The sequence below is a fragment of the Zea mays genome, chromosome 2 (assembly GCF_902167145.1).
Source record: "Zea mays cultivar B73 chromosome 2, Zm-B73-REFERENCE-NAM-5.0, whole genome shotgun sequence".
Lineage (NCBI taxonomy): Eukaryota > Viridiplantae > Streptophyta > Magnoliopsida > Poales > Poaceae > Zea > Zea mays.
In genome coordinates this window covers 19,178,234-19,249,218 of record NC_050097.1, presented here as the reverse complement: position 1 = coordinate 19,249,218, position 70,985 = coordinate 19,178,234, and the positions used below count along the sequence as shown (strand labels likewise).

General features: G+C 46.2%; 3 protein-coding genes across 8 annotated transcripts; 1 reads left to right on the top strand and 2 right to left on the bottom strand.

Annotated features, from left to right (window-relative positions):
* Positions 1-19,601: 19,601 nt before the first annotated feature.
* Positions 19,602-22,088, top strand: LOC107648858 (uncharacterized). The gene is made up of 4 exons (NM_001323917.1): positions 19,602-20,312; positions 21,238-21,357; positions 21,648-21,690; positions 21,778-22,088. The coding sequence occupies exons 1-3, from the start codon at positions 19,734-19,736 to the stop codon at positions 21,657-21,659; spliced, it is 711 nt and encodes a 236-aa protein (NP_001310846.1). The 5' UTR covers positions 19,602-19,733; the 3' UTR covers positions 21,660-21,690; positions 21,778-22,088.
* Positions 22,089-23,027: 939 nt separating this feature from the next.
* LOC100193157 (Pseudouridine synthase family protein) lies at positions 23,028-27,657 on the bottom strand. Of its 6 annotated transcripts, none has more exons than NM_001358669.1 (15): positions 27,219-27,589; positions 26,375-26,727; positions 25,900-26,023; positions 25,677-25,791; positions 25,421-25,581; positions 25,258-25,329; positions 25,074-25,142; positions 24,928-25,008; positions 24,737-24,856; positions 24,570-24,644; positions 24,336-24,416; positions 24,154-24,227; positions 24,016-24,076; positions 23,744-23,799; positions 23,028-23,548 (listed from the first exon to the last, which is right to left on the bottom strand). In NM_001358669.1, the coding sequence occupies exons 1-15, from the start codon at positions 27,306-27,308 to the stop codon at positions 23,470-23,472; spliced, it is 1,611 nt and encodes a 536-aa protein (NP_001345598.1). In that variant the 5' UTR covers positions 27,309-27,589; the 3' UTR covers positions 23,028-23,469. The 6 variants fall into 6 exon arrangements, with proteins under 6 accessions (NP_001345598.1, XP_020402983.1, XP_020402982.1 ...); XM_020547394.2 differs by having other exon boundaries at positions 23,044-23,594; positions 26,375-26,742; positions 27,219-27,588; XM_020547393.2 differs by having other exon boundaries at positions 23,044-23,548; positions 26,375-26,742; positions 27,219-27,588.
* Positions 27,658-28,458: 801 nt separating this feature from the next.
* Positions 28,459-30,513, bottom strand: LOC100284225 (anther-specific proline-rich protein APG). The gene is made up of 5 exons (NM_001157120.2): positions 30,133-30,513; positions 29,861-30,009; positions 29,430-29,690; positions 29,057-29,333; positions 28,459-28,946 (listed from the first exon to the last, which is right to left on the bottom strand). The coding sequence occupies exons 1-5, from the start codon at positions 30,401-30,403 to the stop codon at positions 28,717-28,719; spliced, it is 1,188 nt and encodes a 395-aa protein (NP_001150592.1). The 5' UTR covers positions 30,404-30,513; the 3' UTR covers positions 28,459-28,716.
* Between the last annotated feature and the right edge of the window lie 40,472 nt (positions 30,514-70,985).

The following is a 70,985-nucleotide window of genomic DNA, read 5'->3' as shown; positions in this document are numbered from 1 at the left end:
GCCGTCGCTTGACCTTCACCTTCGCTTAGTTCCTCGAAGCCCTTTCCTTGCTATCTTCACCCTATCAAGCCATTCTTGAGTCACATCAAATTGAGCATCCATTGAGAGAATCATTTCTTCAATATTGTGAACCTTGCTTGAATGTCTTCTAGATATAATTGTTAAGATCAATCAAGCTCTAGTTTGATTCTCATAGAAGCATATATGGACTGACAGTAATATGGTCAAGCCAATTCACGATTCCTCATATCTTATTCTCTTTGGCTTGACCAATCCTCTAAATCACTTTGTCCTCTATTCTGGTCATATGTATGTAGTGATTTCTCAGGTCTTGTCCATATATTCAAACCAATATAGAGATCATATTATATCCATTTGCATTGTCTCATTGGTTATTTAACCTCGTGTTGAACCTTTGTTCACTGATCATTATACACTATTCAAGTATGTTCATCATACTGAATTTCCTGTTCAACACTTAGCAAACTCGTTAGACTTTTAAATGTGTTGTTATCCAAATCACCAAAACTCACAAAAGGGATGAATGCACTTTCACCGGTGAATTATAGCGGAGCCGCCGTTGCAGTTTCCCGAGGCAGGTGAGTTCCTGAGGCCGCTCTTCCTTGGAGCACCGGACACTGTCCGGTGTACACCGGACAGTCCGGTGAATTATAGCGGAGCGCCTCTGGAAATTCCCGAAGGTGGCGAGTTTGAGTTGGAGTCCTCTGGTGCACCGGACACTGTCCGGTGGTGCACCGGACAGTCCGGTGCCCTAGACCAGAGGTGCCTTCGGTTGTCCCTTGCTCTCTTTGTTGAACCCCATACTTAGTTTTTTTATTGGCTAAGTGTGAACCTTGGCACCTATATAACTTATATACTAGAGCAAACTAGTTAGTCCAATTATTTGTGTTGGGCAATTCAATCACCAAAATCAATTAGGAAAATAGGTGTAAGCCTAATTCCCTTTCAGAGAGGACTACGGATTTTGGAGCCACAAAATGCGTAGTCACCTGTTCTCTCTCCATCCGAGCATATGGGAGATTGTGGAAAGTGGAATGAAATTTGATAGCTCGGATAGTCCTATGTTTATCAATGAACAGATTCATAGAAATGCACAAGCTACTACTGTGTTGTTAGCCTCTTTGTGCAGGGACGAGTATCATAAGGTGAGCGGCTTGGACAATGCCAAGAAGATCTGGGACACCCTTAGGGTCTCACATGAGGGGAACGACGTCACCTTACTCACCAAAATGGAATTGGTGGAGGGCGAGCTTGGAAGATTCGCAATGATCAGGGGAGAGGAGCCAACCCAAACATACAACCGGCTCAAGACCCTCATCAACAAGATAAGGAGCTACGAAAGCACACGATGGACGGACCACGACGTCGTTCGTCTAATGCTAAGGTCCTTTACTGTACTTGATCCACATTTGGTGAACAATATCCGTGAAAATCCTTGGTACACCAAAATGTCGCCCGAAGAAGTTCTTGGGAAATTTGTAAGCGGGCGAATGATGATCAAGGAGGCGAGATATGTCGATGACGCGTTGAACGGTCCAATCCATGAGCCTCAACCCATTGCTCTCAAGGCAACGAGGAGCAAGGAGGCGCTACCTAGCAAGGTGGCGCAAGTCGAGGCGGCCGGGCTCAATGATGAAGAGATGGCCCTCATCATCAAGCGCTTCAAGACGGCGCTAAAGGGTCGCAAGGGGCAGCCAAGCAAGACCAAGACAAAGGGGAAGCGCTCATGCTTCAAATGTGGTAAGGTTGATCATTTTATTGCTAACTGTCCCGACAATGATAGTGACCAGGAACAAGGGAACAAGAGGGAGAAGAAGAAGAAGGGAGAAGAAGAAGAACTATAAGAAGGCAAAAGGCGAGGCACATCTTGGCAAGGAGTGGGACTCGGATTGTTCGTTGTCCGACTCCGACAACGAAGGACTCGCCGCCACTGCCTTCAACAAGTCATCCCTCTTCCCCAACGAGCATCACACTTGCCTCATGGCAAAGGAAAAGAAGGTAAGCGCTTGTAACTCTAGTACTTATGCTTCTTCAAGTGAGGATGAGTCTAATGATGATGATGAAATAGATTATTCATGTTTATTCAAGGGTCTAGATAGAACCAAGGTGGATAAAATAAATGAATTAATTGATGCTTTGAATGATAAGAATAGATTGCTAGAAAAGCAAGAGGATCTCTTATATGATGAACATGATAAGTTTGTAGAAGCTCAAAAATCCCTTGCTTTAGAAATAAAGAGGAATGAAATGATTTCTTGTGAATTGTCTACATGCCATGACTCGATTTCTAGTTTAAAAAGCATAAACGATGACTTGAATGCTAAGTTAGAAATAGCTAATAAATCAACATCTTGTGTAGAACATGTTGTGGTTTGCACTAGGTGTAAAGATTTTAATGTTGATGCTTGTAGTGAACACCTAGTGTCAATTTCCAGATTGAATGATGAAGTGGCTAGTCTTAATGCCCAACTTAAGACTAGCAAAAGTGAATTTGATAAGTTAAAATTTGCAAGGGATGCCTACACGATTGGTAGACACCCCTCAATTAAGGATGGACTTGGTTTCAAGAGGGAAGCCAAGAACTTAACAAGCCATAAGGCTCCCATCCCCGCCAAGGAGAAAGGGAAGGCCCCTATGGCTAGTAGTGCTAAAAAGAACCATGCTTTTATGTATCATGATAGGAGACATGCTAGAAATGCAAGTATAAGTTATGATGCTTTTGACTCACATGTTTATGATTCATATGCTATGTTTGCTTCTAGTTCTTCCTATATGCATGGTAGAAATGTAGCTAGGAGAAATGCTATTAATCACATGTCTAGGAGAAATGGTGTTAGTGTTCCTAGGAAAATTAATGAACCTTCTACAATATATCATGCTTGCAATGCTTCATTTGCCATTTGTAGAAAGTGAAAGGGAATTAGGCTTACACCTAGTTCCTAAATAATTTTGGTGGTTGAATTGCCCAACACAAATCTTTGGACTAACTAGTTTACCCAAGTATATAGATTATACAGGTGTAAAAGGTTCGCACTCAGCCAATAAAAAGACCAAGTTTTGGATTCATAAAGGAGCAAAGGGGCAACCGAGGGCACCCCTGGTCTGGCGCACCGGACTGTCCGGTGTGCCACCGGACAGTGAACAGTACCTGTCCGGTGCACCAGAGGACTCAGGCTCAAACTCTTCACTCTCGGGATTTCTCGGAAGCCGGCGCGTTATAATTCACCGGACTGTCCGGTGTGCACCGGACATGTCCGGTGCTCCAAGGAAGCGCGGTCTCCAGAACTCGTCAGCCTCGGGTTCGCGCGGCAGCCGCTCCGCTAAAATTCACCGGACTGTCCGGTGTGCACCGGACTGTCCGGTGTGCCAGCGGAGCAACGACTCCCTGCGGCGCCAACGGCTCCCTGCGGTGCATTTAATGCGCGCGCAGCGCGCGCAGACGTCAGACTTGCCCATGCCGGTGCACCGGACATCAAACAGTACATGTCCGGTGTGCACCGGACACCCAGGAGGGCCCACAAGTCAGAAGCTCCAACGGCTAGAATCCAACGGCAGTGATGACGTGGCAGAGGCACCGGACTGTCCGGTGTGCACCGGACTGTCCGGTGCGCCATCGAGCAGAAGCCTCCAGCCAACGGTCAAGTTTGGTGGTTGGGGCTATAAATACCCCAACCACCCCACCATTCATTGCATCCAAGTTTTCCACTTCTCAACTACTACAAGAGCTCTAGCATTCAATTCTAGACACACTAAAGAGATCAAATCCTCTCCAATTCCACACAAAGCCCTAGTGACTAGTGAGAGTGATTTGCCGTGTTCATTTGAGCTCTTGCGCTTGGATTGCTTCTTTTCTTTCTCACTTGTCCTTGAGATCACAACTCCATTGTAATCAAGGCAAGAGGCACCAATTGTGTGGTGGCCCTTGCGGGGAAGTTTTGTTCCCGGCTTTGATTTGAGAAGAGAAGCTCACTCGGTCCGAGGGACCGTTTGAGAGAGGGAAGGGTTGAAAGAGACCCGGCCTTTGTGGCCTCCTCAACGGGGAGTAGGTTTGCAAGAACCGAACCTCGGTAAAACAAATCTCCGTGTCTCACTTGCTTATTCGCTTGGGATTTGTTTTGCGCCCTCTCTCTTGGACTCGTTTATTATTACTAACGCTAACCCCGGCTTGTAGTTGTGTTTATATTTGTAAATTTCAGTTTCGCCCTATTCACCCCCCCCCCCTCTAGGCGACTATCAATTGGTATCAGAGCCGGTGCTTCATTAGAGCCTAACCGCTCGAAGTGATGTCGGGAGATCACGCCAAGAAGGAGATGGAGACCGGCGAAAAGCCCACTACAAGTCACGGGAGCACTTCATCGGAAGAGTCTCGCACCAAAAGGAGGGAGAAGAAGAAGAGCTCCTCCAACAAAGGGAAGGAGAAGAAATCTTCTTTTCACCACAAAGAGAAGAAGGAAAAATCTTCTTCCCACAAGCCGCATCGGAAAGGTGACAAGCACAAGAGGATGAGGAAGGTGGTCTACTACGAGACCGACACTTCATCAACATCGACCTCCGACTCCGATGCGCCCTCCGTCACTTCTAAGCGCCAAGAGCGCAAGAAGTATAGTAAGATCCCCCTACGCTACCCTCGCATTTCCAAACATACACCTTTACTTTCCGTCCCATTAGGCAAACCACCAACTTTTGATGGTGAAGATTACGCTAGGTGGAGCGATTTAATGCAATTTCATCTAATCTCGCTCCACAAAGGTATATGGGATGTTGTTGAGTTTGGTGTACAGGTACCGTCAATAGGGGATGAGAACTATGATGAGGATGAGGTAGCCCAAATCGAGCACTTCAACTCACAAGCCACAACAATTCTCCTCGCCTCACTAAGTAAAGAGGAATATAACAAAGTACAAGGGTTGAAGAACGCCAAGGAGGTTTGGGATGTACTCAAAACCGCGCACGAGGGAGACGAGCTCACCAAGATCACCAAGCGGGAAACGATCGAGGGGGAGCTCGGTCGGTTCCGGCTTCACAAAGGGGAGGAGCCACAACACATGTACAACCGACTCAAGACTTTGGTAAACCAAGTGCGCAACCTCGGGAGCAAGAAGTGGGACGACCACGAAGTGGTAAATGTTATTTTAAGATCTCTCATTTTTCTAAATCCTACTCAAGTTCAATTGATTCGTGGTAATCCTAGATATACTAAAATGACCCCCGAGGAAGTTATCGGGCATTTTGTAAGTTTTGAGTGCATGATAGAAGGCTCGAGGAAAATCAACGAGCTTGGCGACACATCCGAAGCTCAACCCGTTGCATTCAAGGCGACGGAAGAAAAGAAGGAGGAGTCTACACCAAGTCGACAACCAATAGACGCCTCCAAGCTTGACAATGAGGAGATGGCGCTCGTCATCAAGAGCTTCCGCCAAATCCTCAAACAAAGGAGGGGGAAAGACTACAAGTCCCGCTCCAAGAAGGTTTGCTACAAATGTGGTAAGCCCGGTCATTTTATTGCTAAATGTCCTATGTCTAGTGACAGTGACCGAGGCGACGACAAGAAGGGGAGAAGAAAGGAGAAGAAGAGGTACTACAGGAAGAAGGGCGGCGATGCCCATGTTTGTCGCGAGTGGGACTCCGACGAGAGCTCAAGCGACTCCTCCGACGACGAGGACGCCGCCAACATCGCCGTCACCAAGGGACTTCTCTTCCCCAACGTCGGCCACAAGTGCCTCATGGCAAAGGACGGCAAAAAGAAGAAGGTTAAATCCAACTCCTCCACTAAATATGAATCGTCTAGTGATGATAATGCTAGTGATGAGGAGGATAATTTGCGTATTCTCTTTGCCAATCTTAACATGGAGCAAAAAGAAAAACTAAATGAATTGATTAGTGCTATTCATGAAAAGGATGATCTTTTGGACTCCCAAGAGGATTGTCTAATTAAAGAAAACAAGAAACATGTTAAGGTTAAAAAGGCTTATGCTCTAGAAGTAGAAAAATGTGAAAAATTGTCTAGTGAGCTAAGCACATGCCGTGAGATGATTGACAACCTTAGAAATGAAAATGCTATTTTAAATGCTAAGGTTGATTCACATGTTTGTAATGTTTCAATTCCCAATCTTAGAGATGATAATATTGACTTGCTTGCTAAGATTGATGAATTGAATGTATCTCTTGCTAGTCTTAGATTAGAGAATGAAAATTTGATTGCTAAGGCTAGAGATTTTGATGTTTGCAATACTACCATTTCCGACCTTAGAACTAAGAATGAAATGTTGCATGCTAAGGTTGTAGAACTTAAATCTTGCAAACCCTCTACATCTAATGTTGAGCATGTATCTATTTGCACTAGATGTAGAGATGTTGATGTTAATGCTATTCTTGATCATATGGCTTTAATTAAACAACAAAATGATCATATAGCAAAACTAGATGCTAAAATTGCCGAGCATAACTTAGAGAATGAAAAATTTAAATTTGCTAGAAGTATGCTCTATAATGGGAGACGCCCTGGCATCAAGGATGGCATTGGCTTCCAAAGGGGAGACAATGTCAAACTTAATGCCCCTCCAAAGAACTTATCTAACTTTGTTAAGGGCAAGGCTCCCATGCCTCAGGATAACGAGGGTTACATTTTGTACCCTGCCGGCTATCCTGAGAGCAAAATTAGAAAGATTCATTCTAGGAAGTCTCACTCTGGCCCTAATCATGCTTATATGTATAAGGGTGAGACATCTAGTTTTAGGCAACCAACCCATGCTAAGTTGCCTAAGAAGAAAATTCCTAATGCATCAAATGATCATGCCATTTCATTTAAAACTTTTGATGCATCTTATGTGCTTACTAGCAAATCCGGCAAGGTAGTTGCCAAATTTGTTGGGGGCAAACACAAGGGTTCCAAGACTTGTGTTTGGGTACCCAAAGTTCTTGTGTCTAATGCCAAAGGACCCAAAACCGTTTGGGTACCTAAAGTCAAGAACTAAAATTGTTTTGTAGGTTTATGCATCCGGGGGCTCAAGTTGGATACTCGACAGCGGGTGCACAAACCATATGACTGGGGAGAAAAGAATGTTCTCCTCATATGAGAAAAACCAAGATCCCCAACGAGCTATCACATTCGGGGATGGAAATCAAGGTTTGGTCAAAGGACTTGGTAAAATTGCTATATCTCCTGACCATTCTATTTCCAATGTTTTTCTTGTTGATTCCTTAGATTACAACTTGCTTTCTGTTTCACAATTATGTCAAATGGGCTACAACTGTCTTTTTACTGATGTAGGTGTCACTGTCTTTAGAAGAAGTGATGATTCAATAGCATTTAAGGGTGTGTTAGAGGGTCAGCTATACTTAGTAGACTTTGATAGAGCTGAACTCGACACATGCTTAATTGCTAAGACTAACATGGGTTGGCTCTGGCACCGCCGACTAGCCCATGTTGGGATGAAGAATCTTCATAAGCTTCTAAAGGGAGAGCACATTTTAGGATTAACAAATGTTCATTTTGAGAAAGACAGGATTTGTAGCGCATGCCAGGCAGGGAAGCAAGTTGGAGTCCATCATCCACACAAGAACATCATGACGACCGACAGGCCGCTTGAGCTACTCCACATGGATCTATTCGGCCCGATCGCTTACATAAGCATCGGCGGGAGTAAGTATTGTCTTGTAATAGTGGATGATTATTCTCGCTTCACTTGGGTATTCTTTTTACAGGAAAAATCTCAAACCCAAGAGACCTTAAAGGGATTCTTGAGACGGGCTCAAAATGAGTTCGGCTTGAGGATCAAGAAAATTAGAAGCGACAACGGGACGGAGTTCAAGAACTCTCAAATTGAAGGCTTCCTTGAGGAGGAGGGCATCAAGCATGAGTTCTCTTCTCCCTACACTCCACAACAAAATGGTGTAGTGGAGAGGAAGAATCGAACTCTATTGGACATGGCAAGAACCATGCTTGATGAATACAAGACACCGGACCGGTTTTGGGCCGAAGCGGTCAACACCGCCTGCTACGCCATCAACCGGTTATATCTTCACCGAATCCTCAAGAAGACATCCTATGAACTCCTAACCGGTAAAAAGCCCAACATTTCATATTTTAGAGTTTTTGGTAGCAAATGCTTTATTCTTGTTAAAAGAGGTAGAAAATCTAAATTTGCTCCTAAAACTGTAGAAGGCTTTCTACTTGGTTATGACTCAAACACAAGGGCATATAGGGTCTTTAACAAGTCCACTGGACTAGTTGAAGTCTCATGTGACGTTGTGTTTGATGAAACTAACGGCTCTCAAGTAGAGCAAGTTGATCTTGATGAGATAGGTAATGAAGAGGCTCCATGCATCGCGCTAAGGAACATGTCCATTGGGGATGTGTGTCCTAAGGAATCCGAAGAGCCTCCAAATGCACAAGATCAACCATCCTCCTCCATGCAAGCATCCCCACCAACTCAAAATGAGGATGAAGCTCAAGTTGATGAAGGGCAAAATCAAGAAGATGAGCCACCTCAAGATAATAGCAATGATCAAGGGGGAGATGCAATTGATCAAGAAAAGGAGGATGAGGAAGAACCAAGACCGCCACACCCAAGAGTCCACCAAGCAATCCAACGAGATCACCCCGTCGACACCATCCTTGGCGATATTCATAAGGGGGTAACCACTAGATCTCGTGTTGCTCATTTTTGTGAACATTACTCTTTTGTTTCCTCTATTGAGCCACACAGGGTAGAGGAAGCACTTCAAGATTCGGAGTGGGTGGTGGCGATGCAAGAGGAGCTCAACAACTTCACTAGAAATGAGGTATGGCATCTAGTTCCACGTCCTAACCAAAATGTTGTAGGAACCAAATGGGTCTTCCGCAACAAGCAAGATGAGCATGGTGTGGTGACAAGGAACAAAGCTCGACTCGTGGCCAAAGGGTATTCACAAGTCGAAGGTTTGGATTTCGGTGAAACCTATGCACCCGTAGCTAGGCTTGAGTCAATTCGCATATTATTAGCCTATGCTACTTACCATGGCTTTAAGCTTTATCAAATGGACGTGAAAAGTGCCTTCCTAAATGGACCGATCAAGGAAGAGGTCTATGTTGAGCAACCTCCCGGCTTTGAAGACAGTGAGTATCCTAACCATGTTTATAGGCTCTCTAAGGCGCTTTATGGGCTCAAGCAAGCCCCAAGAGCATGGTATGAATGCCTAAGAGATTTCCTTATTGCTAATGGCTTCAAGGTCGGCAAGGCCGATCCTACACTCTTTACTAAAACTCTTGAAAATGACTTGTTTGTATGCCAAATTTATGTTGATGATATTATATTTGGGTCTACTAACGAGTCTACATGTGAAGAGTTTAGTAGGATCATGACACAAAAATTCGAGATGTCTATGATGGGGGAGTTGAAGTATTTTTTAGGATTTCAAGTGAAGCAACTCCAAGAAGGCACCTTCATCAGCCAAACAAAGTACACTCAAGACATCCTAAGCAAGTTTGGAATGAAGGATGCCAAGCCCATCAAAACACCCATGGGAACAAATGGGCATCTCGACCTCGACACGGGAGGTAAGTCCGTGGATCAAAAGGTATACCGGTCGATGATTGGTTCATTGCTTTATTTATGTGCATCTCGACCGGACATTATGCTTTCCGTTTGCATGTGTGCAAGATTCCAATCCGACCCTAAGGAATCCCACCTTACGGTCGTAAAACGAATCTTGAGATATTTGGCTTACACACCTAAGTTTGGGCTTTGGTACCCTCAGGGATCCACGTTTGATTTGATTGGTTATTCGGATGCCGATTGGGCGGGGTGCAAAATTAATAGGAAGAGCACATCGGGGACTTGCCAGTTCTTGGGAAGATCCTTGGTGTCTTGGGCCTCAAAGAAGCAAAATTCGGTCGCTCTTTCCACCGCCGAAGCCGAGTACATTGCCGCAGGACATTGTTGCGCGCAATTGCTCTGGATGAGGCAAACCCTGCGGGACTATGGTTACAAATTAACCAAAGTCCCTTTGCTATGTGATAATGAGAGTGCAATCAAAATGGCCGACAATCCCGTCGAGCATAGCCGCACTAAGCACATAGCCATTCGGTATCATTTTCTTAGGGATCACCAACAAAAGGGGGATATCGAGATTTCTTACATTAATACTAAAGATCAATTAGCCGATATCTTTACCAAACCACTTGATGAACAATCTTTTACCAGACTTAGGCATGAGCTCAATATTCTTGATTCTAGAAATTTCTTTTGCTAAACTTGCACACATAGCTCATTTATATACCTTTGATCATATCTTCTTCATATGCTATGACTAATGTGTTTTTCAAGTCTATTTCAAACCAAGTCATAGGTGTATTGAAAGGGAATTGGAGTCTCCGGCGAAGACAAGGCTTCCACTATACTCTACTACTCATCCTTCGCCATCACTCCAAGCAACTCTCTATTCTTTGGGGGAGAAATGAGCATCAAAGAAAAAGACTTCATCCTTGGGGGAGAGAGTAAAAGCTCAAAAGCAAAAGAACCGGACTTCGTCTTTGGTATAATCTTAACTCATTTACTTATGACCAAAGGGGAAGAAATTTCTTCGAGGGCTCTAATGATTCCGTTTTTGGCGATTCATGCCAAAAAGGGGGAGAAATGAGCCCAAAGCAAATGGACCGCACCACCACCACCAAATTCAAAAACTTAGTGCTTTCCAAAAAAAAAGTATTTATCATTTAATATCCTATTGTGTTCAAAAGGGGGAGAAAGTAGTATTTCAAAAATGGTAATTCAAAACCCTCTTGAACACTAAGAGGTGGATCTCTTTTAGGGGGAGTTTTGCTAAGTCAAAAGAAAAGCATTTTGATTCAGGGGGAGAAAATTTCAAATCCTAAAAATGCTTTGCAAACTCTTATTCATTTGCCTTTGACTATTTGCAAAAGATCTTTCAAATGGATTTACAAAAGGAATTTGCAAAACAAAACATGTGGTGCAAACGTGGTCCAAAATGTTATATAAGAAAAAAAAAACATTCCATGCATATCTTGTAAGTAGTTTTATTGGCTCAATTCCAAGCAACCTTTACACTTACATTATGCAAACTAGTTCAATTATGCACTTCTCTATTTGCTTTGGTTTGTGTTGGCATCAATCACCAAAAAGGGGGAGATTGAAAGGGAATTAGGCTTACACCTAGTTCCTAAATAATTTTGGTGGTTGAATTGCCCAACACAAATCTTTGGACTAACTAGTTTACCCAAGTATATAGATTATACAGGTGTAAAAGGTTCGCACTCAGCCAATAAAAAGACCAAGTTTTGGATTCATAAAGGAGCAAAGGGGCAACCGAGGGCACCCCTGGTCTGGCGCACCGGACTGTCCGGTGTGCCACCGGACAGTGAACAGTACCTGTCCGGTGCACCAGAGGACTCAGGCTCAAACTCTTCACTCTCGGGATTTCTCGGAAGCCGGCGCGTTATAATTCACCGGACTGTCCGGTGTGCACCGGACATGTCCGGTGCTCCAAGGAAGCGCGGTCTCCAGAACTCGTCAGCCTCGGGTTCGCGCGGCAGCCGCTCCGCTAAAATTCACCGGACTGTCCGGTGTGCACCGGACTGTCCGGTGTGCCAGCGGAGCAACGGCTCCCTGCGGCGCCAACGGCTCCCTGCGGTGCATTTAATGCGCGCGCAGCGCGCGCAGACGTCAGACTTGCCCATGCCGGTGCACCGGACATCAAACAGTACATGTCCGGTGTGCACCGGACACCCAGGAGGGCCCACAAGTCAGAAGCTCCAACGGCTAGAATCCAACGGCAGTGATGACGTGGCAGGGGCACCGGACTGTCCGGTGTGCACCGGACTGTCCGGTGCGCCATCGAGCAGAAGCCTCCAGCCAACGGTCAAGTTTGGTGGTTGGGGCTATAAATACCCCAACCACCCCACCATTCATTGCATCCAAGTTTTCCACTTCTCAACTACTACAAGAGCTCTAGCATTCAATTCTAGACACACTAAAGAGATCAAATCCTCTCCAATTCCACACAAAGCCCTAGTGACTAGTGAGAGTGATTTGCCGTGTTCATTTGAGCTCTTGCGCTTGGATTGCTTCTTTTCTTTCTCACTTGTCCTTGAGATCACAACTCCATTGTAATCAAGGCAAGAGGCACCAATTGTGTGGTGGCCCTTGCGGGGAAGTTTTGTTCCCGGCTTTGATTTGAGAAGAGAAGCTCACTCGGTCCGAGGGACCGTTTGAGAGAGGGAAGGGTTGAAAGAGACCCGGCCTTTGTGGCCTCCTCAACGGGGAGTAGGTTTGCAAGAACCGAACCTCGGTAAAACAAATCTCCGTGTCTCACTTGCTTATTCGCTTGGGATTTGTTTTGCGCCCTCTCTCTTGGACTCGTTTATTATTACTAACGCTAACCCCGGCTTGTAGTTGTGTTTATATTTGTAAATTTCAGTTTCGCCCTATTCACCCCCCCTCTAGGCGACTATCAGAAAGGATAGGAAGGTAATTGCTAGGAAATTAGGGGCAAGATGCAAGGGAGATAAAACTTGCATTTGGGTCCCTAAAACCATTGTAACTAACCTTGTAGGACCCAACAAGAGTTGGGTACCTAAAACCCAAGCCTAAATTTGCCTTGCAGGTTTATGCATCCGGGGGTTCAAGCTGGATTATCGACAGCGGATGCACAAACCACATGACGGGGGAGAAGAAGATGTTCACCTCCTACGTCAAGAACAAGGATCCCCAAGATTCAATCATATTCGGTGATGGAAATCAAGGCAAGGTGAAAGGCTTAGGCAAAATTGCAATCTCAAATGAGCACTCTATTTCTAATGTGTTTTTAGTTGAGTCTCTTGGATATAATTTGCTATCTGTTAGTCAATTATGCAATATGGGATATAATTGTCTATTCACAAATATAGATGTGTCTGTCTTTAGAAGAAGTGATGGTTCACTAGCTTTTAAGGGTGTATTAGACGGCAAACTTTACTTAGTTGATTTTGCAAAAGAGGAGGTCGGTCTAGATGCATGCTTAATTGCTAAGACTAGCATGGGCTGGCTGTGGCATCGCCGCTTAGCACATGTGGGGATGAAGAACCTTCACAAGCTTCTAAAGGGAGAACATGTGATAGGATTAACTAATGTACAATTCGAAAAAGATAGACCTTGTGCAGCTTGTCAAGCAGGCAAACAGGTGGGAAGCTCTCATCACACCAAAAATGTGATGACCACATCAAGACCTTTGGAGATGCTTCACATGGACCTCTTTGGACCCGTCGCCTATCTAAGTATAGGAGAAAGTAAGTATGGCCTTGTTATAGTTGATGACTTTTCCCGCTTCACTTGGGTATTCTTTTTGCAGGATAAATCTGAAACCCAAGGGACCCTCAAGCGCTTCCTAAGGAGAGCTCAAAACGAGTTTGAGCTCAAGGTGAAAAAGATAAGGAGCGACAATGGGTCCGAGTTCAAGAACCTTCAAGTGGAGGAGTACCTTGAGGAGGAAGGGATCAAGCATGAGTTCTCCGCTCCCTACACACCACAACAAAATGGTGTGGTAGAGAGGAAGAACAGGACGCTTATAGACATGGCGAGGACGATGCTTGGAGAGTTCAAGACCCCCGAGCGCTTTTGGTCGGAAGCCGTGAACACGGCTTGCCACGCCATCAACAGGGTCTACCTTCATCGCCTCCTCAAGAAGACATCGTATGAGCTACTAACCGGTAACAAACTCAATGTTTCGTATTTTCGAGTGTTTGGGAGTAAATGCTACATTCTAGTGAAGAAGGGTAGGAATTCCAAATTTGCTCCCAAAGCCGTAGAAGGGTTTTTGTTAGGTTATGACTCAAATACAAAGGCGTATATAGTCTTCAACAAATCATCGGGTTTGGTTGAAGTCTCTAGCGACGTTGTATTTGATGAGACTAATGGCTCTCCAAGAGAGCAAGTTGTTGATTTTGATGATGTAGATGAAGAAGAAGTTCCAACGACCGCAATACGCACCATGGCGATTGGAGATGTGCGGCCACAGGAACAAGATGAGCAAGATCAACCTTCTTCCTCAACAATGGTGCAACCCCCAACTCAGGATGATGAACAGGAGGCGTGTGATCAAGGGGGAGCACAAGATGATCATGTAATGGAGGAAGAAGCGCAACCGGCACCTCCAACCCAAGTTCGAGCAATGATTCAAAGGGATCATCCCGTCGACCAAATTTTGGGTGATATTAGCAAGGGAGTAACTACTCGATCTCGATTAGTTAATTTTTGTGAGCATTACTCCTTTGTCTCTTCTATTGAGCCTTTCAGGGTAGAAGAGGCCTTGCTAGATCCGGACTGGGTGTTGGCCATGCAGGAGGAGCTCAACGACTTCAAAAGAAATGAAGTTTGGACACTGGTGTCTCGTCCCAAGCAAAATGTTGTGGGAACCAAGTGGGTGTTCCGCAACAAACAAGACGAGCACGGGGTGGTGACAAGGAACAAGGCATGACTTGTGGCAAAAGGTTATGCCCAAGTCGCAGGTTTGGACTTTGAGGAGACTTTTGCTCCTGTGGCTAGGCTAGAGTCCATTCGTATCTTGCTAGCATATGCCGCTCACCATTCCTTCAGGTTGTTCCAAATGGATGTGAAGAGCGCTTTCCTCAACGGGCTAATCAAGGAGGAGGTATACGTGGAACAACCCCCTGGCTTCGAGGATGAACGATACCCCGACCACATGTGTAAGCTCTCTAAGGCGTTCTATGGACTTAAGCAAGCCCCAAGAGCATGGTATGAATGCCTTAGAGACTTTTTAATTGCTAATACTTTCAAGGTTGGGAAAGCCGATCCAACTCTTTTTACTAAGACTTGTGATGGTGATCTTTTTGTGTGCCAAATTTATGTCGATGACATAATATTTGGTTCTACTAACCAAAAGTCTTGTGAAGAGTTTAGCAGGGTGATGACTCAGAAATTCGAGATGTCGATGATGGGCGAGTTAAGCTACTTCCTTGGTTTCCAAGTGAGGCAACTCAAGGATGGAACCTTCATCTCCCAAATGAAGTACACACAAGATTTGATCAAGAGGTTTGGGATGAGGGACGCCAAGCCCGCAAAGACTCCGATGGGAGCCGACGGACACACCGACCTCAACAAAGGAGGTAAGTTTGTTGATCAAAAAGCATACCGGTCTATGATAGGGTCTTTACTTTATTTATGTGCTAGTAGACCGGATATTATGCTAAGCGTATGCATGTGTGCTAGATTTCAATCTGATCCAAGGGAGTGTCACTTAGTGGCTGTGAAGCGAATTCTTAGATATTTAGTCGCTACACCTTGTTTCGGGATCTGGTATCCAAAGGGGTCTACCTTTGACTTGATTGGATATTCAGACTCTGACTATGCTGGATGTAAGGTCGATAGGAAGAGTACATTGGGGATGTGCCAATTCTTAGGAAGGTCCCTGGTGTCATGGAGTTCTAAGAAACAAACTTCCGTTGCCCTATCCACCGCTGAGGCCGAGTACGTTGTCGCAGAACAGTGTTGCGCGCAACTACTTTGGATGAGGCAAACCCTCAGGGACTTTGGCTACAATTTGAGCAAAGTTCCACTCCTATGTGATAATGAGAGTGCTATCCGCATGGCGGATAATCCTGTTGAACACAGCCGCACAAAGCACATAGACATCCAGCATCACTTTTTGAGAGACCACCAGCAAAAGAGAGATATCGAAGTGTTTCATGTTAGCTCCGAGAACCAGCTAGCCGATATCTTTACCAAGCCTTTAGATGAGCAGACCTTTTGCAAGTTGCGTAGTGAGCTCAATGTCTTAGATTCGCGGAACTTGGATTGATTTATAGCATACATGTGTTTATGCCTTTGATCATGTTCCTTTTGCATTGTGTTGTTTATTTATGGTGCTCAAGTTGTACATGCACTCCCCGGACCTCACAAGTCCTTTGCAAGTGATGCACAAATTTAGGGGGAGATGTGCTACAACTTGAACCTTTGAGACTAACTGTGTGCTTGAGTTTACCTGATTTAGTCACGAAGGTGGATTGAAAGGGAAAAGGTGGACTTGGACCATGCAAGACTTCCACTGCACTCCGATGAACGAGTAACTTATTCCAAGTTCATCTTTATGATCTTATTGCCTTTTACTCTTAGTTGAAAATTTTGGTGAGGCAATGGGGTTAAAGGGCCAAAATTGATCCCGTTTTGGTGCTTGATGCCAAAGGGGGAGATAAGGCCAAAGCAATAAATGGATCAGCTACCACTTGTGAATTTTGAAAATGAAAATAATAGAGTTAGAGTTTTTGTTTGTCAAAATACTCTTATTTGCTCTCATTGTCAAAAGTGGGTCTCTTGAGGGGAGAAGGTTTAATTATGGCAAAAAGAGGGAGTTTTTGAATACTTGATCAATTTCTCGTGAAATATCTCTCTTTATGTTTCAACATGTGTGTTTGACTTAGAGATAGGAAATTGAGTTTGATTTGCAAAAACAAACCAAGTGGTGACAAAGAATGATCCATATATGCCAAATTTGATACAAAACAAATTTGAGTTCTTATTTGAATTGATTTTGTACTTGTTCTACTTGCCTTATGTTACGTTGGCATTAATCACCAAAAAGGGGGAGATTGAAAGGGAAATGTGCCCTTGGGCCATTTCTAAGTGTTTTGGTGATTTAGTGTCCAACACAAGTGCTTAAGTGTCAAATGGTGGACAAAGTACAAATCAAGTATAAAGGTATGTTTCTCAGACTTAGTACATTGTTTTAGAGACTAATGTATTGTGTCTAAGTGCTGGAAACAGGAGAAAACAAATTGAAGAGAGATAGCTTTGTTTCAGCCAAAGCCAGCGCTGTCTGGGTGCACCGGACAGTGTCTGGTGGTGCACCGGACAGTGTCCGGTGTGCCAGGCTGGCTCAGGCGAACTTGGCGCTCTCGGGAATAAATTAACGGCATACGGCTATAATTCACCGGACTGTCCGGTGTGCACCGGACTGTCCGGTGAGCCAACGGTCGGCTGCGCGATCTGCGCGAGACACGTGGCCGAGCCAACAGTTGGGAGGGGGCACCGGACTGTCCGGTGTGCACCGGATAGTGTCCGGTGCGCCAACGGCTCCAAGGCTGCCAACGGTCGGCTTCGCCAAATAAGGAAGGAAATCCGCACCGGACAGTGTCCGGTGGTGCACCGGACTGTCCGGTGCGCCAGGCGACAGAAGGCAAGAATTGCCTTCCCAGATTGCTCTCAACGGCTCCTAGCTGCCTTGGGGCTATAAAAGGGACCCCTAGGCGCATGGAGGAGAATACCAAGCATTCCTTAAGCATTCTTGATCACTCACACTCCATTCTTGCGCACTTGTTCGACATTCTAGTGATTTGAGCTCTGTTCTAGTGTGCTAGTCTTTTGAGCTTAAGTCTGGGTCTTGTGTGTGCGTATTTGTTGTGATCTTTGTGTCTTGTCTGAGTTGCTCATCCCCCCTTACTCTGTGCTTCTTTGTGAACATCTTTGTAAGGGCGAGAGGATCCAAAGTGTGGAGATTCCTCGCAAACGAGATATAGTAAAGCAAGCAAAACACCGTGGTATTCAAGTGGGTCTTTGGACCGCTTGAGAGGGGTTGATGCAACCCTCGTCCGTTGGGACTAGGGGTGGTAATGGATCGTGATCCAAATAGTTCTTCACAAAATGTCAAGGCCCTAAAAAAATTATAGTTCAAAAATGACTAGAAATAAAGCCCGATCCTAACCCGCTTCGATCCTTAAATCTTATAGTGCAAAAATTATAGCCCATTGTCAGCCCTAGTTGGGACGCCACAACGTGGAGTAGGCAAGCGTTGGTCTTGACCGAACCACGGGATAAACCACTGTGCCATCTCTGTGATTGATCTCTTGTGGTTATTGTGTTTTGTTGAGACTCCTCTCTAAGCCACTTGGCATTATTGTGCTAACGCCTAAACAAGTCTTTGTGGATTAAGTTTCAAGTTTCACAACATCACCTATTCACCCCCCTCTAGGTGCTCTCAAATCTCTATACGTAGGTTTGCACATCTTTTAACTACAAAGATAAAGTAATCTAGCCGAGAATCAAGATCTTTGCTTAGAGACTACTTAGACCATAATACTTAGTATCTTGCTATTTAAAACATTGTCTCCTTCTTATAATTACCACTATATTTATGAATTATAGATTCATCTTAATCTATAAAATATGGGCATAATTTTGTGAACCCCTTTGGACAAATATTTAACTCTCTCGCTTGGACTAGCCTTAAGAACGGCTAAACGAGTTCACATGATCATTCCTCAGTGTTAACACTATTGAGGACAAAAATCATAATCTCTTTGAGGCTATCCGCACTCATATAACTCTAAATTTCTACTCTAAAAGGAATATTCCGTCCTTGTCAGCAAACTTCTTTACTCTATACCATAAATCTCCGCAGCCATGTTTACTCTATATCTCAACCCTATACTAACTACCATATATTATATTCTTTTTTCAATTTTTTTTATACACACTATACCTATGCTGGACCCGCCTCACACCTGCAGCCGTCCCACAGTTGAGCGCTATATCTAGAGTTTGAGGCTGTCTCGGTATTGATGCAGTAGAGTGTACCGTCCGTTGCTGCATGCTGCGAGTGCACGCTAAAGGGTATAAGGGGATTTTACCGTCCATGAGTGCGGACAGCCTGATAGATCTTGTGGCACTCTTCCGTTTTGGTGCAAGAGTATACACTTTTTGCAAGGATGAAAATAGACAGGAAAATCCCGTTTTGTTCGGTGCTATATTCAATTTTTACTTGGACCATTTTCGTATTTGTAGAAAAAGCGGGAATGAGACAGAAATGAGATGATATATTACGGGAACGGAAACGGAAACGGAAACTGATAAATGTTTTTCCGTAGGTATTTTCGAAAATCTGTTTTCTACCGTTTTCAGAATCTTATTTTAGGTAGCACAGGAAACAATATACAAAAAAGTACTGCCTCAGCCTACCTTGTATGGCATGCTTGGATAATCTTTAATGCTGACATGTTAGCATGTTACAACCGTATAAGGTACTCCATTTTATCTTATGTATCCACAAATTTGGGTTTATGACCGAAGAATATTAACGGAAAAAATGTTACCTTTGTACAAGCTGTTGATCTTTTTAAAACATATATTTTTGTGTCGATTTTTATTCTTTTGAAGTTATGATTTATAGTGTGATAAACTCTTAATATTGTATTATTGAGTAATTGCACAATATTGCATATATCGGCCAAAGATTTTGGTTACCATCCGTTTTCGTACATATCTATTGGTTCTAATTCATTTTTGTGTAACCGTATCCTACTATCTTTTTCGTTTTCGGCTATACCGCTCTGATCCCCTTTTAGTAAAAGAAAATAATAACGGAAATAGGAGGGTTTTTTTCGACCTGGTTTGGATTTTGGCGTCCACGGAAGGCTGGAACTAGAAATTTAGGTTAAAAAACGAAAAGTTAGGACGGTAGAGCCGCAGAGGTCGAAGGTGGAAATTGCATTCAGCAAGCGAGAACGTGTCATCCGATTTCAGGGCCAGACGCTTACAGAAGAAGTCTCTCGAACGCGTGCCCTACCCGGCTACCCCACCGCTGGCCAATTTCTACAGAAGGACACCTCGCCGACCTCCATTCCCCCCGAACCGCAAAGCGGAGTCCGGATTGCAGTTGCTTCGGCCCATCCGGCCGTCACATCAGCCACACGCCGCCGCGCCAGTCGCCGCACGAGGGGGCCCGTGATGCCGAAGAAGATGGGCGTGAACTCCAAGGCGGAGGCGGCCCGCGACCGCCGCTCCGCCGCGGAGGCCGACCGCCGCGACCGCCAGGAGCGCGCCAAGGAGGAGCAGTACTGGGCCGAGGCTGAGGGCCCCAAGTCCCGCGCTGCGCGCCGCCGTGAGGAGGACGCCGAGAAGCGCGCCGAGGCCGCGGCTCGCAAGGCCGAGAACCGCCGCCTCGCCGAGGCAGAGGCCGCCGCCGTCGCCGCTTCCGCATCGGCGCCGTCCAAGGCCGCCGCGCGCAAGGCGTCCCGCGTTGCCGCTCCGCCCCCCAAGGTTACCGAGGCCGAGCTCGTGCGCCTCCGCGAGGAGGAGCGGCTCCGCCTCGAGCGGGAGGCAGAGGCCGCCAAGAAGCGCGCCGCGCGGGTCGCCGAGGAGGAGGAGTACGAGCGCGTAGTCCTCGTCGAAAACACTAACAGGGATGATTCCCTCATCGAGGCCAGGTCGGTTGAGGAGGCTATCGCGCGGATGTCGGTCGTGGATCCGCAGGCGTCCCTGCCCGCTGACAAGCATCCTGAGCGTCGCCTCAAGTCGACCTTTAAGGTATATTATAATTTTACCAAATTTTGTTTCTTGTGCTCTTTTACTAAACAACTTTCTGGCTATGTGAAATTTCGTAGTATTGTACCACAATTACAAATAAAATAGGTGTCTGATATACTAGTAATGTAGATATATCAAATTTTCATATGATTGAGAAAGATATGCGAGGCTGTGTAGTGTGTAATCACAGTTAAAAATGATTTGGTCCTTGTGAGTTGAGGAGCTAAATTTAACAACCAGCGTGCTCCCATACCTGAGCAGCTATAAACCTATAAGTTTTAAAAAACCTTATGAACATATGAATGGGGACAGTGGGACACATACATGGCAGTCTCTGTTACCATACCTGTAACCTGTAGGAGCGCTTGAAAATAGCACAATATCATCATAATTGATATGCTATAGCGAATTGATAATGCTGTAGTGTTGCATGATTTTCTTTTACTCTGCTATTCCAAATCGTTCCCATGTTTCGGGACATTCCTATATGCATAGTTCCATTTTTAATCCAGTTCCTAATTCCATATGGTACTGCAATTTATAAGAATGATAAATTTGGAATATTTTCCGCACAACACATATTGTTTGACTAATAGTATTGCTGCTGAGCTATCTCAAACCTTGGTTGCACTGCTATAACTTAGGAGCAACGTGATCAGCAATATTATTACATCTTCTGAAGGAAGAAACACATACAGGATAATGTTATGTCTATACTCTATACATAGAAAATATCGAAGTGGCATATAACTCATCTGAAGAATTCACAACCATGGTCTTCTATATTCACTTTCAATACAGCATTTGTGATAATTTTCAATACCTTGACCCCTGTGTAATTTTGTGTGCTTCAGTAGACATTTAGTTTTTCTACTGTTTGGTGTATATTTGGTGATTGAATGCATTTGTGCTAATTTTATGACAGGCATTTGAAGAGGCAGAGCTCCCTAAGCTGAAGGAAGAAAAGCCAGGTCTAACGCTGCACCAATACAAAGACATGATATGGAAACTGTGGAAGAAGTCCCCAGACAACCCTCTTAACCAGGTTTGGCTTCTATCTCCTAGCGATTTTGTACCATGTCTTCTGTAGTTCTGTTGATTTATCTACAGTACATAGTTTGTATGAATCTGCCATATTTGGCATCTTCAGCTTTAATACATGTAATTGAAATTATACGTAAACTTGTTTCCACTAATTTTCACTAGTGATATGGTGAGCCATTTATCATTGTTGGTCCTAGAAATATCAAGTGGTTTGGCCGTAGGCATCTTAATGTTCTATTATCTGTGCTTAGTGTGATTTATGTCTAACATCAAACAAATATTTATGTGCAGGCTGCTGACTGAATTTTGCAACCCTACTGAATCTTATGTAAAGGCAAGTATTAAATCTCTAACTTAATAGGTTCATTCTACTTATGTCGGATTTCATGAGCAATAGCATACCATTGTTTTATATGTGCAGGCCAACCTTCAAACAGCACTGGATTGGTGAATTGTGTTGGTACCTTTTTCTTGGAGTGGATGCGCACCAAACCTTGAATCAGAAAGGTGTTCCAGTCTCGGCTAATAATTTCCAAATCACTGGAGTGTATACTGTGGGAGGTGCTCTTGTTTAGACTCGACTAGTCGAGTTTCCTTTTTGTGTTTAGTATGATGGTTGGGCACGTGCTGGTACCGAACGTGCTTCACTCATTATAGTATTTTGATTCTTGAACAAATTGTGTGTTGGGCTAAACCATGATATATCTATCCATTGAGTTACGAAGGCCGCCTCATTATTTGCCTCAATCTCTCTCGTTTTTTTACTAGATTATATAAGCTGGATTATAGTGAAAATGTAGAAGGATAAAATATCACTGTAGTATCACAAATAAGTTGAAATAAGTTAACTAATGCTAGCTTAGTTTATTTGTAGTTGTAGTATCACAAATAAGTTGAAATAAGTTAACTAATGCTAGCTTAGTTTATTTGTAGTTCTAAAGTGATATTTTACCATCTTACCTTTTATAATAATCTAACGGTTTGTTTTTTTGCTTTTAATTCATATAGATTGAGTGGGTTTAATTTCCAAATAAGTCAAAAAAATTTATAATTTTTTCTAATCTCATCGATCCACCTGAGATAGAACCGAAATTCTAGTAAGGAAAATAATATAATCTTATAGGGAAACAAATGCACCACATAAGTCGTCAAATAATCATGCATCCACCCACGTCGAACAACACGATTATTGACGCAGAATCAAACCCCAACATCCCGACATGTATCGTTACAATAATCCAATGTTAAAAGCTAGTTTGGGAGCCATAAACAAGTCATGCATCCACCCACGTCGAACAATACGATTATTGACGCAGAATCAAACCCCAACATGTATCGTTACAATAATCCAATGTTAAAAGCTAGTTTGAGAGCCATAAAATTGTAGGGGTAGGAAGGTTACATTATCCTTATTTAAAATTAAGGGTGTGTTTGGTTTCTAAGGATTAATTTTTAGTCTCTACATTTTATTTCATTTTAGTTCTAAAATTACCAAATATAGAAACTAAAATCTTTAATTTCTATATTTAGCAATTTATAGACTAAAATTTAAAATTCGTTTTAATTAATTAATAAGTTAATACAATACTTGATATATGTGTTTTATATGTGTGTCTAGATTTATTTTCATCCATTTAAATAAAGATAAAAACTAAGAACTAAAAAGACTGGTTTTTTGGAACGGAGAAAGTACATAAAATTTCATTGCACAACAACCTAAGGCATAACAATGGATCCAAATGAGTTGGGATGATCTTCTCCACAATGTAGACAAAAATGTTACTATGGGAGTTGCACTTCAATCTACCTGGGAAAAATGTTTCTTTCTTTGAAGAAAAAGGTAGCGAAAATGTGACCAGGATCTAGCGAAAATGTTAGTATTAGAGGAAAATAGACGCCCCCCAAGTTTTGAGTTGGAGAAGACTTCGGGGACTGGATATATGATTACACCTTCCACCAAACCAGTTGAGCTTGGCTCGGTTAGCAAAAATGTAGGCGTGCACCGTGCAGAATCTGCCATGAGGTTCTTCTGAGCTCGTTATCCCGCACCACCTCATCATCTGCAGGAGTTGGGACTGCATGCTATCCATGCTATAAACAGCTGAAGGTCCGGCTACGGGAGAAAGTCCATCTTAACATCAGTGACATCGAGTTGCAATATCTCAGCTCTGCACCCTATTATGGCTCCGATGCTGCAATAGGCAAAGTGGAACGAGGCCTATCAGGATTGTAGTGTTACTGTAAAGTGTAAAGCAAGGTCATCAGTTCAATCTTTATACCAAAATGACTGGTGAGGACTTAACATGCAGTTTTTTTTTCATGAAAAGATTTGTGTATTTGACAGTTGGAATTTGGCTAGTGACAAGGCTAAATAGAGACAACGCTACCTGGGATGCGTGCGTCCAAGATCACCATGCACAAATTCCTTGATGTATGTTCCAGCCTATTAAACATATACCAGTGGATTACTAGAAAGAGCAACCAGAAAACTAAGGGCATAATTAGGCCTTACTTTTTATGCATCACCTTGATATCTACGAAACATATCTAATATCTGGAACATTTTTCAATCCGTCTCGGTATGCAGAAAACAACATATGCCAACCATGGATGTACAGAGATGATCTTTAGAAAATGACAAGCTAGTCACAATTCTAACCTGTGTGCATAGATGGAGCAAGTAGTAGTTTGAGCTGCCTGTGATTTTCTCAATCTCCATCCTGATGGACAAAAATACTTCTCAGGTGATATCATGATACAATATTTTGAATAAAGGATTATATAAATTGGGGATCACCAGTGTATGATGCGCTTCCGCTCTAAGGGGCTTCTACGATGAAGTACTCTTATTGGGGTCTTCTGTACAATTTCCTACAATGCAGGCACGAGAACGGTATAACATGACATGAGTTTTGTCAAACAAAGCAATGTCAAAACAACATCAACCAACACGATCGGTTACATCACAGGTTTTCATACCATTTCCTTCATAATAGAAATATTATGAAGATCATCATCTGTCAGATCACGAGAAGTCCATATAAGGGCAGTGTACTGCTTCTGCGCAATAGAGTAATATAAGCCTTAGTACTCAACAAGGATGCGTAAAAAGTTAGCAACACAACATGAGAGAGAGAAAAAAGATTCAGCGAAAGCCATCAAAAGGTCTAACAGCGTCGTCAGCAAAATGATACCCTTAATTACATAAATTACCTGTTTCTCTGCTTCTCCTTCACGCATCATGGTCCATATTTCATTATCTACCAACTTGAGATTTCGAACTATGACCTAACCAAATCATATGTGATTCAAATATTCAATCGTGTTTAAGTTCCTGCGTACTATACAATTTTGATTCAGTGTCAGAATTAAGTTCTCACATATTTCTTTTCAGAGTTGTTAATTCTCTCTTCAATTTGTTGAACTTCAGTTTCAGATGGAATGGATCGAACATTCAGTACTTCAACTAGAAATGGACGACCAGATCCAAGCATCCGTACCTACATATATAATACGTTCAGCACGTTGAATACCAACAGGCACAGTTCAAGAATCCAGACTATAACATTACATCAATGTCTTCTCTCCCAGCAGCATGGAACTTGCAGCTATCACCTCTGCAGATGGCACGAACATTCTCCCCAATTATCTCCTACAATGGATGTGACACTTAGATGTAGCACTCTTTCTTGGGGGGAGAGAGTGAGAGAAGCTTACCTCAACTGAAGCTTCACCCATTCTCTCATCATCTATTATCCAACATGACTGACTGACGTTCCTTGAAAGCTGACAGTGAAATGTAGTATCAGGGAACCAGAACCTAGTGAAATTAAAAAAGGCACATATACTTTTATCTACTACGAATATCAATCCAAGGTAGATGAAAGATAACCACGCACACCTTCAAATATCTTCCACCAAGATATGTAGGTGATCTCAAGCACGATATTAAAAGATGGCAGGGTTTAAACACCTGAAGAGGCCAGATTAGTTGATGAAAAAGTTCTTGGAAATTTTCCCATTTCCTACAACAAAACAATATTATGGTAGTAAAAGATAATAACCTTTTCAGGAGGCAACTGAAATGCATTACAGAATTCTTGATCTTGGATGCCCTCAAGACTCTTGTAGATGAATGAATCTGATTCACTTGTTTGTATAGGGTTGCCATCTGCTGAATTCCTTTTATGGGCCTCATTCGAAGCATCACCTCCTTTTCTTGAATCTATGAGAAAATCACAAAAATCTTCAGACGGATGAACACTATGATCCATCTTAAGAATGTAGTGTGTCAGAAGATGAGAGCCAGTATGATGAAACCTGGTTTCCTTTTACGGCTGTGCTCATTTGGCAATAAACTATGAAGCTTTTGTGAAGCATCACCATGAGTATATGTTAAGCGGATTCTAAATGAATTGTTACCATGTTTAGCATTCTGCAAAAGTTCAGTTAAACATGTTGGGGTTAGTGAACAAGCAACTATAAATTTTAGAATGTGGTGTCACCATAACTACAAAGAAAATGCAGTCAGGAAAACACATACCATTAGTTTCTCGAGTGATGGTGCTATCAAAAGTCGCAAGGCTTCCTTCACTGACATTGTTTGTTGTGCAAACATTTTGTCCTTGAACCAATTCTCATTGCCATATTTTTGTTTCATATATAATCTGTTCAGGTAAAAGCCAACTTATTATGCAAACATTTATGTGGTATCACATGGCATTAGAAAGATAGACAACGTATGCCCATGTGAATTTGAACAACAGAAAAGGAATTGATTTACATTTAATTGTCCATTAAGAGTTTAAAACTAAATATAGGTCATTGGCAGTGCTGGCTATGATTAAACCTTGTCTAGTGAACCAAAGTTATGATGATATGCTTTACACTATATGATGGTTTCTGTACACACTTATGGAACTCTGACATGATTAACACAATGATATCTCCATGAGTAACCAATAAAAAATGGAGCAAGAGGATAAACGGAGCAGATATTTTTAGCTAGAGATGATTACCTAACTGCACGCTCATTGGCGGCTATAACCGGCGGTAGTGAAATTTCTAGAGAAAACTCATCAACTTGGTAACTCTCCCCGTGCACTGCTTGAGATATTACTGAAGACATGTTGTCAATATGAGAAATGCCATTAGGTGTCTCCAGACCTTCATCTCGATGGAAGGTTGGGAGCAATACTCCCAAGCAGACAGAGCAATATGCATCATTCATCGATAGACATGGACATGACCCTCCTTTTATGGACTCATCGTGTTCTTCAAGGAACGAATGCAAAACTGATGCCGTAAGACATGCATATGAGCAGGCACTGCTATAGGCTCCAAGCAGGCGAAGGATGCAACGCACACAGACCTGCAATACGGCAGACTGCGCATTATTTTTATCCAATTCTGAATAAAGCATCAGCAGATAGGGTGCGCAGTACTGAATGACAGAAGAGCTTGAAGATAGAGGGGAAAAAACTCCGAAAGTAATGCTTACTCAGGGCACAGAAGAAAGAGTGTTCCTCTCCACTGAACAAACAGCAGTCAGAATTTGAAACCGAAAGAGGCCACATCACAGAACAAGGGCTCTCTTCCTTGTAGGTAAATTTGAAATATAGAGAAACAACTGCACTGGTGAGCAAAGTTGCTCAAACATACCAAGCCGATAGAACTAAATGCTCCAAGAGCACACGAAAAGCACTAAATCCAGCATTGACAACAATAAAAAAAATAGCCGCAACAACTGCTGCACTAATCAAACGGGTTCGTGCGGAGGTGACAACGAATGATGGAAATCAAGCAACGATTAGCGAACACTCAACACTCCAGTAGCACATGAACAAGTAGGAGCAGCCGTACCCCGACGGAAAGGAGGTGGTGGACGGCGTGCAGCGGTGGGAAGGAAGACTCCGCGGCGCGTTCAAGGATGTTCCTGGCCTCCGCCTCCATGGAGGTTTGGAGCGAAGGCTCAAGCTTAAATCCTAGCTGATTCCCCGGTGCCCACTTGTGCCACGGTTTTGCTGAGAGTGCAAGGCCGTCAGTGAGTCAGTCAGGTTACGGTTGATCTCGTCCCAGTAACCCCCTGTCGCTGGAACGGGAGCGGGCGTGGGACCGCGGCGTGGTAGCGCAAGCGGCGTTCCAGGCACGGGCTCGCGGCGAGGACTGATGAGCCAGGATGGTGGGGCGGGCGATCCTGGCGGCCGGCGGCGCGGTGACGGGAACGGGGAGCGGCCGAGGCAGAGGCGCCGAGCCGAGCGGGTATAGGAGACCATGGGCTGACGGGCTGTAAATCGATGCCAAGTGGGCCAGCAATCATGTCGCGTGCACCTTCGTAGGCTTCAGCGTTTCTACTGTGGGCTGCCACTATTACGAAGGACGTGGGTCTGGGCTAGACGCTTAGCCAAGTGGGCCAAGTGGGCCAGCAATCATGTCGCGTGCACCTTCATAGGCTTCAGCGTTTCTGCTGTGGGCTGCCACTATTACGAAGGACGTGGGTAGCCCAGGCCACATGTGATGGGTCACCACCACTAGTAAATGAGCTCTTATGCTGTCTATCGTGTATCGTGCATATGTTTGTGTTTTTACAACAAAGTAAAATTTAAAATAAGAGATTAGATAAGAGATATAATAAATATATAAGCTGCTGGAGAGAACCGACTTCAGCAGAGCACATACATACAAATTCTTAATAAATTAAAGGAGTGTTTGGTTTCTAGTGACTAATGTTTAGTCCTCCATTTTATTTCATTTTATCCCTAAATTGTTAAATACGGAGTTTCCGTATTTCACAATTTTAGGCTAAAATGAAATAAAATAGAGAGACTAAAAATTGCCTCTAGAAACCAAACACACCTTAAGTATATATAAAATAATTGTGAGCACATCCAATTTTCATTTTGCATCGACACTTCTTCAGTCGAACATCGCTTCGCTTCTGCTATTGAACAAATTGCATACACGCCAATATCCACGCGAAACTTATACGATAGTGCACGAAACGTTAAATAAGCCAGACCAGATACAAAAACCACGCGACACGTAGGCCTGAATATAATTACAGCAAAAACACATAGAGAGAGACACACACACCAGCATCTTGTTTGGGAAGAACATGACAAGCAACAGGTATATATCAGTGCATATAGGAATCTTCGGTCACGAACGCGCCGCCCTGAGAACCTTCTCGACGCCGACAAGAATCTCTACAGCCTTTAGCTTAAACCAATCTCTTAAAATAGTTGCCACACACGTACTTACTGATGCTTATTATTATCATTATTACAGTTGCAGCGATAGTATATCATACGTATCATCGAAGCATGCATGAGCATTCAATCAGAGCCAAAACAGATGCTGCTCATGGCCGCGACGACGGCGCCACCAGCTGCTGCACGTTGATCGGGTGGACGAAGGTCCCGTTGTCGCTGAAGAGCTGCTGCGCCGTGACCGCCGCCAACGTCTCGGTGGGGTGGAACCTGTCCCAGAAGAAGAAGCTGCTCCGGTTGGGGCACAGCGGAGCCGAACTGTTGCACGCGCCCGAGCCGAAATCCCCTGAGCCGCAGCACGCGCGGTCGGGCGTAGTGAAGTCTGTATAAACCATGGAGGTTTTTTTTTCCTTCTTTTAGATGGCGGCAAGGATCATTACTATGCCAGATGCCAGGAGCATTAGTAGGAGTAGGAGTAAGAGTATATATTACTGTTGGGAGGTGTGCTAGCGTGGGTGAATATCCACTGGGCCATCGCGACGGCGTCTCCGAGTGAGTACTTCATGCCGGGCAGCTCGTCTTGGCTGAGGCTCTCCAGCATGGAGCCGATCATGGGGTACAGCTGCCTGGAGAGGTTGTTCGCCGTGCCGAGGCAGCCGAAGCCGTCCACGTCGTGCGTGTCCTCCGCTATCTTCCTCTGCGACGGGCAGCACCCGACCAGCGACGGGCTAACGACGGAGAACATGGTTGCCCCGGCGGCGTACAGATCCTGTAGCATTCCGACGACATCGTTTAGGAATAATGACCATGCCAAAAGTTAATAATAAGCTTCCATGCATTTTGGTACAGATATATAGGGAGTAACCTTCACGTAGGTCGCGTAAAGAGCAACGAGCCCTCCCAGAAACGCGGTGTCGTTGCGGCTAACGTTGCGGTTCTTAGGGTCTGCGAAGAAGTCGCTGTACTCGAACAGGTCGTTGCTGCCGACGCTGATGAAGACGAGCGACTCGGAGACGAGACCGGGCGCCGTCCGCTCCCGTCTCTTGCTGCCTTCCCACGTCGTCGTCCGAACGAGGCTCGTGAAGTTGCCGACTTGCTCGGCCATGGAAACCACCGCGCCGCCACACTGCATCAAATTTAGACGGAACCGGTGCCGGCGACACGTACGTGAGTGAGTGAGTTCGCTAGCTGATCCACGGCACGCACGCACGAATACGATCGATGGACGGAGTGCGTCGACGACGATCACCAGCAACACAACCAAGCGGCCTGCAGCTAGGCGTCATTATTGCGTACCACAGAATCGCCGGTTGTAGGGAGGAGACCCGACCCTCCGGACGCGAAGTTGATGCCCGTGCTCACCGTCGTCCGCCGAGTGTGCCTCGCCCTCGCGTTCGCCAGGGAGAGGAAAGGTGGCGGGCTCCCGGCAAAGCCCAGCCATCGTGCTGTTCAGTTCTTGGTCAGTCAGTCACATTAGTTTTCACGCTCGATATCAGCAGTTTTCAATCCCAATTAATCGCCAACCGATAACAATTAACAACAGGCTTGATGCGCATGCATGCATATACCTAGATGGTCCGCCAAGTTGTAGCCGTTGCTGAACCGGCCGGTCGGTGACTGCCCGGGGTGGTAGTCGACGCCGTAGGGCCGGTAGTTCGCTTTGCAGCTGTCGTTGACGCTGGCCAGGTGGTTGTTGTTGCCGACGTCCACCAGGGAGTCCCCGAACACGAACATCGCCGGCACGAGCGGCTTCCCGGCCGCACCTGGCCGCGGCGCGAACCCGAGCAGCGAGCTGCACAGGACAACGAGCACCACGGATGCGCCGCCACGGCTGGCCATCGGAGGAGCTAGCTAGCTAGCCCCGGCCTCTGCGCGGGCGTTGTTCGTCTCCGCTCACTCTCTGTCTTGTGTGCTATATGTAGAGATGCATCTCGAGGGGGGAAAAAGATAGGATTTCCTACTGCATGACAATGGCGTAATGGAGATGCAGCATACCTGTCCGTATCTTCGGATCCCTCGCCCCCCCCAGTAAATTAAATAATTCAGAGGGTATGCCCGTTTGTTCTCTACTGCCATGAACAGTGCTAACATCATCGGTCTCCTGTTCGTCGATGGGATTCAGGGCCGACAATTAAAAACGGGCGTAGGAAGTCAATTTCGCAATGGCAATTGGTGGGAAGAAGCAACAATGCAACACACACAGCCAGCCAGGAGAACTGCGGCGTGACGTCGCGCAGCAAGCTGGCGCTTCTGGCATTGCCAAGCATAGAATGCATCAGCGCACAGCGGAAGTGGAAAGGATTGTCCGCTTGCCGTGGAACCGGATCCTCTTACGTTGGCAGATACGGCAGGCGGCTGCGATCGCCGTCCACGATCCATCCAACGCTACGCGGGGAACTGTGCTCGTATCGCGGAAAGCGACCCCCTTTTTTTTCTGCTTCTCGAAGCCACAGCCGTCCTCCTGAACATTAATAAACTGGAATGTTAGCTTGTGTTTTGCCTATGGAAGGCAACTGATCTCTGAACGGCTAGCCAAATGCGGCTACGACGAATGGATGCTGCGGTGCATGTCCACGGATGACGACCGCGCAAATGGAAGCCTCTTCTATGCAAAAACAAAAGACAAGACCTATACCTCGAAATCATAGCGTACACTCTTTCTTTTAATCATCGAAGCTATGCTATACTCGTCAAGTGATGATGTACTGATAGCCCAAGGATTGATTAGAGAGCTTAAAGGCACTGCGGAAGCAGATTCAGAAACAATCCAAGAAACAGCAAAAGGGAGTTCCAAACCAAAAAGTTTCCTGGTGTAGAATACAGACAGATATCGCTTCCACCATGTTTGTCTTTGTATTTTGTTCATTGTCGGAGCCAGATGTGGATAATGTCATACACGACGAATATGAATACGGATTTGTCTTGTTTACAAATATTAATAAATATATATATCGAAAAGGGGTAAGTGGAGGACAAGTTGAGAAGTATGTTGGTCTCATCCATTTGTGATGAATGATTGACACAAGAGTTCAGAGGTTTAAGGCTTTTATGGTTGAGTTCATATCTTATATGCTTGATTATGCTAATGATTAATCCGAGGTGCCGTGTCGAGTTCTGTCGTGTATGTTGTGCGGCATGTCCTTTGACTTTATTACTGTGGAGGCGTTGTGCAACATGTCTCTTGATATGGAGGTCAAACACACATCAACATCATTGAGATGCTCGGTGCAACATGCACAAGGGTTTGGCCATTTTCTCCTTAAAACATGGATGTACAATTTGATGGTTTGGATCTCGAAGCCATCAAAATGAGGTTTTGCTGGTTTGGTCCTCAAAACTATGCATGGATGATCTAGTGGTTTGAGCCTCAAAATCATTGGCACCAAGTTTGGTCAGTTTGGGTTTTAGGACCATAGATTGGTGGACATGTAGTGACAAATTAAAGCTTTCGTCAAGGCAAAGTGAAATCGATAAAACACCAATTTCATCGAATGTATGAAGAAAAACTTGGACCCTTTTAACCCTATGGGTATTTGGGATGAGTAGGCAATTTAAGAAATAGCCAAACACTTATATTTATGGGAGATGGTTGGTTGTTAGGCCAAGCTTTCGGAGTATGTCTCATTTTGTTGGTGTGTAAGATAAGGATAGACTCTTGAGCTCCCTAAATTCTCCCTTGTTCTTAGGGTTTTCTTTTGGATTTTTGAGATTCACATGCAATTTTTAATCTTTATAAACTAAAATAGCTTTCACATGATGATGTGGACCTCTCTGTCAAATTTTAGCTCTCTTGGTATTGATTCACATCATTTTTTGTGAACGTTTGAGCTATTATATTATCAAGTAGTTCACATGCACCATGCCCTGAGCCATACTGTTAAGCCAAAATGATGTTATTTTTGACAAAGTATATATTATTCTTCCATGTAGGTTATATATAGAGGCACACATTAGACAAGGTTGTTGTCTCTGTTCTAGTGTGGGGAGATGAGGTTCGATGCTTTATACTAAATGTATCAAGACTCCTATAAACATTAATAATGAAGATTTCGCTAACCATTGGTAGAGGTTTAGCAATAGATTAAATATATGGTGAACTTTTTCTTTAGCTCAATTGTTTCTTTTTTCCAGCCATATGATGGGCGCGAAGTCTACCCTCTAGCAATATTTATAATAATGAATTGTCACATTCATCTTTTTGTGAAGAGGTTGGGACCTCTTTTATTGTCAACATAAAGCACCAAACAACAATGATGTCCAACTCATTAGCTATTTGGAATCTTAGGACAGTTAATACATTGGTCATGTTAGTCTAGAGTCGATGTGTTTATATCAGTCATTGCTTGGATAAAACTTTGGATTCTCTTGGTGGAGGATCACATAGCAAAGTATTTATCATATATGAATACCAAACTACTTTGAGACCTTACCAACTTAGAGAATTGAAAGCATCTAGGCCCCTTGTTTCGTTTTGGTGATTAATGACAATATAAAATTATTATGACTAACATGTGTTCTGTAGAAACAAGATAAGTTAGGGCATACTAATGGATGATGTTTGGGATAATATGGCATTCATGATCTTATTGATGGAATCAATTGTAGGTTTTTAAAGGATGGTCGAGAAGGTTAAGGATTAACTAGTTCTGTGTATCAATGAAGTTGTTGGACACTTATAATAGTGACAAGACCTTTAGTTTTTGTTTGAACATACTATAAAGAGGGACACAAAATGAGTAGCTTGACCTAAGCAAGCCTAGTTAATTATGGTGATGCATACTTGTGAAAACTAGTGATAGGTAAACCTATGAGATCATATGAGAAGTTTTGTCGGAGAGGAAATTCTCCGGCCTGGTGGCGGAATGCACCCGCCCTAAATCCTAAGAGGAGGAGGGGCCTTAGCGGTTTGCCTGTCTACTAGATGGAGGATGGAAACACAAGAGCACATAAGGGTTTAGAGTGGTTCAGGCCACCGGATCGTAAAACCCTACTCCACTGTGTGTTGTATCGAGTGTCTGAGCATCTAAGTTGGTCTGCCTTGTAACGTTGTGTGCCTTCCCTTTTATAGCTCAAGGGAGGCACATACAAGGATGTTGAGCCCCGACATGTGGACCCAGGAGCATAATGAAAGGAAAACATTCTAGGAGTAACTAATGCAAGTGACGCCTGTGCAATCTCCTGGCGCCATGATGTCCGCAGCCCTCGCAGTATTGATATGCGGCGGCAGCTTCCTTGGTAACATACGAGTAATGATGGGCGTAGTGCATGCGGCAGTATGGTCGTGCCGACTGCCAGCGAAATGGATAGGCACGTCGCGTGCGGAATGGACAGGTCGCCGTCTGCCAGCAGAATGGACAGGTCACCGCCTGCCAGCGGAATGGACAGGTCTCAATAAATGCAGAGGCGGCACACCGCCTGCCAGTGAAATAGACAGGCGGCGCGCCTTATCCTCAATACATGCAGAGGCCGCATAATCCGGAGGCCTTACGTTAGGCTCCGCCCATTGGCTTACGTCACGTGCAGTAGGCCACGTGGCAGCATCGGGTCTCTGCCTGGGCGGCGAGCAGAAGTGTATGCACACACGTTCGCACCAGACTAGGTCTGGACACGTGTCGGTACCGGACCCCCGCCTGGGTCCTGTTCAAGGCCCGTGTATGTTCTGTCCTAGGACCTTGGGACCCCATTGTGGGCGGTCTGGATCCCATACGGGAGGGTCTAAATCCCATCCCAGGGGTCCGGCTTGCACATGTGGTGGTCCTGAACCAACCTTGGAGATCCGGATTGCATATCTAGGGGTCTGGCGCTCTCCATGGGGGTCTGGACTTATTGTTGACGCCTTGGAGTATATCACCTTCTCTGGACACGTGGCGGCTCCGGACCCGCCCATGTGGTGGAGTCGTGCGCTGCTGTGGACCCAGAGCAGTCTCCTATGACTGGAGCAAGCCATGGCCTGGTCCCACACACAACACCTTTACCACGCGACTAAGAGATAGTCGCGTAGGCACTGTGTCTTTATACAAGAGTAAGGGGTACCCTGATTTCAGGGTACCGACAGTGGCCCCCAGGGCCGCCACACGGGAGGATGCGAGCCTGCAGGTGGGGCCAAAACTTGTACTTCACCTCAACATGGCATGACCGATGATTGGGGCGCCATCTTAGCACGCCTGCTGACGCGCCGCATTAACTCAGCGCATCTATCGATGCATGCGCTGTCAATCTGTCTTCGGTCACATCAACTGCCATATCTGTCCCCGCGGCTGACTGACTCACAGCCCCACGTCTAGCGGTTCCATCGGGCCACGCGCAGGGCGCCTCATTGCCGCCGCCTTGGTTAAAAAATATCCCTCTGCAGCGGCCCCGAAGCGGCGCATGATCGTGCGCGGCGGTTCGCTCCCTGCGTGGCGGTTTGCTTTCTTCGCACTCGGAGACCAGCACACCAGCTGTATGACTTGTGGACCTAGGCCCCCGTGTTAGAGACTAGGTCGCCCAGGCGTTAGGTGCGCGTCAGACGGGATTCCGTGCAGCATCCCGGGGCGTGAGCGGGAGAGTTTCCTTGAAAAAGGGTTCACCTTCGCGTGCAGCAGTTACGCTTTCGCATTCTCTCCCAATCGCTGCGCCCTTTCGCCTTCGAGCTCTCTATGCCCCTTTGCATTCACGCTCTCCTGCTCTACACCCGTGCCGCCACCGACGCCATGACTTCGCTTGGCCATCCTGACCACTTCCAGTCTGAGGCGGCACTCAATCTGGTGCGCGGCCTGCGGTAGAGCACGCCAGGGCTCGCTGGAAGAATTCGTGCCGGCGCCGTCCCCCTCGGCAACCTCGCCGCCGGGGAGTTCGTTTTGTTCGTCTCCTACATCTCTTGCGGGTTGGCACTGCCGATCTCGCCCTTCTTCCTGCTGCTGCTGGAGCAGTTCGGGCTCCAGCTCCAGCACCAGCACCTCACACCCACTCCATCCTCCAGGCGGCCATCTTCGTCCACCTCTGTGAGATGTTCGTGGGGGTGGCCCCCTGCACTTTTCTCTTCTACCATTTCTTCGTGTTGGTGAAGTCTGGGAAGGCCAAGGACCATCTCGGTGCCTACTACTTCTAGACGAAGTCAGATTCAGCTGTGTCCTACATCCCCACCCTCGACAGCGCGAGGTGGGAAAACTGGCGCAACAACTAGGTGATCGTCAGTGCCGAGGCCAACGACCGCCTCGCGCTGCCGAGAGACGGACCAACACTCGACCGGAAGCAATGGAGGGCCAAGCCGTCCCTTACGCCAGAGCTCCTGCCCGTGTTGGATAGGATCAAGGGCTTGGCAGCCGGTGGTCTGGCCTCGATGCACGTGGTCGACGATTTCCTGAAGCGCCGGGTCATGCCGCTGTAGAGGAGGTCACGTCTGTGCTGCTGGTTCACCGGCCCAAATGACATCGGTAGGATCCAGCGCAGGCCGAGGACCGATCTGTCCTGGGAGGAGCTGGAACTTCTGGTGAAGGGGATTACTGGTGAGTCCTTTATCCTTGAATCCTTGATACTCCCCCAGGACATCCCGGTGCTCTGTGATGACCCAGGGCTGCGAACGACGGTCCTGGCCACGCTGCCGACCCTCGATGAGAGCGGCATGGCAGTTCGTCAGACCGGCGGTCGGGACCCCCTCCGCGGGATCCAGATCCCTGGTGTACCGGCTGGGGTTCCCTAGCCCGCTAGTAGGGCTCCTAGTGCTGATCCCACCGTGGCCCCCAGCTCCAAGGACAGGGGCAAGGGACCTGCAAGCAGCTCCTCCGCCCTAGGTGGCACCGGGGGATCGGAGGAAGAGAGGCGACGATGGTTGCGCCGCGCCGACAGGTCGCTTGCTTCAGACCCCCCCAGAAGCGCCAGAGGACTGTTGGCGGGGCCGAGGAGGCTGGCTCCCAGGCCCAGAGCGCGTAGAAGCGCGACAGTGCTCCACCACCATCACCATCGGGTCCACCGCCACCACCACCACCATTGGTCTCGCCGCCACCACCACCACTTGGGGGTGATCTCCCCCAGGGGCACCAGCAACAACAACAACCACAGCAGCAGCAACAACAACAGCAGCGGACGTCCCGCTTCCAGGGTCGCTAGAAGGTCGAGGGCCCCAAGTAAGTGTAGCCCCTTTTTTCACGAGTGTAGTTATCATGCCGATGGGTCTTAACCCATCCTTTGTTTGCCAGGGCTTCTTCCACCTCTGCTCCCAAGGTCGCGCCTCCTCCGCCAGATACTATGCCCGCTGGCGGGTCTGGCTCTCAGCAGCAGGCATCTGCTGGGAGTGGTGCCGGCGATCCGCCCCCGGCTGCTGCCACCGAGACAGCGCCACCGGGCTCCCGTGCTCCAGCTGGGGGGTCCGGCAGCAGCGGCGCCAATGCCAAGCAGCGCCGCAGCGGCGGGGGAGAGCCCAACTGCACTGACGACTACCGCAGCCTCAATGATGGTGATGTCGTCGAGTACACCGTCGGCAGCGGTGGAGGAGGTCCCAACAGCGCCCACTCCTGCCGTCGAGGGTGACGTGGGTGAGAGCACCTAGAGGGGGGGGTGAATAGGTGATCCTGAATAAACTTAAAACTTAAAGCCACAAAACTTGATTAGGAGTTAGCACAATGAAGTCAAGTGGCTAAGGAGAGCTCTTGTGAAGCACAATAGACACAGTGAGAACAAGCACAAGAGACACGAGGATTTATCCCGTGGTTCGGCCAAGTACAACACTTGCATACCCCACGTTGTGGCGTCCCAATGGACGAGAGTTGCACTCAACTCCTCTCAAGTGATCCAATGATCAACTTAAATACCACGGTGTTCTTCTTTTCTTTACTCTTTCCCGTTTGCGAGGAATCTCCACAACTTGGAGTCTCTCGCCCTTACAATAAGGATCAAAGTGAAAGCACTAGAGTAAGGGAGGGAAGCAACACACACAAATCCACAGCAATACGCACACACACGGCCAAGACTCGAGCTCAAATGAATATCACAAGGTTCTCACTAGAACGGAGCTCAAATCACTAAGAATGTCAAACGAATGCGCAAAGACGGAGTGTGAATGATCAAGAATGCTCAAAGTATGCTTGGTGTACTCCTCCATGCGCCTAGGGGTCCCTTTTATAGCCCCATGGCAGCTAGGAGCCGTTGAGAGCAATCCAGGAAGGCAATTCTTTCCTTCTGTCGGTTGGTACACCAGACAGTCCGGTGCACCACCGGACACTGTCCGGTGCTGATTTCTTTCCTATTTTGGCACAGCCGACCATTGAAGATTTGGAGCCGTTGGCGCACCGGACAGTCCGGTGCCCCCATCTGACCGTTGGCTCAGCCACGCGTCACGCACGGATTGCGCGGCCGACCGTTGGCCCAGTCGACCGTTGGCTCATCGGACAGTCCGGTGCACCACCGGACAGTCCGGTGAATTATAGCCGTACGCTGTTGACTTGATTCCCGAGAGCGGCGACTTCGCCGTAGCCGACTCACCGGACAGTTCGGTGCACCACCGGACAGTCCGGTGATTTATAGCCGTATGCCGCCATCGAGACCCGAGAGCAGCCAGTTGACTAGACGCTAGCCTGGCGCACCGGACACTGTCCGGTGTACCCAGACTGAGCAGAGTCTTGGCTGCTCGAGCCAAGTCTTTTCCAATTGTATTTTCTCTGATTCTAGCACTTAGACAAATATGTTAGTACACAGAAACCAATGTACTAAGTCTAGAATCATACCTTTGTGTTGATTTTCACTTCATCCACCATTTGGCATAGTTTCACACTTAAACCATTTGTGTTGGCACTTGATCACCAAAATACTTAGAAATGGCCCAAGGGCACATTTCCCTTTCAGTGGGGGGCACGTCCAGCTTCATCCCATCGCCCACTCCGGAGAAGACAGAGGTGGTTTTTTAGCGGCGGCTCCGGTCCGGCGCCGAGCCAGAAGCAGCTCCAATTCCCCTCCCTGGGTGCTGTCTCGTGCCCATCAGGCTCTTCATGAGACTGAGGCAGCGATCCGACGAGAATGGGAGGCGCTGGAATCTGAGCACCAGCGCCTCAGCGACTGGCGCACCTAGTTGGAGGAGTGCACCAAGGCGGCATCCTACCAGTTTGCCTTCGAGCGGTCCAAGCTGGAGCGGGACCGCAAGGATTACAAAAGAGACCTCCAGAAGGTGTATGCCCGAGAGCTAGAGGCGAGCCGGAAGGAGAGGAGGTTGGCCAAGAGGGAGGAGACCTTGAGCCAGGGGGAGGCTCTTACAACAGAGCTCCAGGCCAAGCTGAAGGCCCTGGACCAAACCCTAGAGGCCCAGCGAACCCAGCAGGTGGAGGCCGTAGAAAAATCAGAAAATGGGAGGAAAAGCTGGAGGCCAAGGCCGGCGACATTGCCCTCGCCGAGGAGAACCTCAAGGATAAGGATGCATCCCTAGACAGGCGGGCGGCGAACCTCGCTAGGCGAGATGCAGACCTCGCCTTCCAGGAGGAAATGCTTGAAAGGCGGGGCAAGTTGCTGGTCGAGCACGAGCTAGAGGCGAAGGAGAAGGAGAAGGAGAAGAAACTAGAGGAGCGGATCCAGCAGTTCCAGGCAGCGCAGGCAGCACCGGGCCCCTAGACAGTGGAGGCCACCAGGAAGGCTCTTGAAGACCTTCAGGCGGAGCATCGCGCCGGGGTCCAGCACATCGCCGCATGGCCGACGAGTCGAGCACGGCACTGGTGCCGCTAGGGATGAGTCCCATCCCGGTGTTGGAGCTACCGACATCCATCTCCGACGCACTCCTGGTGCTAGACTCCGCCGCCGACCGCCTCCGACGCCTGGACCAGATTCTTGGCGCCCGCCTGGAGACCGAAGGCGGTAGGCTCTGCCGCACGGTGATCGAGTACATCTTGACATGCTTCCAGAGCCACGACCTGGCTGATAGTCGCCTAGAGGGGGGGGGGGGGTGAATAGGGCGAAACTGAAATTTACAAATATAAACACAACTACAAGCCGGGTTAGCGTTAGTAATAAAGAAACGAGTCCGCGAGAGAGGGCGCAAAACAAATCCCAAGCGAATAAGCAAGTGAGACACAGAGATTTGTTTTACCGAGGTTCGGTTCTTGCAAACCTACTCCCCGTTGAGGAGGCCACAAAGGCCGGGTCTCTTTCAACCCTTCCCTCTCTCAAACGGTCCCTTGGACCGAGTGAGCTTCTCTTCTCAAATCAAAGCCGGGAACAAAACTTCCCCGCAAGGGCCACCACACAATTGGTGCCTCTTGCCTTGATTACAATGGAGTTGTGATCTCAAGAACAAGTGAGAAAGAAAAGAAGCAATCCAAGCGCAAGAGCTCAAAAGAACACGACAAATCTCTCTCGCTAATCACTAAAGCCTTGTGTGGAATTGGAGAGGATTTGATCTCTTTGTATGTGTCTAGAATTGAATGCCTAGCTCTTGTAAGTGGTTGAGAAGTGGGAAAACTTGGATGCAATGAATGGTGGGGTGGTTGGGGTATTTATAGCCCCAACCACCAAATGTGGCCGTTGGGAATCCTGTCTGTTCGATGGCGCACCGGACAGTCCGGTGCACACCGGACAGTCCGGTGCCCCCTGCCACGTCATCGCTGCCGTTGGATTCGACCGTTGAAGCTTCTGACTTGTGGGCCCGCCTGGATGTCCGGTGCACACCGGACATGTACTGTTTGATGTCCGGTGCACCGGTATGGGCGTGCCTGACGTCTGCGCGCGCTGCGCGCGCATTAAATGTAGCGCAGGGAGCCGTTGGCGCCGCAGGGAGCCGTTGCTCCGCTGGCACACCGGACAGTCCGGTGCACACCGGACAGTCCGGTGAATTTTAGCGGAGCGGCTGCCGCGCGAACCCGAGGCTGGCGAGTTCCGGAGACCGCGCTTCCTAGGAGCACCGGACATGTCCGGTGCACACCGGACAGTCCGGTGAATTATAGCGCGCCGGCTTCCGAGAATTCCCGAGGGCGAGAAGTTTGAGTTGGTGTCCTCTGGGCGCACCGGACACTGTCCGGTGCACACCGGACAGTCCGGTGCCTCCAGACAGAGGTGCCCTCGGTTGCCTCATTTCTCTTTTGTTGAATCCAACACTTGGTCTTTTTATTGGCTGAGTGTGAACCTTTTACACCTGCATAATCTATACACTTGGGCAAACTAGTTAGTCCAAAGATTTGTGTTGGGCAATTCAACCACCAAAATTATCTAGGAACTAGGTGTAAGCCTAATTCCCTTTCAATCTCCCCCTTTTTGGTGATTGATGCCAACACAAACCAAAGCAAATAGAGAAGTGCATAATTGAACTAGTTTGCATAATGTAAGTGTAAAGGTTGCTTGGAATTAAGCCAATATAACTACTTACAAGATATGCATGGAATGTTTCTTTCTTATTTAGTATTTTGGACCACGTTTGCACCACATGTTTTGTTTTTGCAAATTCTTTTTGTAAATCCATTTCGAAGATCTTTTGCAAATAGTCAAAGGTAAATGAATAAGATTTTTGCAAAGCATTTTCAAGATTTGAATTTTTCTCCCCCTGTTTCAAATGCTTTTCTTTTGACTAAACAAAACTCCCCCTAAAGGAGATCCACCTCTTAGTGTTCAAGAGGGTTTTGATATATATTTTTGAAAACCTAATTTTCTTTTCCTTTTGAACACAATAGGATACCAATTGAAAAATACTTTTGGAAAGCACTAAGTTTTTGAAATAGGTGGTGGTGCGGTCCTTTTGCTTTGGGCTCCTTTCTCCCCCTTTTTGGCATGAATCGCCAAAAACGGAATCATTAGAGCCCTCGAAGTAGTTTCTTCCCCTTTGGTCATAAACAAATGAGTTAAGATTATACCAAAGACGAAGTCCTTTTGCTTGGTGCTCATGTTTTCTCCCCCTAGAATGGAGAGTTGCTTGGAGCGACGGCGAAGGATGAGTTACGTAGTGGAAGCCTTTGTCTTCGCCGAAGACTCCAATTCCCTTTCAATATACCTATGACTTGGTTTGAAATAGACTTGAAAACACATTAGTCATAGCATATAAAAGAGACATGATCAAAGGTATATAAAAGAGCAATGTGTGTAAATTTAACAAAAGAAGTTTCTAGAATCAAGAATATTGAGTTCATGCCTAAGTTTGTTAAAAGATTGTTCATCAAGAGGCTTGGTAAAGATATCAGCTAATTGATCTTTAGTATTAATGTATGAAATCTTGATATCTCCCTTTTGTTGGTGATCCCGAAGAAAATGATACCGAATAGCTATGTGCTTAGTGCGGCTATGCTCGACGGGATTGTCGGCCATTTTGATTGCACTCTCATTGTCACATAGCAAAGGGACTTTGGTTAATTTGTAACCGTAGTCCCGCAGGGTTTGCCTCATCCAAAGCAATTGCGCGCAACAATGGCCTGCGGCAATGTATTCGGCTTCGGCGGTGGAAAGAGCGACCGAATTTTGCTTCTTTGAAGCCCAAGACACCAAGGATCTTCCCAAGAACTGGCAAGTCCCCGATGTGCTCTTCCTATTGATTTTGCACCCCGCCCAATCGGCATCCGAATAACCAATCAAATCAAATGTGGATCCCCTAGGATACCAAAGCCCAAACTTAGGAGTATAAGCCAAATATCTCAAGATTCGTTTCATGGCCGTAAGGTGAGCTTCCTTAGGGTCGGCTTGGAATCTTGCACACATGCATACAGAAAGCATAATATCCGGTCGAGATGCACATAAATAGAGTAAAGAACCTATCATCGACCGGTATACCTTTTGATCGACGGATTTACCTCCCGTGTCGAGGTCGAGATGCCCAATGGTTCCCATGGGTGTCTTGATGGGCTTGGCATCCTTCATTCCAAACTTGGTTAGAATGTCTTGAGTGTACTTCGTTTGGCAAATGAAGGTGCCCTCTTGGAGTTGCTTGACTTGGAATCCTAGAAAATACTTCAACTCCCCCATCATCGACATCTCGAATTTCTGTGTCATGATCCTACTAAACTCTTCACAAGTAGACTCGTTAGTAGACCCAAATATAATATCATCAACATAAATTTGGCATACAAACAAGTCATTTTCAAGAGTTTTAGTAAAGAGTGTAGGATCGGCTTTTCCGACTTTGAATCCATTTGCAATAAGAAAATCTCTAAGGCATTCATACCATGCTCTTGGGGCTTGCTTGAGCCCATAAAGCGCCTTAGAGAGCCTATAGACATGGTTAGGGTACTCACTGTCTTCAAAGCCGGGAGGTTGCTCAACATAGACCTCTTCCTTGATTGGTCCATTGAGGAAGGCACTTTTCACGTCCATTTGATAAAGCTTAAAGCCATGGTAAGTAGCATAGGCTAATAATATGCGAATTGACTCAAGCCTAGCTACGGGTGCATAGGTTTCACCGAAATCCAAACCTTCGACTTGGGAGTATCCCTTGGCCACAAGTCGAGCTTTGTTCCTTGTCACCACACCATGCTCGTCTTGCTTGTTGCGGAAGACCCATTTGGTTCCTACAACATTTTGATTAGGACGTGGAACTAAATGCCATACCTCATTCCTAGTGAAGTTGTTGAGCTCCTCTTGCATCGCCACCACCCAATCCGAATCTTGAAGTGCTTCCTCTACCTTGTGTGGCTCAATAGAGGAAACAAACGAGTAATGTTCACAAAAATGCGCAACACGAGATCGAGTAGTTACCCCCTTATGAATGTCGCCGAGGATGGTGTCGACGGGGTGATCTCTTTGGATTGCTTGGTGGACTCTTGGGTGTGGCGGCCTTTGCTCTTCATCCTCCTTGTCTTCCTCATTTGTATCTCCCCCTTGATCATTGCCGTCATCTTGAGGTGGCTCATTTGATTGATCTTCTTCTTCATCAGCTTGAGCTTCATCCTCATTTTGTGTTGGTGGAGATGCTTGTATGGAGGAGGATGGTTGATCTTGTGCATTTGTAGGCTCTTCGGATTCCTTAGGACACACATCCCCAATGGACATGTTTCTTAGCGCGATGCATGGAGCCTGTTCTTCACCTATTTCATCAAGATCAACTTGCTCTACTTGAGAGCCGTTAGTTTCATCAAACACAACGTCACATGAGACTTCAACTAGTCCAGTGGACTTGTTAAAGACCCTATATGCCCTTGTGTTTGAGTCATAACCAAGTAAAAAACCTTCTACAGTTTTAGGAGCAAATTTAGTTTTTCTTCCTCTTTTGACAAGAATAAAGCATTTGCTACCAAAAACTCTAAAATATGAAATGTTGGGCTTTTTACCGGTTAGGAGTTCATATGATGTCTTCTTGAGGATTCGGTGTAGATATAACCGGTTGATGGCGTAGCAAGCGGTGTTGACCGCCTCGGCCCAAAACCGATCCGATGTTTTGTACTCATCAAGCATGGTTCTTGCCATGTCTAATAGAGTTCGATTCTTCCTCTCCACTACACCATTTTGTTGAGGTGTGTAGGGAGAAGAGAACTCATGCTTGATGCCCTCCTCCTCAAGAAAGCCTTCAATTTGAGAGTTCTTGAACTCCGTTCCGTTGTCGCTTCTTATTTTCTTGATCCTTAAGGCGAACTCATTTTGAGCCCGTCTCAAGAATCCCTTTAAGGTCTCTTGGGTTTGAGATTTTTCCTGTAAAAAGAATACCCAAGTGAAGCGAGAATAATCATCCACAATAACTAGACAGTACTTACTCCCGCCGATGCTTATGTAAGCGATCGGGCCGAATAGATCCATGTGTAGGAGCTCCAGTGGCCTGTCAGTCGTCATTATGTTCTTGTGTGGATGATGAGTGCCAACTTGCTTCCCTGCTTGACATGCGCTACAAATCCTGTCTTTCTCAAAATGAACATTTGTTAATCCTAAAATGTGTTCTCCCTTTAGAAGCTTGTGAAGATTCTTCATCCCAACATGGGCTAGTCGGCGGTGCCAGAGCCAACCCATGTTAGTCTTAGCAATTAAACAAGTGTCGAGTTCAGCTCTATCAAAATCTACCAAGTATAGCTGACCCTCTAACACTCCCTTAAATGCTATTGAATCATCACTTCTTCTAAAGATAGTGACACCTATATCAGTAAAAAGACAGTTGTAGCCCATTTGACATAATTGGGAAACGGAAAGCAAGTTGTAATCTAAAGAATCAACGAGAAAAACATTGGAAATGGAATGGTCAGGAGATATAGCAATTTTACCCAAACCTTTGACCAAACCTTGATTTCCATCCCCGAATGTGATTGCTCTTTGGGGATCTTGGTTTTTCTCATATGAGGAGAACATCCTTTTCTCCCCTGTCATGTGGTTTGTGCACCCGCTGTCGAGTATCCAACTTGAGCCCCCGGATGCATAAACCTACAAAACAAATTTAGTTCTTGACTTTAGGTACCCAAATGGTTTTGGGTCCTTTGGCATTAGACACAAGAACTTTGGGTACCCAAACACAAGTCTTGGAGCCCTTGTGCTTGCCCCCAACATATTTGGCAACTACTTTGCCGGATTTGTTAGTCAACACATAAGATGCATCAAAAGTTTTAAATGAAATGTTATGATCATTTGATGCACTAGGAGTTTTCTTTCTAGGCAATTTAGCATGGGTTGGTTGCCTAGAGCTAGATGTCTCACTCTTATACATGAAAGCATGATTAGGGCCAGAGTGAGACTTCCTAGAATGAATTCTCCTAATTTTGCTCTCGGGATAACCGGCAGGGTATAAAATGTAACCCTCGTTATCCTGAGGCATGGGAGCCTTGCCCTTAACAAAGTTGGACAATCTCTTAGGAGGGGCACTAATTTTGACATTGTCTCCCCTTTGGAAGCCAATGCCATCCTTAATGCCTGGGCGTCTCCCATTATAGAGCATGCTACGAGCAAATTTAAATTTCTCATTTTCTAAGTTGTGCTCGGCAATTTTAGCATCAAGTTTAGCTATATGATCATTTTGTTGCTTAATTAAGGTCATGTGATCATGAATAGCATTAACATCAATATCTCTACATCTAGCACAAATAGTGACATGCTCAATGGTAGATGTAGAGGGTTTGCAAGAATCAAGTTCCACAATCTTAGCATGAAGAATATCATTTTTATCTTTAAGATTGGAAATTGTAACTTTGCAAACATCAAAATCTTTAGCCTTAGCAATCAAATTTTCATTCTCTAATCTAAGGCTAGTAAGAGAAGCATTCAACTCATCAATCCTAGCAAGTAAATCAACATTATCATCTCTAGGATTGGGAATTGAAACATTACAAATATGAGAATCAACCTTAGCATTTAAACTAGCATTTTCATTCCTAAGGTTGTCAATAATCTCACGGCATGTGCTTAGCTCACTAGACAATTTTTCACATTTTTCTACTTCTAGAGCATAAGCCTTTTTAACCTTAACATGTTTCTTGTTTTCTTTAATTAGACAATCCTCTTGGGAGTCCAAAAGGTCATCCTTTTCATGAATAGCACTAATCAATTCATTTAGTTTTTCTTTTTGCTCCATGTTAAGATTGGCAAAGAGAATACGCAAATTATCCTCCTCATCACTAGCATTATCATCACTAGACGATTCATATTTAGTGGAGGAGTTGGATTTAACCTTCTTCTTTTTGCCGTCCTTTGCCATGAGGCACTTGTGGCCGACATTGGGGAAGAGAAGTCCCTTGGTGACGGCGATGTTGGCGGCGTCCTCGTCGTCGGAGGAGTCGCTTGAGCTCTCGTCGGAATCCCATTCCCGACAAACATGGGCATCGCCGCCCTTCTTCTTGTAGTACCTTTTCTTCTCCTTTCTTCTCCCCTTCTTGTCGTCGCCTCGATCACTGTCACTAGATATAGGACATTTAGCAATAAAATGACCGGGCTTACCACATTTGTAGCAAACCTTCTTGGAGCGGGACTTGTAGTCTTTCCCCCTCCTTTGTTTGAGGATTTGGCGGAAGCTCTTGATGACGAGCGCCATTTCCTCATTGTCAAGCTTGGAGGCGTCTATTGGTTGTCGATTTGGTGTAGACTCCTCCTTCTTCTCCTCCGTTGCCTTGAATGCAACGGGTTGGGCTTCGGATGAGTCGCCAAGCTCGTTGATTTTCCTCGAGCCTTCTATCATGCACTCAAAACTTACAAAATGCCCGATAACTTCCTCGGGGGTCATTTTAGTATATCTAGGATTACCACGAATCAATTGAACTTGAGTGGGATTAAGAAAAATGAGAGATCTTAAAATAACATTTACCACTTCGTGGTCATCCCACTTCTTGCTCCCGAGGTTGCGCACTTGGTTCACCAAAGTCTTGAGCCGGTTGTACATGTGTTGTGGCTCCTCCCCTTTGTGAAGCCGGAACCGACCGAGCTCCCCCTCGATCGTTTCCCTCTTGGTGATCTTGGTGAGCTCGTCTCCCTCGTGCGCGGTTTTGAGCACATCCCAAATCTCCTTGGCGCTCTTCAACCCTTGAACTTTGTTATACTCCTCTTTACTTAGAGAGGCGAGGAGTATTGTTGTTGCTTGAGAGTTGAAGTGCTCGATTTGGGCCACCTCATCCTCATCATAGTCCTCATCCCCTACCGACGGTACCTGTGCACCAAACTCAACAACATCCCATATACTTTTGTGGAGCGAGGTTAGATGAAATCGCATTAAATCGCTCCACCTAGCGTAATCTTCACCATCAAAAGTTGGTGGTTTGCCTAATGGGACGGAAAGTAAAGGTGTATGTTTGGAAATGCGAGGGTAGCGTAGGGGGATCTTACTATACTTCTTGCGCTCTTGGCGCTTAGAAGTGACGGAGGGCGCATCGGAGTCGGAGGTCGATGTTGATGAAGTGTCGGTCTCGTAGTAGACCACCTTCCTCATCCTTTTGTGCTTGTCGCCTTTCCGATGCGGCTTGTGGGAAGAAGATTTTTCCTTCTTCTCTTTGTGGTGAGAAGAAGATTTCTTCTCCTTCCCTTTGTTGGAGGAGCTCTTCTTCTTCTCCCTCCTTTTGGTGCGGGACTCTTCCGATGAAGTGCTCCCGTGGCTTGTAGTGGGCTTTTCGCCGGTCTCCATCTCCTTCTTGGCGTGATCTCCCGACATCACTTCGAGCGGTTAGGCTCTAATGAAGCACCGGGCTCTGATACCAATTGATAGTCGCCTAGAGGGGGGGGGTGAATAGGGCGAAACTGAAATTTACAAATATAAACACAACTACAAGCCGGGTTAGCGTTAGTAATAAAGAAACGAGTCCGCGAGAGAGGGCGCAAAACAAATCCCAAGCGAATAAGCAAGTGAGACACGGAGATTTGTTTTACCGAGGTTCGGTTCTTGCAAACCTACTCCCCGTTGAGGAGGCCACAAAGGCCGGGTCTCTTTCAACCCTTCCCTCTCTCAAACGGTCCCTTGGACCGAGTGAGCTTCTCTTCTCAAATCAAAGCCGGGAACAAAACTTCCCCGCAAGGGCCACCACACAATTGGTGCCTCTTGCCTTGATTACAATGGAGTTGTGATCTCAAGAACAAGTGAGAAAGAAAAGAAGCAATCCAAGCGCAAGAGCTCAAAAGAACACGGCAAATCTCTCTCGCTAATCACTAAAGCCTTGTGTGGAATTGGAGAGGATTTGATCTCTTTGTATGTGTCTAGAATTGAATGCCTAGCTCTTGTAAGTGGTTGAGAAGTGGGAAAACTTGGATGCAATGAATGGTGGGGTGGTTGGGGTATTTATAGCCCCAACCACCAAATGTGGCCGTTGGGAATCCTGTCTGTTCGATGGCGCACCGGACAGTCCGGTGCACACCGGACAGTCCGGTGCCCCCTGCCACGTCATCGCTGCCGTTGGATTCGACCGTTGAAGCTTCTGACTTGTGGGCCCGCCTGGATGTCCGGTGCACACCGGACATGTACTGTTTGATGTCCGGTGCACCGGTATGGGCGTGCCTGACGTCTGCGCGCGCTGCGCGCGCATTAAATGTAGCGCAGGGAGCCGTTGGCGCCGCAGGGAGCCGTTGCTCCGCTGGCACACCGGACAGTCCGGTGCACACCGGACAGTCCGGTGAATTTTAGCGGAGCGGCTGCCGCGCGAACCCGAGGCTGGCGAGTTCCGGAGACCGCGCTTCCTAGGAGCACCGGACATGTCCGGTGCACACCGGACAGTCCGGTGAATTATAGCGCGCCGGCTTCCGAGAATTCCCGAGGGCGAGAAGTTTGAGTTGGTGTCCTCTGGGCACACCGGACACTGTCCGGTGCACACCGGACAGTCCGGTGCCTCCAGACAGAGGTGCCCTCGGTTGCCTCATTTCTCTTTTGTTGAATCCAACACTTGGTCTTTTTATTGGCTGAGTGTGAACCTTTTACACCTGCATAATCTATACACTTGGGCAAACTAGTTAGTCCAAAGATTTGTGTTGGGCAATTCAACCACCAAAATTATCTAGGAACTAGGTGTAAGCCTAATTCCCTTTCACTGGCCATATCCTTGGAGCCAGTGATCGCTGGTCCGGTGACCGACACTGAAGACGTTGTCGGAGAGGAAATCTCTGACCGGGTGGTGGAGTGCACCCGCCCTAAATCCTAAGATGAGGAGGGGCCTAAGCGTTTTGCCTGTTATGCGAGATGGAAGGATGAACACAAGAACACGCGAGGGTTTAGAGTGGTTCGGGCCGCCGGAGCGTAACACCCTACTCCACTATGTGTTGGATTACTGTGGAAGCTTGAGAGTCTGAGTGAACTTGCATTGTAACGTCGCATGCCTCCCCTTTTATAGCTGAAGGGGGGCATGCACAAAGGTACTGAGCCCCGACATGTGGGCCCAAGGACAAGTGAGAGCACCTAGAGGGGGTGAATAGGTGATCCTGTAAAAACTTGAAACTTAAAGCCACAAAACTTGATTAGGAGTTAGCACAATGAAGTCAAGTGGCTAAGGAGAGCTCTTGTGAAGCACAATAGACACAGTGAGAACAAACACAAGAGACACGAGGATTTATCCCGTGGTTCGGCCAAGTACAACACTTGCCTACCCCACGTTGTGGCGTCCCAATGGACGAGAGTTGCACTCAACTCCTCTCAAGTGATCCAATGATCAACTTGAATACCACGGTGTTCTTCTTTTCTTTACTCTTTCCCGTTTGCGAGGAATCTCCACAACTTGGAGTCTCTCGCCCTTACAATAAGGATCAAAGTGAAAGCACTAGAGTAAGGGAGGGAAGCAACACACACAAATCCACAGCAATACGCACACACACGGCCAAGACTTGAGCTCAAATGAATATCTCAAGGTTCTCACTAGAACGAAGCTCAAATCACTAAGAATGTCAAACGAGTGCGCAAAGACGGAGTGTGAATGATCAAGAATGCTCAAAGTATGCTTGGTGTACTCCTCCATGCGCCTAGAGGTCCCTTTTATAGCCCCAAGGCAGCTAGGAGCCGTTGAGAGCAATCCAGGAAGGCAATTCTTTCCTTCTGTTGGTTGGTGCACCGGACACTGTCCGGTGCCAATTTCTTTCCTATTTTGGTGCAGTCGACCGTTGAAGATTTGGAGCCGTTGGCGCACCGGACAGTCCGGTGCCCCCATCTGACCGTTGGCTCGGCCACGCGTCACGCGCGGATTACGCGGCCGACCGTTGGCCCGGCCGACCGTTGGCTCACCGGACAGTCCGGTGCACCACCGGATAGTCCGGTGAATTATAGTCGTACGCTGTTGACTTGATTCCCGAGAGCGGCGACTTCGCCGCAGCCAACTCACCGGACAGCCCGGTGCACCACCGGACAGTCTGGTGATTTATAGCCGTACGCCACCGTCGAGACCCGAGAGCAGCCAGTTGACCAGACGCCAGCCTGGCGCACCGGACAGTCCGGTGCACCACCGGACAGTCCGGTGTACCCAGACTGAGCAGAGTCTTGGCTGCTCGAGCCAAGTCTTTTCCAATTGTATTTTCTCTGATTCTAGCACTTAGACAAATATGTTAGTACACAAAAACCAATGTACTAAGTCTAGAATCATACCTTTGTGTTGATTTTCACTTCATCCACCATTTGGCATAGTTTCACACTTAAACCATTTGTGTTGGCACTTTTCCCTTTCAATCTCCCCCTTTTTGGTGATTTATGCCAACACAACAAAAAGCAACTAAAGGAAGTGTAACATCAATGCAAATGAGAACACAAATTTGTATTTGATTCAAATTTGGCATATATGGATCATTCTTTGCCACCACTTGGTTTGTTTTGTAAATCAAACTCAATTTCCCATCTCTAAGTCAAAATCACTTGTTGAGGCATAGAGAGAGGTATTCCAAGAGAAATTGATCAAAGATTCAAAAACTCCCACTTTTTCCCATAATCAAACATTCTCCCCACAAGAGACAAACTTTTGACAATAAGAGACAATAAGAGTATTTTGACAAAACAAAAAGCTCTAATTCTATTATTTTCGAAATTCTCAAGTGGTAGCTGATCCATTTCTTGCTGTGGCCTTATTTTCTCCCCGTTTGGCATCAAGCACCAAAACGGGATCAATCTTGGCCCTTAAACCCCATTGCCTCACTAAAATCTTCAAATAAGAGTAAAAAGGCAATAAGAATATGGAGATGAACTTGGAGTGAGTTACCCTCTCATCGGAGTGCAGTGGAAGTCTTGCATGGTCCAAGTTCACCTTTCCCTTTCAATCCACCTTTGAGACTAAATTAAGAAAACTCAAGCACACGGTTAGTCTCAAAGGGTCAAGTTGTAGCATTTCTCCCCCTAAATATGTGCATCAATCACACATGGACTTGTGAGGTCCGGGAGATCTTTTGCACAACTTGAGCACCATAGATAAGCAATAAAATGCATAATGGAATATGATCAAAGGCATAAAACACATGTATGCTCTATATCAATCCAAGTTACACGAATCTAAGACATTTAGCTCACTACGCAGCCTGCAAAAGGTCTTCTCATCTAAAGGCTTGGTAAAGATATCGGCTAGCTGGTTCTCGGTGCTAACATAAAACACTTCGATATCTCCCTTTTGCTGGTGGTCTCTCAAAAAGTGATGCCGGATGTCTATGTGCTTTGTGCGGCTGTGTTCAACAGGATTGTTCGCCATGCGGATAGCACTCTCATTGTCACATAGGAGTGGGACTTTGCTCAGATTGTAGCCAAAGTCCCTGAGGGTTTGCCTCATCCAAAGTAGTTGCACGCAACACTGTCCTGCGGCAACGTACTCGACCTCAGCGGTGGATAGGGCAACGGAAGTTTGTTTCTTAGAACTCCAGGACACCAGGGACCTTCCTAGGAATTGGCACGTCCCTGATGTACTCTTCCTATCGACCTTACATCCAGCATAATCGGAGTCTGAATATCCAATTAAGTCAAAGGTAGACCCCTTTGGATACCAGATCCTGAAGCAAGGCGTAGCGACTAAATATCTAAGAATTCGCTTAACGGCCACAAGGTGACACTCCCTTGGGTCGGATTGAAATCTAGCACACATGCATACGCTAAGCATAATATCCGGTCTACTAGCACACAAATAAAGTAAAGACCCTATCATAGACCGGTATGCCTTTTGATCAACGGACTTACCTCCTTTGTTGAGGTCGATATGTCCGTCGGTTCCCATTGGAGTCTTTACGGGCTTGGCGTCCTTCATCCCAAACCGCTTGAGCAAGTCTTGCGTGTACTTCGTTTGAGAGATGAAGGTGCCGTCCTTGAGTTGCTTCACTTGGAACCCAAGGAAGTAGTTCAACTCGCCCATCATCGACATCTCGAATTTCTGAGTCATCACCCTGCTAAACTCTTCACAAGACTTTTGGTTAGTAGAACCAAATATTATGTCATCAACATAAATTTGGCACACAAATAAGTCACCATCACATGTCTTAGTGAAAAGAGTTGGATCGGCTTTCCCAACCTCGATAGCATTAGCAATTAAAAAGTCTCTAAGGCATTCATACCATGCTCTTGGGGCTTGCTTAAGTCCATAGAGCGCCTTAGAGAGCTTACACACGTGGTGGGGGTACCGTTCATCCTCAAAGCCAGGGGGTTTCTCCACGTACACCTCCTCCTTGATTAGCCCGTTGAGGAAAGCGCTCTTCACGTCCATTTGGAACAACCTGAAAGAATGGTGAGCGGCATAGGCTAACAAAATACGAATCGACTCTAGCCTAGCCACAGGAGCAAAAGTCTCCTTAAAGTCCAAACCTGTGACTTGGGCATAACCTTTTGCCACAAGTCGAGCCTTGTTCCTTGTCACCTCCCTGTGCTCGTCCTGTTTGTTGCGGAACACCCACTTGGTTCCCACAACGTTTTGCTTGGGACGCGGCACCAGTGTCCAAACTTCATTTCGTTTGAAGTTGTTGAGCTCTTCCTGCATGGCCAATACCTAGTCCGGATCTAGCAAGGCCTCTTCTACCCTGAAAGGCTCAATAGAAGAGACAAAAGACTAATGCTCACAAAAATTAGCTAATCTAGAGCGAGTGGTTACTCCCTTGCTAATGTCACCCAAAATCTGGTCGATGGGATGGTTCCTTTGAATCATCGCTCGAACTTGAGTTAGAGGGGCCTATGATGCTTCTTCCTCCTCAACTTGGACATCTTGTGCTCCCCCTTGATCACATGCCTCCTCTTGAGGTACCTGTTCATCATCTTGAGTTGGGGGGTGCACCGTCGTTGAGGAAGAAGGTTGATCTTGCTCCTTGTGTTCCTGTGGTCGCACGTCTCCAATCGCCATGGTACAAATCGCGTCCGTTGGAACATCATCCTCATCTACATCATCAAGCTCAACTTGCTCTCTTGGAGAACCATTAGTCTCATCAAATACAACGTCGCTAGAGACTTCAACCAAACCTGATGATTTGTTGAAGACCCTATACGCCTTTGTATTTGAGTCATAACCTAACAAAAACCTTTCTACAGCTTTGGGAGCAAATTTCGAATTTCTACCTTTCTTCACCAGAATGTAGTATTTACTCCCAAAAACTCGAAAATACGAAACATTGGGTTTGTTACCGGTTAGTAGCTCGTATGACGTCTTCTTGAGGAGGCGATGAAGGTAGACCCGGTTTATGGCGTGGCAAGCCGTGTTCACGGCTTCCGACCAAAACCGTTCGGGCGTCTTGAATTCTCCAAGCATCGTCCTCGCCATGTCTATAAGTGTCCTGTTCTTCCTCTCTACCACACCATTTTGCTATGGTGTGTAGGGAGCGGAGAACTCGTGCTTGATTCCTTCCTCCTCAAGAAACTCCTCCACCTGCAGGTTCTTGAACTCGGACCCATTGTCGCTCCTTATCTTCTTCACCTTGAGCTCAAATTCATTTTGAGCTCTCCTTAGGAAGCACTTGAGGGTCCCTTGGGTTTCAGATTTATCCTGCAAAAAGAATACCCAAGTGAAGCGAGAAAAATCATCAACGATAACGAGACCATACTTACTTCCCCCGATGCTGAGGTAGGTGACGGGTCCGAAGAGGTCCATATGCAATAGCTCCAGAGGTCTTGATGTAGTCATCACATTCTTGATGTGATGAGCACTTCCCACTTGTTTACCTGCTTGACAAGCTGCACAAGGTCTATCTTTTTCGAAAGTTACATTTGTTAGACCTAACACATGTTCTCCCTTTAGAAGCTTGTGAAGGTTCTTCATCCCCACATGTGCTAGACGGCGATGCCACAGCCAGCCCATGCTAGTCTTAGCGATTAAGCATGCATCTAGACCGGCCTCCTCCTTCAAAAAATCAACTAAATAGAGTTTGCCGTCTAGTGCACCCTTAAAAGCTAATGAACCATCACTCCTTCTAAAGACAGACACATCTACATTTGTGAATAAGCAATTGTATCCCATATTACATAATTGACTAACCGATAGAAGATTATAACCTAGCGACTCTACTAAAAATACATTGGAGATATAGTGCTCATTTGAGATGGCTATCTTGCCTAAGCCTTTAACCTTGCCTTGATTCCCGTCACCGAATATGATTGAATCTTGGGAATCTTTGTTCTTGACGTAGGAGGTGAACATCTTCTTCTCCCCCGTCATGTGGTTTGTGCATCCGCTGTCGATAATCCAGCTTGATCCCCCGGATGCATAAACCTGCAAGGCAAATTAGGCTTGGGTATTAGGTACCCAACTCTTGTTGGGTCCTACAAGGTTAGTTACAATAGCCTTAGGGACCCAAATGCAAGTCTTATCTCCCTTGCATTTTGCCCCTAATTTCCTAGCAATCACTTTCTTATTCTTTCTACAAATTGCAAAGGAAGCATTGCAAGCATGGTAAATTGTAGAGTGTTCATTACTTACATTCCTAGGTACATGAACAACATTTCTTCTAGGCAAATTTCTACCATGCATAATAGAAGAACTTGAAGCAATCATGGAATGTGAATCAAAAGCATTATAATTTCTATCATAATGAACATTCCTAGAATATCTCCTATCATGATACATGAAAGCATGGTTCTTTTGAGCACTATTAGTCTTTGGAGCCTTCCCTTTCTCCTTGGCGGAGATGGGAGCCTTATGACTTGTTAAGTTCTTGGCTTCCTTCTTAAAGCCAAGCCCATCCTTAATTGAGGGGTGTCTACCAATAGTGTAGGCATCCCTTGCAAATTTTAGTTTATCCAAATCATTTTTGCTAGTCTTAAGTTGAGCATTAAGACTAGTCACTTCATCATTTAATTTAGAAATGGAAACTAGGTGTTCACTACAGGCATCAACATTAAAATCTTTACACCTATTGCAAATTACAACATGTTCTACACAAGAGGTTGATTTATTAGCTACTTCTAACTTAGCCTTCAAGCCATCATTGATACTCCTTAAGCTAGAAATAGATTCATGGCACGTAGATAATTCACATGAAAGCATTTCATTTCTTTTAACTTCTAGAGCAAGAGAATTTTGCGCACTAACAAATTTATCATGCTCTTCATGTAAAAGGTCCTCTTGTTTTTCTAACAGTCTATTCTTCTCATTTAAAGCATCTATTAATTCATTGATTTTATCAATTTTGGTTCTATCTAAACCTTTGAATAGACTAGCATAGTCTACTTCATCATCACTAGATTCATCATCACTTGAAGAAGCGTAAGTAACAGTATTACGAGTGCTTACCTTCTTTTCCCTTGCCATGAGGCAGGTGTGATGCTCGTTGGGGAAGAGCGACGATTTGTCAAAGGCGGTGGCGGCGAGTCCCTCGTCGTCGGAGTCGGATGAAGAGCAATCCGAGTCCCATTCTTTGCCAAGGTGTGCCTCGTCCTTCGCTTTCTTGTAAGTCTTCTTCTTTTCCCTCTTCTTCTCTTGATCCTGGTCACTATTATTATCGGGACAATTAGCAATAAAGTGACCAACCTTACCGCACTTGAAGCAAGAGCGCTTTCCCTTCGTCTTGTTCTTTTTGGGATGCTCCTTGAGACCCTTTAGCGCAGTCTTGAAGCGCTTGATGATGAGGGCCATTTCTTCCTCGTTGAGCCCCGCCGCCTCAACTTGCGCCACCTTGCTAGGTAGCGCCTCCCTGCTATTTGTTGCTTTGAGAGCAACGGTTTGAGGCTCGTGGATTGGGCCATTCAACGCCTCATCAACGTATCTCGCCTCCTTGATCATCATTCGCCCGCTTAAAAACTTCCCAAGTATTTCCTCGGGCGACATCTTGGTGTACCTAGAATTTTCACGAATAGAATTTACAAGATGTGGATCAAGGACAGTGAAAGACCTTAGAATTAGACGGACGACGCCGTGGTCCGTCCATCTCGTGCTTCCATAGCTCCTTATTTTGTTGACCAGGGTCTTGAGCCTGTTATATGTTTGGGTTGGCTCCTCCCCCCTGATCATTGCGAACCTCCCTAGTTCGCCCTCCACCAACTCCATCTTGGTGAGCATGGTGACGTCATTTCCCTCATGAGAGATCCTGAGAGTGTCCCAAATCTGCTTGGCGTTATCCAAGCCGTTCACCTTATGGTATTCATCCCTGCACAATGACGCTAAAAGAACAGTAGTAGCTTGTGCATTTTTGTGAATTTGTTCATTGATGAACATGAGACTATCCGTACTATCAAATTGCATTCCATTTTCTACTATCTCCCATATACTTGGATGGAGAGAGAACAAGTGGCTACGCATTTTGTGACTCCAAAATCCGTAGTCCTCTCCATCAAAGTGAGGAGGTTTACCAAGAGGAATGAAAAGCAAACGTGCATTTGAATTATGCGGAATACGAGAGTAATCAAAAGAAAAGTTCGAGTTAACCGTCTTCTTTTTCTCGTAGTCGTTGTTGTCGTCGTCCTTTTGGGAAGAAGAAGACTCGTCGCTGTCGTTGTAGTAGACGATCTTCGTGATACGCCTCTTCTTCTTCCCGTCCTTCTTCTTATGACTTGAGCCCGAGTCAGTGGGCTTGTCGTCTTTTGGCTCATTGATGAAGGACTCCTTATCCTTGTCGTTGATCACCATCCCCTTTCCCTTAGGATCCATCCCTTCGGGCGATTAGTCCCTTTCTTGAAGAGAACAACTCTGATACCAATTGAGAGCACCTAGAGGGGGGTGAATAGGTGATCCTGTAAAAACTTGAAACTTAAAGCCACAAAACTTGGTTAGGAGTTAGCACAATAAAATCAAGTGGCTAAGGAGAGCTCTTGTGAAGCAAAACAGACACAGTGAGAACAAGCACAAGAGACATGGGGATTTATCCCGTGGTTCGGCCAAGTACAATACTTGCCTACTCCACGTTGTGGCGTCCCAACGGACGAGGGTTGCACTCAACCCCTCTCAAGTGATCCAACGATCGACTTGAATACCACGGTGTTCTTCTTTCTTTACTCTTTCCCGTTTGCGAGGAATCTCCACAACTTGGAGTCTCTCGCCCTTACAATGAGAATCAAAGAGAAAGCACTAGAGTAAGGGAGGGAAGCAACACACACAAATCCACAGCAATACGCACACACACAGCCAAGACTTGAGCTCAAATGAATATCACAAGGTTCTCACTAGAACGGAGCTCAAATCACTAAGAATGTCAAACGAGTGCGCAAAGACGGAGTGTGAATGATCAAGAATGCTCAAAGTATACTTGGTGTGCTCCTCCATGCGCCTAGGGGTCCCTTTTATAGCCCCAAGGCAGCTAGGAGCCGTTGAGAGCAATCCAGGAAGGCAATCCTTGCCTTCTGTCGGTTGGTGCACCGGACAGTCCGATGCACCACTGGACAGTCCGATGCACCACCGGACACTGTCTGGTGTAGATTTCTTTCCTATTCTAGGGTAGCCGACCGTTGAAGACTTGGAGCCGTTGGCGCACCGGACACTGTCTGGTGCACACCGGATAGTCTGGTGCCCTCTTCTGACTGTTGGCTCGGCCACGCGTCACGCGCGGATTGCGCGGCCGACCGTTGGCCCGGCCGACTGTTGGCTCACCGGACAGTCCGGTGAATTATAGCCATACGCCGCCGTCGAGACCCGAGAGCAGTGAAAGTCGCCTAGAGGGGGGTGAATAGGGCGAAACTGAAATTCTCAAAGATAATCACAACTACAAGCCGGGTTAGCGTTAGAAATATGATAGAGTCCGCGAGAGAGGGTGCAAAACAAATCGCAAGCAAATGATGAAGTGAGACACGCGGATTTGTTTTACCGAGGTTCGGTTTTCTCAAACCTACTCCCCGTTGAGGAGGCCACAAAGGCTGGGTCTCTTTCAACCCTTACCCTCTCTCAAACGGTCCCTCGGACCGAGTGAGTTTTCTCTTCCCAATCACTTGGAACAGAAAGTTCCCGCAAGGACCACCACACGATTGGTGTCTCTTGCCTCAATTACAAGTGAGTGTTTGATCACAAGAAAGAATGCGAAAGAAAAGAATGCGATCCAAGCGCAAGAGCTCAAATGAACACTACAAATCACTCTCTCTAGTCACTAGGGCTTTGTGTGGAGTTGGGAGAGGATTTGATCTCTTTTTGGTGTGCTTTGCAATGAATGCTAGCTCTTGTATAGTGGTTGGAAGCTGGAAAACTTGGATGCAATGAATGGTGGGGTGGTTGGGGTATTTATAGCCTCAACCACCAAACTTGACCGTTGGTGGAGCTGTCTGTCGTATGGTGCACCGGACAGTCCGGTGCACACCGGACATGTCCGGTGCGACAGCCATAGCCGTTGCAATTTGACCGTTGGAGTTCTGACCCTGGGCCCGCCTTGATGTCCGGTGGCGCACCGGACATGCACTGTAGAGTGTCCGGTGCGCCTTCTCCCACGTGCCTGACGACTGCGCGCTTCTGGCGCGCAATAAATGCACCCGCAGGTGACCGTTGGCGCGAAGTAGCCGTTGCCCCGAGGTTGCACCGGACAGTCCGGTGCACACCGGACATGTCCGGTGAATTATAGCGGAGCGGTTGGAGTGAAAACCCGAGGCTGGCGAGTTCCTGAGGCCGCCCTCCCTTGGAGCACCGGACATGTCCGGTGCACACCGGACAGTCCGATGAATTATAGCGGAGTGGCCTCTGGAAATTCCCGAGGGCGACGAGTTTGAGCTGAAGTCCTCTGGTGCACCAGACACTGTCCGGTGGTACACCGGACAGTCCGGTGCACCAGACCAGAGGAGCCTTTGGTTGCTCCTTTGCCCTTTTGTTGAACCCAACACTTGGTCTTTTTATTGGCTAAGTGTGAACCTTTTGCACCTGTATAACTTACATACTAGAGCAAACTAGTTAGTCCAAGATTTGTGTTGGGCAATTCAACCACCAAAATTATTTAGGAACTAGGTGTATGCCTAATTCCCTTTCAATCTCCCCCTTTTTGGTGATTGATGCCAACACAAACCAAAGCAAATATAAAAGTGCATAATTGAACTAGTTTGCATAATGTAAGTGCAAAGGTTGCTTGGAATTGAGCCAATATAAATACTTACATGATGTGCATGGATTGTTTCTTCATTTTTAACATATTGGACCACATTTGCACCACATGTTTTGTTTTGCAAAATCTTTTGTAAATTCTTTTCAAGAGCTTTTGCAAGATAGTCAAGGATAAATGAGCAAGATTTTGGCAAAGCATTTTCAAGTTTGAAATTTTCTCCCCTGGTTTCAAATGCTTTTCCTTTGACTAAACAAAACTCCCCCTCAAGTAAATTCTCCTCTTCGTGTTCAAGAGGGTTTTAAGACATCAATTTTGAAAATACTACTTGCTCCCCCTTTAGAACACAAAGAGATACCAATTTTGAAATTTTCCATTCAATTGAAAATCATTAATTTTAAAATTAGGGTGGTGGTGCGGTGCGGTCCTTTTGCTTTGGGCTCATACTTTCTCCCCCTTTGGCATGAATCGCCAAAAACGGATACTTTGAGTGAGATATAAGCCCTTAGAAGTACTTTCTCCCCCTTTGGTCATAAATAAAACATATGAGTAAAGATTATACCAAAGATGGAGAGAGGAGCGGAGCGACGGCGAAGGATGAGTAGTAGAGTGGAGTGGAAGCCTTGTCTTCGCCGAAGACTCCAATTCCCTTTCAATATACCTATGACTTGGTTTGAAATTGAAATACACTTGAAAACACATTAGTCATAGCATATATAAAAGAGACATGATCAAAGGTATACTTATGAGCTATGTGTGCAAGTTTAGCAAAAGAAATTCCTAGAATCAAGAATATTAAGCTCATGCCTAAGTCTGGTAAAAGATTGTTCATCAAGTGGCTTGGTAAAGATATCAGCTAATTGATCTTTAGTGTTAATGTATGAAATCTCGATATCCCCCTTTTGTTGGTGATCCCTAAGAAAATGATACCGAATGGCTATGTGTTTAGTGCGGCTATGCTCAACAGGATTATCCGCCATGCGGATTGCACTCTCATTATCACATAGAAGAGGAACTTTGGTTAGTTTGTAACCGTAGTCCCGCAGGGTTTGCCTCATCCAAAGCAATTGCGCGCAACAATGGCCTGCGACAATGTACTCGGCTTCGGTAGTAGAAAGAGCGACCGAATTTTGCTTCTTTGAAGCCCAAGACACCAAGGATCTTCCCAAGAACTGGCAAGTCCCCGATGTGCTCTTCCTATTAATCTTACACCCTGCCCAATCGGCATCCGAATAACCAATCAAATCGAACATGGATCCCCGAGGGTACCAAAGCCCAAACTTAGGAGTATAAGCCAAGTATCTCAAGATTCGTTTTACGGCCGTAAGGTGTGATTCCTTAGGGTCGGCTTGAAATCTTGCACACATGCAAACGGAAAGCATAATGTCCGGTCGAGATGCACATAAATAGAGCAATGAACCAATCATCGACCGGTATACCTTTTGATCCACGGACTTACCTCCCGTGTCGAGGTCGAGATGCCCATTTGTTCCCATGGGAGTCTTGATGGGCTTGGCATCCTTCATTCCAAACTTGCTTAGAATGTCTTGAGTATACTTTGTTTGGCTAATGAAAGTGCCCTCTTGGAGTTGCTTGACTTGAAATCCTAAGAAATATTTCAACTCCCCCATCATCGACATCTCGAATTTCTTTGTCATGATCCTACTAAATTCTTCACATGTAGATTTGTTAGTAGACCCAAATATAATATCATCAACATAAATTTGGCATACAAACAAATCATTGTCAAGAGTTTTAGTGAATAAAGTAGGATCGGCTTTGCCGACTTTGAAGCCATTTGCAATAAGGAAATCTCTAAGGCATTCGTACCATGCTCTTGGGGCTTGCTTGAGCCCATAAAGCGCCTTAGAGAGCCTATAGACATGGTTAGGGTACTCACTATCTTCAAAGCCGGGAGGTTGCTCAACGTAGACCTCCTCCTTGATTGGTCCATTGAGGAAGGCACTCTTCATGTCCATTTGATAAAGCTTGAAGCCATGGTAAGTAGCATAGGCTAATAATATGCGAATTGACTCAAGCCTAGCTACGGGTGCATAGGTTTCACCGAAATCCAATCCTTCGACTTGTGAATACCCCTTGGCCACGAGTCGAGCTTTGTTCCTTGTCACCACACCATGCTCGTCTTGTTTGTTGCGGAAGACCCACTTGGTTCCTACAACATTTTGGTTAGGACGTGGAACTAAGTGCCATACCTCATTCCTTGTGAAATTGTTGAGCTCCTCTTGCATCGCCATCACCCAATCCGAATCTTGTAGTGCTTCCTCTACCCTGTGTGGCTCAATAGAGGAAACAAACGAGTAATGCTCACAAAAATGTGCAATACGAGATCGAGTGGTTACCCCCTGTTGAATGTCGCCGAGGATGGTGTCGACGGGGTGATCTCGTTGTATTGCTTGGTGGACTCTTGGGTGTGGCGGCCTTGGTTCTTCATCCTCCTTGTCTTCATCATTTGTATCTCCCCCTTGATCGTTGCCGTTATTTTGAGGTGGCTCATCTTCTTGATCTTCTCGTTCAACATCTTGAGCCTCATCCTCAATTTGAGTTGGTGGAGATGCTTGCGTGGAGGAGGATGGTTGATCTTGTGCATTTGGAGGCTCTTCGGATTCCTTAGGACACACATCCCCAATGGACATGTTCCTTAGCGCTATGCATGGAGCCTGTTCTTCACCTATCTCATCAAGATCAACTTGCTCTACTTGAGAGCCGTTAGTCTCATCAAACACAACGTCACAAGAAACTTCAACAAGTCCTGAGGACTTGTTAAAGACTCTATATGCCCTTGTGTTTGAGTCATATCCTAGTAAAAAGCCTTCTACAGTTTTAGGAGCAAATTTAGATTTTCTACCTCTCTTAACAAGAATAAAGCATTTGCTACCAAAAACTCTAAAATATGAAATATTGGGCTTTTTACCGGTTAGGAGTTCATAGGATGTCTTCTTGAGGATTCGGTGAAGATATAATCGGTTGATGGCGTAGCAGGCGGTGTTGACCGCCTCGGCCCAAAACCGATCTGGTGTCTTGTACTCATCAAGCATGGTTCTCGCCATGTCCAATAGAGTTCGATTCTTCCTCTCCACTACACCATTTTGTTGTGGGGTGTAGGGAGAAGAGAACTCATGCTTGATGCCCTCCTCCTCAAGGAAGCCTTCTATTTGAGAGTTCTTGAACTCCGTCCCATTGTCGCTTCTAATTTTCTTGATCCTTAAGCCGAACTCATTTTGAGCCCGTCTCAAGAATCCCTTTAAGATCTCTTGGGTATGAGATTTGTCCTGCAAAAATAACACCCAAGTGAAGCGAGAATAATCATCCACAATAACTAGACAGTACTTACTCCCGCCGATGCTTATGTAAGCAATCGGGCCGAATAAATCCATGTGTAGGAGCTCCAGTGGCCTGTCACTAGTCATGATGTTCTTGTGTGGATGATGAGTGCCAACTTGCTTCCCGGCTTGGCATGCGCTACAAATCCTGTCTTTCTCAAAATGAACATTTGTTAGTCCTAAAATGTGTTCTCCCTTTAGAAGTTTATGAAGATTCTTCATTCCAACATGGGCTAGTCGGCGGTGCCAGAGCCAACCCAAGTTAGTCTTAGCAATTAAGCAAGTGTCGAGTTCAGCTCTATCAAAATCTACCAAGTATAGCTGACCCTCTAACACTCCCTTAAATGCTATTGAATCATCACTTCTTCTAAAGACAGTGACACCTACATCAGTAAATAGACAGTTGTAGCCCATTTGACATAATTGAGATACGGAAAGCAAATTGTAATCTAAAGAATCTACAAGAAAAACATTGGAAATAGTATGGTCAGGTGATATAGCAATTTTACCCAATCCTTTGACCAAACCTTGATTTCCATCCCCGAATGTGATAGCTCGTTGGGGATCTTGGTTTTTCTCATATGAGGAGAACATCTTTTTCTCCCCTGTCATGTGGTTTGTGCACCCGCTGTCGAGTATCCAACTTGAGCCCCCGGATGCATAAACCTACAAAACAATTTTAGTTCTTGACTTTAGGTACCCAAACGGTTTTGGGTCCTTTAGCATTAGAAACAAGAATTTTGGGTACCCAAACACAAGTCTTGGAGCCCTTGTGTTTGCCCCCAACAAACTTGGCAACTACCTTGCCGGATTTGTTAGTAAGCACATATGATGCATCAAAAGTTTTGAATGAAATAGCATGATCATTTGATGCATTAGGAGTTTTCTTTCTAGGCAACTTGGCACGGGTTGGTTGCCTAGAGCTCCTTATACATAAAAGCATGGTTAGGGCCAGAGTGAGACTTCCTAGAATGAGTTCTCCTAATTTTGCTCTCAGGATAGCCGGCAGGGTACAAAATGTAACCCTCGTTATCCTGAGGCATGGGAGCCTTGCCCTTAACGAAGTTAGATAAATTCTTTGGAGGGGCATCAAGTTTGACATTGTCTCCCCTTTGGAAGCCAATGCCATCCTTGATGCCCGGGCGTCTCCCACTATAGAGCATACTTCTAGCAAATTTAAACTTTTCATTTTCTAAGTTATGCTCGGCAATTTTAGCATCTAGTTTTGCTATATGATCATTTTGTTGTTTAATTAAAGACATGTGATCATGAATAGCATTAACATCAATATCTCTACATCTAGTACAAATAGAAACATGCTCAATGGTAGATGTAGAGGGTTTGCAAGATTTTAATTCTACAATCTTAGCATGTAGTATATCATTTTCACTTCTAAGTTTAGAAATAGTAACATTGCAAACATCAAAATTGTTAGCCTTAGCAAGCAATTTTTCATTCTCAATCTTAAGGCTAGCAAGAGAATCATTCAATTCCTTAATCTTAGCAAGCAAATCATCATTATCATTTCTAGGATTGGGAATTGAAGTATCACAAACATGAGAATCAACCTTAGCAATTAATCTAGCATTCTCATTTCTAAGGTTGTCAATAGTGTCATGGCATGTGCTTAGCTCACTAGATAATTTGTTACATTTTTCTACCTCTAGAGCATAAGCATTTTTAACCTTAACATGTTTCTTATTTTCCTTAATTAGGAAGTCCTCTTGGGAGTCCAAGAGATCGTCCTTTTCATGGATGGCACTAATTAGCTCATTTAATTTTTCTTTTTGTTCCATGTTAAGGTTGGCAAAAAGGGTAAGCAAGTTATCCTCCTCATCACTAGCATTATCATCACTAGAGGATTCATATTTTGTGGAGGATTTAGATTTAACCTTCTTCCTTTTGCCGTCCTTTGCCATGAGGCACTTGTGGCCGACGTTGGGGAAGAGAAGCCCCTTGGTGACGGCGATGTTGGCGGCGTCCTCGTCGGAGGAGGACTCGGTGGAGCTCTCGTCGGAGTCCCACTCGCGGCACATGTGGGCATCGCCGCCCCTCTTCTTGTGGTACCTCTTCTTCTCTCTTCTCTTGCCCTTCTTGTCGTTGTCCCTGTCACTATCACTTGATAAAGGACATTTAGCTATAAAGTGACCGGGCTTACCACACTTGTAGCAAACCTTCTTGGAACGGGATTTGTAGTCTTTCCCCTTCCGTTGCTTGAGGATTTGGTGAAAGCTTTTGATGATTAAAGCCATCTCCTCATTGTCGAGCTTGGAAGCATCAATTGGTTGTCTACTTGGTGTAGACTCCTCCTTCTTCTCCTCCGTCGCTTTAAATGCCACCGGTTGTGCTTCGGACGTGGAGGGATCATCAAGCTCGTTGATCTTCCTTGAGCCCTTGATCATACATTCAAAGCTCACAAAATTCCCGATAACTTCCTCGGGGGTCATTTGAGTATATCTTGGGTTGCCACGAATTAATTGAACTTGAGTGGGGTTAAGGAAAATAAGAGATCTTAGGATAACCTTAACCACCTCGTGGTCGTCCCACTTCTTGCTCCCAAGGTTGCGTACTTGGTTCACCAAGGTCTTGAGCCGGTTGTACATGTCTTGAGGCTCCTCCCCTTGGCGAAGACGGAAGCGACCGAGCTCCCCCTCGATCGTTTCCCGCTTGGTGATTTTGGTGAGTTCATCACCCTCGTGCGCGGTCTTGAGAAGGTCCCAAATCTCCTTCGCGCTCTTCAACCCTTGCACCTTGTTATATTCCTCCTTACTTAGAGAAGCAAGGAGTATGGTTGTAGCTTGAGAGTTGAAGTGCTCGATTTGGGCCACCTCGTCCTCATCATAGTCTTCATCCCCTACGGATGGTACCTGTACACCATACTCAACAACATCCCATATACTTTTGTGGAGTGAGGTTAGATGAAATCGCATTAAATCACTCCACATAGCATAGTCTTCACCATTAAATGTTGGTGGTTTGCCTAATGGGACGGAAAGTAAAGGTGTATGTTTAGGAATGCGAGGGTAGCGTAGGGGGATCTTACTATACTTCTTACGCTCTTGGCGCTTAGAAGTGACGGATGCCGCGTCGGAGCCGGAGGTGGATGTTGATGAAGAATCGGTCTCGTAGTAGACCACCTTCCTCATCCTTTTCTTCTTGTCCCCACTTCGATGCGGCTTGTGGGAAGAGGATTTTTCCTTCTTCTCTTTGTGATGTGAAGAAGACATTTTCTCCTTCCCTTTGGAGGAGTCCTTCTTCTTCTCCTTCCTCTTGGTGCAGGACTCTTCCGATGAAGTGCTCCCTTGGCTCGTAGTGGGCTTGTCGCCGGTCTCCATCTCCCTCTTGGTGTGATCTCCCGACATCACTTCGAGCGGTTAGGCTCTAATGAAGCACCGGGCTTTGATACCAATTGAAAGTCGCCTAGAGGGGGGGTGAATAGGGCGAAACTGAAATTCTCAAAGATAATCACAACTACAAGCCGGGTTAGCGTTAGAAATATGATAGAGTCTGCGAGAGAGGGTGCAAAACAAATCGCAAGCAAATGATGAAGTGAGACACGCGGATTTGTTTTACCGAGGTTCGGTTTTCTCAAACCTACTCCCCGTTGAGGAGGCCACAAAGGTCGGGTCTCTTTCAACCCTTACCCTCTCTCAAACGGTCCCTCGGACCGAGTGAGTTTTCTCTTCCCAATCACTTGGAACACAAAGTTCCCGCAAGGACCACCACACGATTGGTGTCTCTTGCCTCAATTACAAGTGAGTGTTTGATCACAAGAAAGAATGCGAAAGAAAAGAATGCGATCCAAGCGCAAGAGCTCAAATGAACACTACAAATCACTCTCTCTAGTCACTAGGGCTTTGTGTGGAGTTGGGAGAGGATTTGATCTCTTTTTGGTGTGCTTTGCAATGAATGCTAGCTCTTGTATAGTGGTTGGAAGCTGGAAAACTTGGATGCAATGAATGGTGGGGTGGTTGGGGTATTTATAGCCTCAACCACCAAACTTGACCGTTGGTGGAGCTGTCTGTCGTATGGTGCACCGGACAGTCCGGTGCACACCGGACATGTCCGGTGCGACAGCCATAGCCGTTGCAATTTGACCGTTGGAGTTCTGACCCTGGGCCCGCCTTGATGTCCGGTGGCGCACCGGACATGCACTGTAGAGTGTCCGGTGCGCCTTCTCCCGCGTGCCTGACGACTGCGCACTTCTGGCGCGCAATAAATGCACCCGCAGGTGACCGTTGGCGCGAAGTAGCCGTTGCCCCGAGGTTGCACCGGACAGTCCGGTGCACACCGGACATGTCCGGTGAATTATAGCGAAGCGGTTGGAGTGAAAACCCGAGGCTGGCGAGTTCCTGAGGCCGGCCTCCCTTGGAGCACCGGACATGTCCGGTGCACACCGGACAGTCCGGTGAATTATAGCGGAGTGGCCTCTGGAAATTCCCGAGGGCGACGAGTTTGAGCTGAAGTCCTCTGGTGCACCGGACAGTCCGGTGCGCCAGACCAGAGGAGCCTTTGGTTGCTCCTTTGCCCTTTTGTTGAACCCAACACTTGGTCTTTTTATTGGCTAAGTGTGAACCTTTTGCACCTGTATAACTTACATACTAGAGCAAACTAGTTAGTCCAAAGATTTGTGTTGGGCAATTCAACCACCAAAATTATTTAGGAACTAGGTGTATGCCTAATTCCCTTTCAATCTCCCCCTTTTTGGTGATTGATGCCAACACAAACCAAAGCAAATATAAAAGTGCATAATTGAACTAGTTTGCATAATGTAAGTGCAAAGGTTGCTTGGAATTGAGCCAATATAAATACTTACATGATGTGCATGGATTGTTTCTTCATTTTTAACATATTGGACCACATTTGCACCACATGTTTTGTTTTGCAAAATCTTTTGTAAATTCTTTTCAAGAGCTTTTGCAAGATAGTCAAGGATAAATGAGCAAGATTTTGGCAAAGCATTTTCAAGTTTGAAATTTTCTCCCCTGGTTTCAAATGCTTTTCCTTTGACTAAACAAAACTCCCCCTCAAGTAAATTCTCCTCTTCGTGTTCAAGAGGGTTTTAAGACATCAATTTTGAAAATACTACTTGCTCCCCCTTTAGAACACAAAGAGATACCAATTTTGAAATTTTCCATTCAGTTGAAAATCATTAATTTTAAAATTAGGGTGGTGGTGCGGTGCGGTCCTTTTGCTTTGGGCTCATACTTTCTCCCCCTTTGGCATGAATCGCCAAAAACGGATACTTTGAGTGAGATATAAGCCCTTAGAAGTACTTTCTCCCCCTTTGGTCATAAATAAAACATATGAGTAAAGATTATACCAAAGATGGAGAGAGGAGCGGAGCGACGGCGAAGGATGAGTAGTAGAGTGGAGTGGAAGCCTTGTCTTCACCGAAGACTCCAATTCCCTTTCAATATACCTATGACTTGGTTTGAAATTGAAATACACTTGAAAACACATTAGTCATAGCATATATAAAAGAGACATGATCAAAGGTATACTTATGAGCTATGTGTGCAAGTTTAGAAAAAGAAATTCCTAGAATCATGAATATTAAGATCATGCCTAAGTCTGGTAAAAGATTGTTCATCAAGTGGCTTGGTAAAGATATCAGCTAATTGATCTCTTGGAGCACCGGACATGTCCGGTGCACACCGGACAGTCTGGTGAATTATAGCGGAGTGGCCTCTGGAAATTCTCGAGGGCGACGAGTTTGAGCTGAAGTCCTCTGGTGCACCGGACACTGTCCGGTGGTACACCGGACAGTCCGGTGCGCCAGACCAGAGGAGCCTTTGGTTCTTCCTTTGCCCTTTTGTTTGAACCCAACACTTGGTCTTTTTATTGGCTAAGTGTGAACCTTTTGCACCTGTATAACTTACATACTAGAGCAAACTAGTTAGTCCAAAGATTTGTGTTGGGCAATTCAACCACCAAAATTATTTAGGAACTAGGTGTATGCCTAATTCCCTTTCAAGCAGCCAGTTGACCAGACGCCAGCCTGGCGCACCGGACACTGTTCGGTGCACCACCGGACACTGTCCGGTGCACCCAGACTGAGCAGAGTCTTGGCTGCTTGAGCCAAGTCTTTTCCAATTGAATTTTCTCTGATTCTAGCACTTAGACAAATATGTTAGTACACAAAAACCAATGTACTAAGTCTAGAATCATACCTTTGTGTTGACTTTGCACTTCTTCCACCATTTGGCATAGTTTCACACTTAAACCATTTGTGTTGGCACTTGATCACCAAAATACTTAGAAATGGCCCAAGGGCACATTTCCCTTTCAGTATCGCTCGTTCCTGCTGTGTGCGATGTTACGTTGTTGACCCCCCTGGTGCCTGGCCCCCCGCCTGGGATGCAGGCTCGATGTGTTGATGTTGGATACCAGTGTGTATGAAAGAGTTGTCAACGACTCTCGAGAGGCAGCCTCGCCGAAGACCTAGATCTGTATACAACTTTAGCTAAGAAGCGTCAGTAATACACTCGTAGAACTCATCATCTGGCACTAGCCATCTTTTGATACATGCTCGGGACTTGCAGGTTTTAGTCTGGGAGAGCCAAGTTGTGCGTTCGGACCCCCTGGATGATGGTTCTAAGTACTAGGACACCTGTCACAGAGTGGTGGAGCATGCAGGCCCACGGTACGGGACCAGGCTGAGCGGCTACACGGCTCCGGACCACCCCAGGAGACAAGTGTCTCTTCTCTAGTTCCGGACTCCAAGTTGTTAGACCCACAGGACTTATAGCTCCAAATACTAGGGCACCTGTCACGGAGTGGTGGAGTGTGCAGAATTTCGGGTACGGAACCAGGCTAACCGGCCACACAGGCTCCGGACCACCCCATGGAACGGGCACCCATTCTTTAGAACCGCCCCCCAGGTTGTCGAGCCCTCCTGCTTTGGCATAGAGGTCCTAAACTGCAAGCCTGGCTGCTCAATTCGGATGTCACTATGTCTGATTGGATGGGAACTGATTGGGTGGGTTAGATAAAATACAATCCGGAAACTGCAGGGTAAGGCCTTGGAGCAGTAGGATAGAACTATCATAGCAACGCATCCAAGGGGGTAAATCCTCCCAATGTAACATGACATGCATGGGTGTAGGCCAACATGCCAGGTTTACGAGGGCGGACCTCACCGGGCTGGCGTACATGTGTGCATTACTTAGCTAAAAAGGGAGAAAAGTTCGACCCCTTGGACTTGCTCTTATGGATAGAACTTACAGAGATGCTACAGGGGTTAGAAAGGGGTACTCCTTCTGTCGTAGCAGGATGGTCACTCTTGGGTCGGTGTGTTCCCTATCACCTTGGAGGGTCCTTCCCATCTGGGGGTGTTTGTGGAGCCCTTCTTGGTTTGGTGCTTGCCGTAGGACTAGGTCCTAACCCTGGGTTCCCATCTGCGTTTGACGGGGGAGCCCTCGTCCCTAGCTGAGGACTAGACCCATAGATCGGGGGACACGGGGCCCCTCCGATGGTCCGTCTAGTCGTCGCCATCAAAGTGGGAGTCTCTAGTGAAGACGTCCTTTAGGTCCCCTTCGGGTGACTGATACCCGAGGTCTCGCTCAACCGCGACCACCTCACCGTCGTCGACCTTTTCCTTGCCAGGACGACGACGAGGTGGGGAGCCATCCTTGGAAGACTGCTCACGCCGCTCGCTGACGCATTTCACGAGATCAATGATCTCGCGACACTCCGTGGCGCTGTGGCGACCATTGGGGTGTACAGGGCATGAGCCGCTGTTACCCCTCTGCGGCCGTGGGCGTTTGTTGCGATCGCCCTGGCCCCCGGTCGCAGCTGCGATGACCAGCGCGGTAGACTGTGGCCTCTTGTAGCTGCGGCCCTTCTTTTTCTTTTTACCGTCCTGGGGGATGGCACCCGAGCCACCCGTCTGGCTAGTACCGGTTTGTGGGGCCGAGTGCCATGCACGACCCTCGGTGGCTCTGGCGCACTTGTCTGCCAGGGCGAATAGCGTGGGGACAGTCTCCACGTCATGTGTGGCCAGCTTCTCCAACATTTTATTATCGCGTACCCCCTATCGGAAGGCCGTGATGATGGAGGCATCGGAAATACGAGGTATAGTACCTCGTACCTAGGTGAAGCGGGAGATAAACGTCTAGAGGGTCTCTCCGGGCTCCTGCCTCACTGCATGTAGGTGGGCCTCCACGCCGTGTTGCTGGTAAGCGCTGGTGAAGTTTGCAACGAACCGCGCGCAGAGCTCTTCCCAGGTGTAGATTGACCCTGGGGCGAGGTTCATGAGCCAAGTCCGGGCGAGCCCAGACAAGGCGACATGAAAGTAAGTTGTCATCACAGCGGTGTTTCCACCTGCTGTTGTGATGGCAGTGACGTATACCTGCAGGAATTCTGAAGGATTTGATGTACCATCGTATTTTTCCGGC

Bases quoted from the DNA above. Each gene is read 5' to 3' on its own strand.
- LOC107648858 (NM_001323917.1), top strand. From the start codon at position 19,734: ATGCCGAAGAAGATGGGCGTGAACTCCAAGGCGGAGGCGGCCCGCGAC. The intron at 20,313-21,237 runs GTATATTATAAT...ATTTTATGACAG, and splicing joins GCCTCAAGTCGACCTTTAAG to GCATTTGAAGAGGCAGAGCT.
- LOC100193157 (XM_020547393.2), bottom strand. From the start codon at position 27,308: ATGGAGGCGGAGGCCAGGAACATCCTTGAACGCGCCGCGGAGTCTTCC. The intron at 24,645-24,736 runs GTGAGAACTTAA...TGATTTGGTTAG, and splicing joins ACAACTCTGAAAAGAAATAT to GTCATAGTTCGAAATCTCAA. The intron at 24,417-24,569 runs GTAATTTATGTA...TCTATTGCGCAG, and splicing joins AAGGAGAAGCAGAGAAACAG to AAGCAGTACACTGCCCTTAT.
- LOC100284225 (NM_001157120.2), bottom strand. From the start codon at position 30,403: ATGGCCAGCCGTGGCGGCGCATCCGTGGTGCTCGTTGTCCTGTGCAGC. The intron at 29,334-29,429 runs GTTACTCCCTAT...GGAATGCTACAG, and splicing joins TTTACGCGACCTACGTGAAG to GATCTGTACGCCGCCGGGGC. The intron at 28,947-29,056 runs GTAATATATACT...TGGTTTATACAG, and splicing joins CGCTAGCACACCTCCCAACA to ACTTCACTACGCCCGACCGC.